Genomic DNA, 65536 nt, shown 5'->3' with positions numbered 1-65536 from the left:
TCCTTTTTGAAACTGCGTCTTAATTCGAACGTTGTTTAGGCATTGACTGGGCATGAATAGAGTGCCTATATTCCCACCAAGAATCATGCAGTCTCTTAGATCTAACCAAAATAGATAGTAATCCAACAATGACACGAGCCTAGATCCAGTCCGTCAACATTACCCCGCATCAATGACATCTTATATTTATTGTCACACAGTCCCCTTCCAGAGACAGGGCTGATTCAGCTTTTCTGGTGTTTCGACATTCTTATAATGTCCATACTAAACGTATCAGCCACTGAACTACCTGAGCAGAACGATGGATTTTGACGATATTTCTCAATGGCTTTCTGGCCAACAAGCTCCTGGTGTCCCACTTACTAAGGTCTTCAGCCAGTATGTGACTGTACCAGAGGCAGTGCGAATATTTGAACAATTCCAGTCAATATGGATCACCAATGGTCAAGTTCTTTGGAGTGGCATACCGTTCGACAACGCCCAAGCATGGGCCGAGAAAAGAAACCTGCAAACATTAACTACAGCCATGGGCCCTTTGATGGATAAAAACAATCCAGAATGTCCGAGGATAGGTAAATCAAAGAATCAATGGAGTCGGTATATTCATGGTGCTTCGGCAATTTTTGCTTGGCACATCGCTAGATTCGAGAAAGTCATACTGCTTTCATCTCCACCACCTCAACGATTACATCCCACTGGTCTTTCAAACTACCAATTGATAGAAGAGCCAATTATTCAAGGACGTCTTGGTCATTGCGCGGTTCAAAAGATCATAAATATTCATCCTACTGTTCTGGGTGGCGAGAAATGCCCATACGAAATATGGCCTGATGACGAAACTTTCAAATGGACCAAGCAATTCGGAACGACATATACCTCTAGAAGATGGAGGCCCGTTGGAAATTCCGGAGACAAGCTACGTATAGAAGATCTGATCACTCAATCAGAACAGCGTATCCTTAGTAAGAGGATCACTGAGGGGAGCGAAAGATCAAAGGTTTGGCAGAAATCATTGTTTTGTCGTGTTGATGCTTACAAACTATGTAGGTGTCCCTGGACAGCCTTTCTTCACCTATTCTGTGGTCTTTATTACTCGTCATATTAGTCAGATTTACAATCTTGAGTTCGGCCTGTATTCTTTTTACAGTGATTAACAGAACCTTGCGACAAGAAAACGGAGCTAGCAAGCGTTGCCAATTGAGACCTGACTCAAATGATAAAGATGGGTCTGCTCTGACAATGAGATCAAGCAGGAACAATTCCTTGGAAATTTATCAAAGAAACAAGATCGACTTTGATAAAAGCGCCTGGGATACAACACAGAAGGAAGCTCAAAAAAAGCGCACAGCAGAGGCAGTTCAGCCCAGGACCCAGGAAGAAACTCAAAGGAAGCTCAATGCTAAGAAGAAAAACAGGACCAAAGTACAGAAGGAAGCTCTTAAAAAGCGCAAAGCGAAGCAGAGAATGCGGACCAAGGCGCAGGAAGAAGCTCAAGAGAAGCCCAATGCCAAGAAGAAAAGCAGGACCAAAGTACAGAAGAAAGCTATAAAGAAGCGCAAAGCGAAAGAGAAAATGCGGACCAAGGCGCAGGAAGGAGCTCAAAAGAAGCCCAATGCTAAGAAGAAAACCGGGTCAAAGCGCAAAAGGAAGCTTTAAAGGAGTGCAAAGCGAAGAAGAACATTGAGACCGAGGCGCAGACTGAAGCCCACCGCAGAGTACAATCTGGAGAAATTATTGTATGTTGCATATAATCTTGCTACACTAATTTTTGCACTACTTTACAGAGGATCTCGAAATTGGCTTGACCAACAAACACATTATAGTTCTTTCCGAATCTGACTGCCAAGATGCTAGCGTCATTATTTTATTGAGCGGGCCGCATTGAAGTTTTGGGTATGTGTAAGATACCTTCTATCTAATACAGAGCTCTTACCGAATACAACACCCGTCTCATACACGGTATCCAAGTCATAATTAGGAAGATTAGTATGATCAGGCATCGCACCAGACTCTAGCGAGATATATGGTAACACTTGGACAAACCAGACAAACCTTGGAACAACTGTTCCTGGCAAATCTGCCATGTGGCATCAAACCCATTCTCCCCGAGTCACGGCATCACTCTGGCAGGTCCCCAACAACTACGGCATCACTCTGGCAGGTCCCCAACAACTACGAGAAAAACATTCAGCCTCATACCTGCTTTTTTCCCATTGGTACCGACGTTACGGATGATCTGAGTAGGTCTCTGTCGTTTGTTGGCGAACAACAGCTCGACCATTATTGAGCCAGTGCAGGACCAAGGCGGTTTCTTACCAGGCTTCCGGCGCCACACCATAACAAATCCATATTCTTTTATCATGGAGATTGATAGGAGTGCCTCTACGAACAGACCTGGCAACTAGGAGTTTGTAGTAAGCAATAAGGTGACGAAAGTTCTTGGCATAGAAATTGGATTAACCGCAGACCCCCTTTCTGAAAAGAGATTTTAGAAGACAAAAGAAAGTACATTAAAATAAAATACTTTTGTAACAAATCATAGATCTACTGCAAAAATAAGACTTAAATTTTATAATTTTTATAAATAAAAAATAAATATATAACTTTATTAAATATACTCTAAAATTAAAGAATTAATTTTTTTAAAAATATTATATCCAATATATAAAATACAAAAATCTAAAGTTTTTAATTAAGTAGTTTAACTATATTAAAACTACTAAAAAAAATATAATATTTTTAATTAAAATATATAAAATTTTAATAAAACCGGCTTTACTATAGAAATAGTAGTTATAGTCTGTATAATTATACAGTCTAACTATATAAATAAACTATTTTTTATATAGTCAGAAAATTAAAAATAAATAATTTTAATTAAATATATAAATACAGCTAGTATAGTATTATTACTATACTTAATTTTTAAAAATAAAGTTTATATAAAAATATAATATTAAAATTTTTTTTATCTAATTAGTATATTAATTTATTATTAAATAGTTAGACTTTTAATAATATTAGTTTATATTAGCTTTATAAATACTTTATTTTTTTTACTAAAAACTAATAAATTAGATAATATAGCTTTTTAATTTTTAATAGATATAACTTTTATTTAACTACTAATTTTAATAATATATATAGTTAAAATAGTATTATTTCTATTTACATATCTATATATTTTTTATATTTTTATTAACTACTTAATATTATTTATTTTATACTATTAAAATAAGTATATAAAAACTTAATAAAATAGCTAATCTACTAGAATATTTACTATATTAATAAAATTAATTTTTTTAAATATATACTTAAAAGCATATTTTTTTATTTTTAAAAAATTAACTATTTATAATATTTTTAAGATTTTAAAGTTAGTTTTATTTTAACTAAATAAAATATTTAATAGACTAATTATACAGCTTTATAAGTCTATTTTAACTAGTAATATTACTACTATATTAACTATACTAAAAATATCTAAAAATATAAAATAATTATAAAAATATAAAACTATAATTAAAAAACTTTTTTATAAATATATAATTAGCCTGTTCTTATAAATAAAAATAATATTATTTTATATTATAAAAAAATATAAAATCGTCTTTAACCGGATTACTTTATTTAAGCAGAAAGTTAATAAACTATAAGCTAAATTAAAAAAATAAAATACTAAAAATAAAAAATCTTATTATTAAATAGCCGGTTTAAATAGCCTTATCGTTAACAAAACTAAAAATATATTTAAAAAAATTTATAAAACTAATTAAGTTGGTAGAAATCAGCTTAAAAAATCAGCTACCGGTAAGAAATAATCTTACCGCCGGATACTATCTTACTACAGCAAGTATAATATAGTTAGATATATAAAAATAAAATATCTTATATATTAAAATATTAAATAAACATGTTATTTTATTAATATATATTATATAAAAGCTTCATCTTTTTATAGAAGGCTGTTTTGGTGGGCGCGGGTGGCGGGTGGCTTACCATGGCGGGTGGCTTACCGATTACGTTAACGCATATACTGCTTAGTCAATCATACTGTGCACCAATTGGAGTTCAATAAGTCTGAATTGCAAAGAAGCCCCTAGCTGGCAATTTGGTGGGCAAAAACAATGACTAATACTCGCGGGCTTACAGTATTTCCTTCCTCCGAGTACCCACTGGTGGTTCTACTGCGACAGATTCGTACACTCCCGTCACGTGATAATATACGAGCGTAAAATAACTGAGAGCTATTATCACCTACAGAGACCCACATTGATGTTCCATCCGTTTAAGTGACTAGCTTATTGAGCGCGTATTTCTGGCGAAATCCACAAGCCACTCAATAGGACCCGAAAATAAAAGGTATGTTAATATCCAGAAACCGGAAGCTACCAGTTAAGAGTGGCCGTTTCAAAGCCCTCTCAACATCTGGAAGAGAGCGCAGAAAAACCACAACATGTCAGGAAGGGAACAACGGCTTCGACAGGATTGCAACAGCGGATAGAGAAGAATATGACAAAGGTCTTAGACCAAAATGCCATAGGTTTAGTCTCGCCTCTGTGGAATCAGTTTTATATTCACTGATGGTTTGTCCCAAACGATGTTGGACTTCCAGGTGCTGATATTCCAGCTTTCCCCTTCGACTTCCCAATCAAAAGCCCAAAGCATTCTGGCAAGAATGTGCGCCAACTCCATCTCAGCAACTTGTTTACCTGGACAGCTTTGTCTACCACTTAGAAATGGACGAACGACATTTAGCTGATCCGAAGTAAATAACGGATTATTGAGCCATCGCTCCGGATGGAACCCATGTGGATCCCGGAAGTATTGAGAATATCTCCCAGCACAGTACTGAGGTGTTCGAAGAATAGTCTGTTTCGATTAGTGTGATTATCACGATACGGAGGCAATCAAGAAACAACTTACGCCTTTTGGTATGTATTCTCCTTCGATAGTAACCGAGTCGCTGACAACCCTTCTAGGGCCTGAAGTCGGTTGAGCAGGGCATAGTCGGAAAGTCTCAAGCATAACTGCATTGAGATAAGGTAGCTCTGTAACCGCAGGGTGGACTATGTCTTCTTCACGAGTAAAGGCGGCTCGAACTTCTTCTCTTGCTTTGCGACCACAGGCTTTGTATCGCCCCAGAAAACCGGTTGCAGCCAAGAGCGCAGAATGAATGGTTTCACTGCTGGCGGTAACGAGAACGATCAGGTTCGCTTCCATTTCTTCTGGCGACAAGATACCCCGTCTATAAGCGAACGAGAAAGCACTCTCGGTTTCGTGTGCTTTTGACGCTAAATTGGTCTTACTCTTCTCTTGGACGATAGCCCGAGGATAATCGAGAACTCTTTTCGGGATGAAAGGCCAGATTGTTTTCTGCAACAATGGAGAGATTCCCACCAGAAGAACGTAAGTCCCGATGCTAGCTAACTCTATAGCAGCGAGCCATGGGTGGCTCTTCATGTTTTTCAGGCAGTCGAATGGCTCTCGCCATATGAGGTCGCCCGCAATGTCGAAGGCTAGCCAGCTGTAAAGCTTTGTGATATCGACCCTGCCGTCATTTTCCTGGACATATTTCTCGACCTTCGTACGAAATATAGAACAATTTTCCCGAATGACTGATTCATGAGCTAGTAATGGAGTACCATTGAGCGACTGGTGAAATGCCTTTCGAAACCGTCTGTGATCTTTTTCGTGGTCATAATTGATAATCTCTTGTTCGCCCTTGATGAACTTGGCGAATCGTTCAGGGTCACGAATGATGGACTCAGTGCTGTATATTTGTTGATGAGCAGCATCACTAATAAAGGAAACTTCATTCGGAGCCGTCCTTACGACCGGACCATATTCTTCATGTAGTTGCAGTAGCGAGCGATGGAACGACCCGGAAATCCAGCTGAGGAGCCACGGAAGTTTGGATATACGGTTGAGGAAAGGGCCAGGTATTTTCCGAAGTGGATGAAAAACAACATTATAAATAGATATAATGCTTGAGTAAATCAACACCTAGTCGTGGTTTAGAAAATATTAAGGTTGGGCTTGTTGAGGGTACTGACAATAACGCCGGCCGTAAGCACTATGTTTATATGCGTAAGGGTCTCTCCGTCACCAGACCTAATCATTTTCGCAGGGAGGGCAGAACAGGAATATATTGGAGCTTTTTGGTTTAATGTCTCTAGACCAAAAGAATCAAGGACCCAAAGCCAAGCGGAAGGCCTTTTTAGAGGATTAATGGAATATCTATGTACAGTATCAGGCCCCGCAATCAGTTTATACCCCCGGCCCCTTCTCTAAAATCAGCGTTCATACATAAATATAAATAGCTGTATTTTATTGTAACGCTGCGTAATCTATTTTTTTTCTCGGGAAAGAAGAAAAGGAAAAATAATAATTGATCACGGCCCCTGCTCTTCCTTCCAGCAAAGCATTTCGTATTATCCGCTTAGTGTCTCTCCGTTACCCACGTAAGGAAACCAGAAATGTATTTTGAGCATATCCCTACCCAGGTCACAGTGCCTATATCTATTATATCTGTTGTGCTCCAAAGCTGGCCTTTTCAACACCGATTTGAGCATTAGGTGATACCGTGAATTATTTGCTAGCTATGTGGTGCATAGTTCTATACACCGCTAGAAGTTGCATAATATTGAGATAGATTAGGCCTTAGTGTAACACTATGCAGGAGGCGTGGGCCAGGACTCTGAGTCATTAGATCGACCAAAGAAGCAAACATGCAAGAACTCACCGCTAACGCAAGGAGTCCAGTCGAATTGAAATAGTTGGGAGCCCAGCCCCTTTGCGCATCAGTTTATTCAAAGAGGCAAATATTTCCAGATACAGACACCGCTAATTTGAGCAAGGGGCACATTAATTTACTTTCAGACCCGATCTATATCACGACTATGCTAGGGAATTCAGTCACATGTTAGTACCCAATGTACTCCGTAACGTAACCTTAGAAGATATTCACCCAGCATGCTTCAATCATGCTTCAATCATTTCAGTTTATGCTGCGTGGTACCGCAGCAGGAGTTTCCCTTCGGCAGAGGCACACGCTCATTGATTGGTATGTCACATGAGCGATATCGCGGTTGTTGTGGGTGGCTTAGCTGAAGCTCGATAGTACCTCAACACTCGAAGTAGTCCGCATGTTGGTTATAAATATGCACCTCCATGTAGCAACTATAGTAGCTTCCTCGTCTACGAATTTCTGTTTGACCGGGTCTAATCCGTGATTCTAAATTTCATCCCATAACCCTCAAACCTGTTGAGAACCTAGGAATCATTCTCAAAACGCGATTACAATTCGAACGAATCATCCATGGCGATCGGCTCCAGTGAAAACCCTCTCCGGTTGAGCAAGGTGGACTTGGCGAGTCGAATTAGAGCTAAGGATTTAAGTATCCAAGACCAAAAGTACGCTTTTGGTGAAGGGGGAAAAGGATTGGATGTCCTTACGCGAGCGTTCCATGCTTCGGATATGGAACTTTGCCAGTCAAAAACACTTGACACCGCAATCCAAAAATACAGCGGTGGCATTGTGGATACAAGTGATTTCGAAACTGCGGATCGAAACAAGTGCCTTTCTGCCTTGATACGCTATGTTTGGTCCGTGTTTGGATGGATGGAGGCTTACTGTTGCCTTGCTGAGGCGGCTCCGGAGATGGGAATGACTCCGAGGCTTATGGCGGATGTGAAAACTGGGATGTACTGGTACCCCCAGCTTCGTGTCGCTCGTCGAAAACGACCAGTAATTGATGTTCGCATGACAATCGTTGCATCACCCGAGAACGACTCGCTGGACCGTCTAGGCCCCAAAACTGCCGGTGGCCAAGCGTGGAGAGAAAGTCAAGAATTTGCAGAAGTTCTTCAACGACCGCGTTGGAATGATCCTGGTTATACCAAAGGAGTCAGTCCATGCATATCTCTGGGGTGGCTTGGTATACAAGTGGGCGCTGTACTTCCTGAACATGTCGGGATTGCCACGACACTCTTAGCCATGAACTGGGTGGACTATGATCTAGATTTTGGTGAACACAATGCTCAGGGTTTCCAGAACGGCCTCGACACCGCTTCTAAGCACGCTTGTATGCCAGGAACTGAAATGCAGTCGGTGGCTATCGCTGCTATGATCAGTTATGATGTCCAAGTTCGCGCACGCAGCATTCAGCAGACCTGGGCAGACAAAAACCAAGGATCCTTTATTCCAGGGCCAGAGCAGGTACCTCCCAGAGATTGGGTCTCACTTTTGGTCGCCGACTGTGCTGCCATATCCCCGTTCCAACACAATCCAAAACCGAAAGACTATGACGCCAGCCGTTTAGGCATGTTTGCTGCCATGATCATGTTTGGTCTTTACGATGTTATTTATGATCAAGGTTGTTCGAATAGACTGACATCACCCCAGTAAGTTTACGATTCATGCTGTCGGGCCTGCTAATCGATACTGAACTTTCGCCAGATACGCCGAAGCGGCCGGTGTGGCACAGTACGGAATACATGCTGTCATGGCGATCGGGCTTTATGAAAAGATCGGCGAATATATGCTTGATAGATTTGAATCTAAGCCCGAAGAAAGAATGATCTTCGGCTACGCATCCGACATGATCACTGGCACATTCGACACATTCAACACTCGATATCGGTCGTGGGAGCGAATCGTCAAGTACATGCGCCAATTACAACAGTCCAAGGCCATCGAAGCAAAAGCTCTACTGGAATTGATTCACGGTGATTACGTGCTCAGAGACTGCACTCTTGAAGAAGACGCGGACGACGTGTGGGCCAGGGCAATGCAATCTGGTCTGCAAGACCTTCGAAAGCGGTACACCGTCAAGTACTTTATCCCTTCCAAAACGACTGAACTATTTTCTACTCCTGGTGTACCGATTCCCGAACTTTGCAAAAATTGCAAAGTCAGATTCGACGCTGTGATGCGAAGTCCAGAGTTGGAGGAAGTTCGCGCCATTCCTGGTTTGCCAGAGATTGTCACGCTCGACAGAGCTGCAGGCCTGGCCGCAGGTATTCGCCGAGCCTGCTTATGGGCATTGACTGACGACTGCTGCATCCAATGTGCATGTAGAATCGGTTCTTGGGCAGACAAGGTTTCTTATAGTGTTCTCAGCGCGAGGACATATGACGAGGCAACGACTGGTGCTGATTTGTGGCAATTGCAAAATTACTTCATTGGAACAATTACCTATTGGCCTATTTGCATCCCCGTCCTCATATCATGCTTTGATTTATTGGTGGATCTGACTATTGAACCTGGAGCTATGGGTCATCGCGACGTCGTGGACATTTGAGCACATCGTTTGCAGCCACCAACAGTCGTCATGGAATCAGATTGGTGGGGTTGCGGTTGAGAGAATTGGATATTCACTTTTTCGGAAAATTTGAATTAAGAAACTTCTTACTATGCGACTTAGTCTGTTGAATAATCGTTTCCTCTTACATTGACTTACCTCCACCCACTTTCCTATTTACATTAATTTATATAAAGTCGTAAAACTGTGACGCAAGAAATTACGTTCATGCCCCATACGAGATTTGCTTTTAGTTCCTTTTCGTATCTACATCTCAATCACATGATGGTTGATTTTCAAGTGCAATAAAAAGTCACTTGCCCTTGTAGAAACACGGAGTGGCATGCAGTGTCATTGTATCATATTTCTCTCCTAGGTGATTGATCCCTTGCCTCGCGAGGGGAAAGTCGACCCCTTTCAAAGCCCAGCTAGATCCTTTCCAACATTGGATGCTACAATTTCAAGGATTCGATCCTTCGATGAGAGGCAAATACCGACTGATGCGTTGACGAGCGACTTCAAAGCTCTTCGTGTGTGAGCTTAGGAAGGTAAGAGCAGCCGAGGGGAGGAAACGAGCACACGAACCTGGAGATCGCCAGATCTGCCACAGGGTTCTATGGGATTCGATGTGTCATTACATACATATTACAGTACGTCCTTGGAAGAGTTATTGTCATTACCAGTCTAATGTTATTCTGTCCAACAAGAAGAGCGGTGGTGCTAAATTGGATCAGCGTATTTCGGATTTACTCTTTCCTATCTCTGGGCTCTTTCGTTAAATAGATCCCGCTTTAGGCTTTTCCTCATGCGCGAAACTTGTGCCTAACTCTAATATACACCAGATAGATGATAAGGATTTCATTCTTCTGAATTCATTTTGACTTCGTGGATATATTTTTACGTGCATACTCGTTCAATCATCACACCCACGCCACAATTTACTACGTTACTCGATATGTATATTATAACTGGCTGGTCCCAGCGGACATTTATTCGTACCTTTCCGGTGCGTTATCAAAATTAATCGTTCGACTTCCATATTATCATTTAACTTACGGTTCAACTTTCGTACTTATTTCGTTTCAGGGCCACAGCGTGCGACAGCGCGCGTCACTAGTTTTACCATGCCCTGAAACGAACGAAGTGAGAGAAAGGGAACTAATCAACGTGCATGTACGTGCGCGTCCGCAAAAAGAGGAGGCTTCTGTACATTGGAACCCTTCCGCCACGCGCGCTTCTCATTCGCTACGCGATTACCGTTTTAGGTCTGGTTTCTCTTTAAAGTTTAGGGTTCTAGGGCTTTTTCTGCACCTATCCGTGTCTTTGGCCTCGATGATTGCTCTATATGTAACTTATGGACGCCGTTTTTATATTGACGGCCTATAACGTACTACCACGCGTTGCTTCTCTGCCGTCCTTACGCGCTGCTCGCCGACTTCTCTCTATTCTTTTAGTGTTGTCGTCCGACTTACTAAAGCTACTATAATGCGTCGTCCCTGTTATGACTATTCTCGCCAGGTACGACTATTAATCTCGATTCAGCCATCGCTCGCCGTGCCCCTACCTCCTCCCGATATATGGAAGAAGTATACTTTGCTGGCCTGCAAAGTCCCGACCTCACAAGAGGGGATATAGCGAGGCTGGGGGCAAATCATGGGAAGGTTATTGTGTTTTGAGCCGTCTGCAAGAGCATCGGCGAGACAAGTTTTAGGTGACCCTTTAATGAGTAAATAGCACAAGCATGAGTGTCCGTGAGAAACCTTCCTCCAACTATGCTTGTACTTAGCAAGTCTCGGATCAAATGATGCAGTGTGCTCGAATCCAGCGGACGCAAGTCCAATAGCTTCTGCCATTTTGCAGTATGAATCGAATACTTTCGAAGTGAAAATTATTGCGTCTTAAGCGAGTTAAATGGGGCCAAGAAGGTTGCAAATATTTTTATCTTTGGATGAGGCTGAATCGCCACGTCATGCTCGTTAGCTGCTCTGCCTTGAGTTTCGTCCAATGGTAGGAAATGAAAGTGAAATGCGATTCTTGAATAGTTAATATAGCTAATAGCGTGCTGCCGCTCGCAAGTAATGGTATATCGAAGAGCGTAGGCATGCTTCCCCTCGGGCGCTTACAGATACTGAGACCACCGATGTATCGTTGCTATTACCGCTATTTTGGACGCGGTAAATGATTGGCCAACACTCAGCCTCGAACACTATCACAGCACATGGTAACCTATTATTGGTCGACGAGGGTTCTGTATGCAAGTGCCCACATCTCAGGGCCTTCAAAGTGCGACTCCTACTGGCGAGAACCTGTTGCGGTACGTTGTGCCTGACCCAACCACTGACCAAAATTGGCTGGCCTCTGTCATTCTCAGGTGGGATTACATCGAGTTGAAATGAGAGTGAAACCGGCAAGTGGCCAAGGTAGGTTATCCCTAGCGCTGGATGGCATCCGCAAGGCACGGGCCGTAATGGGTCTTCTTTGGTCAGAATATTCACGACGTCCCTTGGAGAAGAGATAGCCAAGACCAGACTGGACGGGTGAAGTGGCCACGGTGATTTTATTTTCCGTGGGTAGCTCCGATTAGGATCAGTTCAGGCCATCAAAAATTGGGACTGGACACGAACAGGAAGGAGGGTGGGAGGGAGGGAAAGGGCCACGTCAGCGCTTCAGGGGGCCTTCAGGGCGTTCGGGTGAAGGCCCTGAAGGGGCTGAAGAGTAAAGCGGCAAGGGCCGATGTCCCAACGAATGGCAAAAACAGGTGAGCACCGACATACAACAGAAGGGATTCGCTGGTGGTCACCCACCCAACTACTAACCTCCCGGCGTGTGGCTTAAGTACGGCTGAGCGGACGGGAAGCCCTGTTTTCCACACCCTGTGGTCGTATGTACCTGTAAAACTCTGTTGAAGAATCATATCATGCTTTACGCTCATAAATCAATAACATGCACTCTGTACTGCAATCCAAAGGGGATGTCATCTGGGCAGGCGGTGAGAGGATCCATGATACAGATACAATACAGTGTGCCACCGAGTGATAGGTCCATTTTGCATCTGGATACATTCAACTTTGTGTTGTCCCCGCCGGATGCTGACTGCTTTGGATGGTATTGAACAACTGCAGCTTTTGCTTCCTTTGGCAAGATAGGCTTCGTCAATCCAGGAGTGTATGTCCATGATGTCGGCCCGATCTGCCTGCCCTTGGAGGAATCCCAAGCGCGGCGAATAATCAAAAAGGCGCACCAGGCTCCCTATCGTGAAGGAAGCGAAACCATCGTCGATACCTCCGTGCGGAACAGGTGGGAGTTGAATCCGGACCAATTTGAACTCCGCGATTCCAACTGGAATACTTTCCTCAAGTCAGTGGCAGCTGGTATCTCGCAGGAACTGGGCCTGGATTTGACCGTTCATGCCGAGTTGTACAAGATGCTGATCGATGAAGAGGCCGCCATTCTAAAGGCTCACGCCGAGTAAGTCAGAGAATGACCGAACAACCACTCCTGCTCCTATTCTTACAGACTATCCGTGTCTTGCAGTACCGAGAATGCACCTGACGTGGTTGCCACCTGGTTATTGGTCTGCCATCTTCCTATGAGGGAGGTGCGGTAACCGTGAGACATCGCGGATTCACGACATCAGTCAAACTATCCAGTCAGGAGTGCTCCTATGGATGCTGGAATGCAGGCCTCGTGCATGAAGTGCTTCTTGTCACCTCCGGGTATCGGTGGGTTCTTACCTACAATCTCACCATAGATACTTCGGAGACGCGTCTTCCGAGAGCTCTTCGGCAGCCAGATACCTTGCCACTCTACAGCGCTATCGCGCGCTGGCTCAAACAAGTCTCAGACAACGGCCTACAGGGCCACTTCTGGTACCAGCTCGATCACCGATACACGGATGTCAGCATCTCCCTCAAGGCCTAGGAATTCCGGGACCTGGCTTGCGTTCAGGCGCTGTGTGAAATCTCCACCAGGCTTCCAGTGGATATATTCCTCGGCGTGCTACAAAGGGAAGAGTGGGAAAACTGTGAGTTTCTGGGCCCTCGTTCTTTGACTTCGCGCAACCGACTCCTTAGCAAGCATAACGCCAATTATCATCCGCTCCGTGACGTTCTGAGCAGGACACATATGGTGAAATCCTTGGTCGACCTAAACAGCAATTAGGTATTTCAAGAAATGCAGCTGGATGCGAAAGGTGTTCTCCAGAAAGACTGCTTCGGCGACATTCCGGCATACGAGGACTACAGAAGCTATCCAGGAAATTGGGTGCGCTGACATCAACTTTTTTTCCCTCTCACCACAATTGGAAGTGCTGATAAACCTTCGCATGGGGCCTGGAAGCGACCCATTGGTATCAAATGACGGTAGGTTCTCTCAGCATAAACGTGGAAGTGCCATACTAATTGTAGCAACAGGCGGTGGCAGTGGTAGCTCAACGTTCGAGCACATCGTTTCTCCTACACATCGTTTCTCCTAGGGTCTTTGAAGAAGAAGCTGAACACTAGCTTTGGCACCTTGCACCGCAAAGATAAGGAGAATCTCGAGTCAATCATCGGCTACTATGCAAAACATGTCTTAACCGCAGATGTTGGCCCTGCACTGGTCAAGACCTTGAAAAAGCTCGTGTCTGTGGTTTGGAGAATGGACAATAAGAAATCACGGCTGTCGTACACCAGCAAGGGGACCTTCTCCGACACAACAATACTGCAGGTTATAAAAGCCGCCTTCGGAGTTCACAATTCTGCCTTCTTTGAGGGCGTCGCCAGGCGCCACAAGGGCAAGCTATCAACGGATTTCTTCAAATGGGCTCGAGAGCAGTTTCTTTTTTTCAGAAGAAAGCTCCTTCACTGAACTTCAAGACGGGTACTGCTCCATTCGATTTTAAGGTTTGTCCCGTCTAACAAGCAGCAGGTTGCGTTCTGCGGTCCTCGCCTACCCAGACTTTACGGAGAGACTTCTCGCAGTGCTGCACCTGTTTCCTTCCAACGAGCCCTTGTTAGACGAGGCTCGGATTTGGGTGGAGAGGGTCCACGATCAAATGCTAGAGGTGTTATGGCAGTTGGAGCTGGAGCCGACGCAAGATGATGGTATTGCCATAATGGAAATGGCCATCAAATATCATGATGTCTCGTACATTTTGGCTCGGTTTGTTCTCCCATCTTCTTCCTCAGCCTAGCGTTGACGGGTGACTAGTCTTGCTTCCTTGGCCGAAAGGAGGAACAAAGGTCCATTCTTCGCCATAAGCTTCCTATGCTATCTTGACATCACGTTGATAGCGGGCAAGCTTCCCAAGGAAGAAGGGATCGAATTCTTCAGGGAGATTGCCCGTGGGCTGCTCAACCGACTGGACACCTCTACCTTCAACGTTGGTGGAAACCCAAAGTATTCCGACATAACAGAGTCATTTGGTGCGCTGGCTTGCAATGAACAACTCTAGGATAATAAGCTTTCACAAACAGACCAAAAGCCTGGCCCCGTCAGACGGCAAGAAACGGCGCTGATGGAGGCGTTTGGCGAAGCAGTGATACGCCATAGCCTTGACAATGATCTGGCCGAGACCCTCTGCTGAAGGATCGCCGCTGGAGCCCCCCTCATAGATCGATCCACATTTCATTCCTTCTACCTCCCTTTCCTCCACTCTTCCCTCCCATTCTACGAGGAAAACGCCGATTACCCATCCCTCTCCGGGTTCAGCCGGATGCTGGCTGTTCTCCTGCGCGCCTACATTGACGCCTACGTCGGTCCGAAACCCAGACCGGACACCGGTAACCTCGTCCGTCCCGAGGTGCAAGCCTGTTGCGAAGAATGCGCCGAGCTCAACCAGTTCCTTCGCGACCCCGTCAGTCAAGTCTGGCGGTGCTGCACGGGCAGATTCGGTCGAATGCACCTCCGTCAGATACTCGACGAGGCATGCTTTGGCTGCACCTATTAGATTAGAGAGTATTCGCGGACTAACCCTATTCTGTTGGTGACTAAGACCTTCGTTTATGTGGGGAATGTTGAGGATGGATGGAGGCAGAGAAGGGCCGAGGCGAGTAGGCAAATCCAGAGATTCAACCAGGGGCATCTTGCGACTATGTTGCCGGACGACTACAACGATATCGTGCGCATGCGCGCGCTGGATACCCCAGGGCACTCTGCGGCATCTCGCTCCCAAGTCATACCTCTTCGGGGCGATCTCAGAATACTAGTGGCTTGTTGAAAGTGCGCCCCCAAGCGGGAAAGAAAAGGAAGGCGGAGGAGGCGGAGTTGATAGATCTCACTATGGATGATTGAGCACGTGGTCACTTGGGAAGATCTGTCATTATTTCGGTATAGAGGATGGTGTGGGATTGGGGAGTTTGCTGGTCATAACCTCTTCGCGGAGTCCTTGATCCAAATTCATAAACACGTATTCTTACCTCAGCTAAAGAATATATTTCAAGGCAATTTGTAGGGTGATACCTCTGCCAAAGGATGTCGTCATTACACAGACCTGGCAGGTTCAAGTTAGAGGGGGCGTACATGCACTTATCTGCATTTGACCGAACAGGACATCTAAAGTAAGAAAAAGAACTACATACATTCACTCACCAATCCGGAAGCACGGTTCTTCCAGATGGCCATCCGATTATAAAGAGCTTCGATCTCACGCAGCCTTGATCATGCAACTCTACCACGTTCACCTTCAAGGCAGTCACCATGAAGCTCCTCACCCTTCTCCTGCTGGCGATGACAGCGTCTTCCTCTTGCATCAGTGACACCTTCTTGTTCCCTCGCGCTGTCAGCAACCAGACCACCATCAACCCCTTCAACTACACTGAGTTGGGGCGACCGTTAAACTGGGACCGTCTGAACAAGACTAACGTTGCCTGCTCTCAAGGAAAGCATCAATCCCCGATCGACATCCTCACAGAGGAGGTTGACTACGTCGAATTCGGCAGTCTTGTGTTCGATATCCCAGCCGCTGAGGAAGCCAAGCTTTTGAACCTGGGTTCAGGCCTCGAGGTCATACTGGCGCGGGGCACTCTCACTACTAACAAGGACTATCAGTACCAGCTGGCTCAGTTCCACTTCCACACCCCGAGCGAGCATCGCGTCGAGCAGGAATACTACCCTCTGGAGGTGCACTTCGTCTTCAAGGACCATGGTAAGCTACAACCGAACCCAATATTCAACATTGACTGTCTTCGAACATGGTCTCACATTGCTAGAAACCAATATAGCAGTGGTAGCGTTCCTCTTCCAGCTCTCCTCAACTGACAAACCCGTCCCCCCCTTCGAGTCCATCTTCCATCATCTCGAGGACATAGATACTCCCGGAAGGTCTACGGAAACTGGATCGCTCGACTTCACATATCTGACTGCGCTTCTCAAGAGCCACGCGATTTACAAATACACCGGCTCCCTCACAACGCCGCCGTGCACCGAGGGCGTGAGCTGGTATATCAGCGCCAAGCCGCTTCCGTTGGATGTGGTGAGCTTCAACAAGATCAAGCAGATTCTGAAGTTCAATGCTCGGTATACTCAGAATGCCGTTGGGGAGGAAAATCTGCTGAAGGTGGCTGTTGCGGTGATGGATTAGGAATATTGGAAGTCCGCATCGAAAGGAAATGGCAGAATGGGCAGCATGGTAAACATTCTGGTTAGTGACGGGTCGTCCGCCGTGACGATATTACCGAAGATATCGTGATTGTACACCATAGAGACGATTGCTACCCAGGTACTCCTTATACTTCTGTACTCTAATGCCAACCGAATAGTGCCTTTCGAATGTTATGACATCTTTAAAAACTGGATAAATCTCCATCACATTGATGATACGTTCAAAGGGAGAAGAGGATGTGACGATCAAGAAGGACTTGCTAAGTCAAATAGAAGTTGCTGATGAAGGGCATGTTCTTTCAAATTTTATTGAGACAACCCGGCCTCCAGTGCAACTTTGATGCTCTATACTGATCAAGCATGTGCTGTCGTCTCACCAGCGCTGTGGCTGTCGCACAGCGTGGAATGTCCCGAGGGTATCATATGCCATTGGGTCTTCGAAAAATAGCCGGCCACAGTAGCAGTGGGCAATCGCACTGTCTCCAGGCAATGGCTGCGTACAATGTATTATAAATCATCTGTTCTCCTACTACGCAGGGTACTACGCGTGAGAGTCCATAATCAACTCCGCGGATCCTTCGCAGAGGCACACAGAGTCGACATCCTGCATCGTCGTCATGCTCTCGCTCAAAGCCCATCTAGCCATTTTACTGCTCGTAGTTGCAGGGTATTACGGATCAGAAACCAAATCGCATAATCTGAGAGAAGGACTTTTCGGTAGCGATGCGAGTTTCGACTACGTCGTCGTGGGCGCGGGGACGTCGGGCTTCACGCTGGCTGCCCGGCTGGCCGAGCAAAAGTTCAGCGTGGCTCTCATTGAGGCCGGTGACTTCTATGAGGTGGTTTGGCCAGTGGCGAAGATTCCAGGCGCCGTGATTATCGGCCTGGGATCGAGTCCAACTTCAACCACTCCCGTTGATTGGAACTTCATCACCGCGCCAATTCCGGGCGCGAATTATCGGAAAGTACATTATGCCAGGCATAAGACCTTTGGGGGTTGGTAAGAGGAGTCTCTGTTCTCTGATTATCTATTCGGAATGCCTGGCACCATGACACTGACCGCGTCTAGCTCAGTATGCAACGTAATGATATACCAGAGGTTTCCGTCCGAGAGTATCCACAACATCGAGCCCTGTAGTGCTAACACATCGCAGGCCTGATAAGGGCTCCATGCAACGATGGGCGGACCTCGTGCAAGACGAAAGCTACACGTTTGATCGGGTGCTCCCATTTTACCAACGAACACCCACCTTCTACCCCCCTCAGAACGAGCTTCGGCCCCCCAACGCTTCCGCGCAATACAACCCGGCCGCATATTCTCCAGCCGGGGAGCCACTCCAAGTATCCTACCCAATCGACAGCATCCCGTTCTCCAGCTGGATGGTTGGCGGAATGCAGGCAATTGGCATCAACGAGACACCGGACTTCAGCAGTGGACACTTACTAGGCGCGCAATGGTGTCCCTTCACCGTCCGCCCATCGGATCGAACACGGAGCAGCTCTGAAGCTGCATTCATGAGCGCAGCAGCGAACAATGACCGTCTGGCAACCCTCACTCTATACAAAACCACGATGGGAAAGCGGATACTGTTCGACGCCGACCGAAAGGCCAGCGGGGTGGAAGTGCGCACCGGGACGTCAACGTACACCCTGCACGCCAGCCGGGAGGTGATTGTCTCGGCGGGGGCTTTCCAGAGCCCGCAGCTGCTGATGGTCTCCGGCATCGGGCCCGCGGAAGCCCTAACTCAACACAACATCCCGCAGCTCGTCGATCTCCCCGGAGTTGGCCAGAACATGTGGGAGCATCTCCTGTTTGGTCCGTCATACCGTGTGAGACTAATCACCGGCACCAACATCGCCAACAACCCCGCCTTTGCGGCCGAGCAACTCGCCTTGTATTTCTCCCTGCGGCGGGGCCTCTTCAGCAACCCATCGGCCGATTACCTAGCCTGGGAGAAGATCCCGGATCCCCTGCGCCAGCGGTTCTCCGCTGATACACTGGGCAACCTGTCATGGTTTCCACCCAGCTGGCCGGAAGCAGAGGTGCACATCCCCATCCAAGATCCCTCAGCATTTACCACTACTAACCCGAACTCCCCTCCCTCGCCTTGGGAGGTGAGGATAGTACATTTCCTTCCACATCTACCTAGGCGACCTGGCGGATCCGCTGCTCAACCAACCGAAAGACGGGTTCATGTACGCGTCGATGATCGGGTCGCTGGTGGCGCCCAGCTCGCGCGGGACGGTGACGCTCGCGTCGAACGACACGGACATTCTCCCCATCGTGCAGCCGAACTGGCTGTCGACGGAGGCGGACGCGCAGATGGTGGTGGCGATCTACCGCCGGATGCGGGAGGCGTGGCACAGCGCGGCGATGGCGCCCATCGTGATCGGGGAGGAGTACTTCCCGGGGCCGAAGGTGCAGACGGACGAGGAGATCCTGGCGGCGATCCGGCAGACGGTCATGACCATCTATCACGCAGCGTGCACGTGCAAGATGGGGGCCCGGAACGACAGCATGGCGGTGGTGGATCATCGGGCCCGCGTGTTTGGGGTGACCGGGTTGCGGGTTGTGGATGCGAGCGCGTTCGCTATCTTGCCGCCGGGGCATCCGCAGGCCACTTGTTGTGAGTTTGTTTTCTTTCCCTTGTGTGTGAGACTCTGGGAGTCGAAGGGGGTGTTGAGGTTGAGAGGATGTGCTGGGTCCTAGCTGATAAATTCTCTAGACATGTTGGCGGAGAAGATCGCGGCGGACATCATCCACGGTCCCGGGGATGGGAACGGAAATGGGGATGATGGAGACGATGATGGAGATAATGGCGATAATGGAGGAAAAGGAGGTGGATGATGATACTTTCGTGTAGATCAGTGGGTAAGTCTTTGTGTTGTGGTCGTGGCGATTGTTTCCAGATAAAGGGTGGTGGCGGGAGAGACTTTCCACTAATGTAAATCAAGGCAGCGAGGAAATGAAGCTATTCAACTTCTTGATTTCGTTGATCAAAGTCCGTACGCAGAGAGAGATGGTGGTGAGATAAGGCCAGCCAAGAGAGTATTCCGCATCACGTGGTCTTATCGGTGTATCTTATCGCGCTATCTTATCTGACTATCTTATCCAGGAGCAGCATCACGTGCCCTTCGCGATCAATCTCCATCTCCAGGCTCCCGCGCGGCTTATCTCCATCCGTCATCGGTTGTCAACACACACGAATCATCCAACACGAACGAAGACCATGGCAACAAACACTATTGTGATCGTTGGGTGTGTTGCTCGGACCATACTGGAAGATTTATGCTGATGATGCCATCTCAGAGCAGGCGTCTCCGGACTCACCACCGCCTTGCTGCTATCGCAAGACCCGACCAACTCCATCACCGTGGCCGCCAAACACATGCCCGGAGACTATGACATCGAGTATGCGTCTCCCTGGGCCGGTGCCAACTACTCTCCGTACGCGTCCCCCTTTCGCACCTCGTGGCTCTACTACAATGCTGACAAAGTGTAGAATGGGCGCAGCCGGTAGCAACCAAGCCAAATGGGAACGAGAAACCTGGCAACCGCTGCGGGAGATAACAGAGAAGCACCCGGAAGCCGGCATCCACTTCCAAGGCATCTTCACCCACCCCCTTCATCCGCTAGTGTCTATTCAGCCCTAAGTCTCATCCAGACAATGTGATCTACAACCGTACCCAAGATCAAGAGACAGCGACCGGCAAGAACTTCGCGGCCCTCATGAACGCTGAGCCGTGGTACCGCGACGTCGTTCCCAACGTGTGTATCTGGCCCTCGCTCTGCGCTCAACCAGTCTACTAAACCACAACCCAGTTCCGATCCATGCCCAAAGACCAGCTCCCTCCCGGTATTGACAGCGCCCAGACCTTCACTTCCGTCTGCATCAACACCGCACTTTACCTCCCGTGGCTCCTGGGCCAGTGTCGCAAAAACGGAACCGTGTTCAAGCGCGCAGTTTTCAAGCACATCACCGACGCAGCACAGACCCACCACTCTGGACGCAAAGCAGACATTGTGGTGAACTGCACCGGTCTCTCCTCGAAAACACTCGGCGGCGTGCGCGATGAGACCCTCTACCCAGGCCGCGGACAGATCGTCGTCGTCCGCAACACGCCGGGGAAGATGGCCGCCCTGTCCGGAACAGACGACGGGGAAGAGGAGCTATGCTACATGATGACGCGCGCCGCCGGGGGCGGGACGATTCTGGGCGGCTGCTACCAGCAGAACCAGTGGGATCCGCTGCCGGATCCCAACCTGGCGGTACGGATCATGAGGCGAGCGATTGCGGCATGTCCGGACCTCGTGGCGGAAGGGCAGGGCATTGAGGGGCTGGACATTGTCCGGCACGGAGTAGGGTTGCGTCCCATACGAAAGGCTGGTCCACGGGTGGAGCAGGAGACAATCGATGGGGTCGCGGTGGTGCATAATTATGGCCATGGCGGGTTTGGATATCAGGCTTCGTTTGGATGTGCGGCGGAGGCTGTGCGGTTGGTACAGGAAGGCCTACAACGCAAGGCGCAGGCAAAGTTGTAGTGGTACGCCTATTTAATACACTGGTAGGAGCGTCTCGTATCGATTTATCCCTGACCCACCAGCTAAGCAGTATTGGGTCTAGTATGATCTGTCGTTGGTACCCAGCAAGGCCCAGGCTCCTGGATATATGCCTTCCTTCCTTGCCTGTCATTGTATCTCGGATACCCACGAGTCAACATCATGGGCTTCTCCAAATTCCGATGTCTTCCAGCAGAGCTACGAATACACATCTGGGAGGACAGTCTTCCGCAGAAACTTGGACGCCCCATCTACCGCTGGAGGGAAGGGTGTTGGCAGTTGAGCCCTTCCGACCCAAACACCGGGGCCGGACAGCTCAAGCTCGAATTCCGCCACACCCTCTTGCACAACGTACGGATAGACCTCCCGCAGCTTTGTGTGAATCAAGAAGCGCGGGCCATTGCCCTGGGATGGCTTCAGCGCCAAGGAGCAACGATCACAGTCGATCCAGCTCAGCAACCATTGACGGTAGCAGGGGTGTTCGACCCCATGCACGATGCGCTGTACGTCTGCTCAGGCGCATCGGAGGATTACCTCAATTTCATCCTCGAGCCGCATGAGCGACTGGAGGAGCTGGATGGGCAATCCGTCACCACCATACCGCCCGCCGTCCGACACATCGCGCTGGCCAGAGAGCTGTTCGTCAATTCCGCCGGCCTGTTCCACGACATCTTCCACCATTTCCGGCACATCCAAACAGTCTACGTGATGGAGGATGTACCGCCAGAATTGGACCAGCAGACGAGGGATAAGCTTCAGGACTGGTGGGAACTCGAACGTACTACTGGCGTGAGCATTTCGTGGGACTTTACTCGGGATCGGTTCACAAGACCCCTGAGTGAGGCGGCAGATGACCAACGACTGTGGGGGCTGCTCAACCGGGCCAGCGTAGGGCTACGACGGGAATTCTCACCGGAGCTGCAGGCTGTTTTCGAGGTATATCCTGTTGTCGCTGTGCGTAAATGAGCACAAACTCCCGGCTTAGACCAATGCATGCCTGCACCACCAGTTGCCACGCAAATCCATCTCACATACGAGCAAATCAACTAGACTTGGACATAACTACACCAACCCAATATTCGATCAAACCATCTAGCTAACAGCCTTGATCGCCGCCTCTACATCCAGAAAATCATCCGCCCTCCTGGCCGGCCGGCCCCAGCGCACGATCCCCTCACCATCCACGGCCCAGAACCCCCCCGCCTGCCACCGACTGCCGCTCTCCGTCGGCCGGTTCCAGATCCCTTTCTCACGCCCCAACTTGACGATGGTCATCAGCCCGCTTGGACTCAACACGTGACCCCAGGAAGCCACCCCCGAGCCCCAGCGCGCATACAGTCGCCGCTCGGCATCGACGATCACCTGCACCGGATGCGATCCAGGCCCTGATCCAGGCTCTGCCGCCCCACCCACCGCTTCCAGCCACCGCGCTGTAGAGGGTGCATCGCTGTGCGAGACGGCGACGAAGTTGAGCTGCGGGTGCTGGGCGGCTGCTTGACGGAGGGTGCGGAAATCGGATTCCGCCACTGTTGATTTGGTCAACATCGTTGAAAGAGGATGGCAATGGAGGAGGCAAGCAAACCTGGACAGCCGCAGTGGCGGAGGAAGAGGATGATGGTTGGTTGGCGGTTGGGGTTGGGCAGGGGCAGCTCGGGGGGCGATGAGGGGGCGGGCTGGCTGAGTTGCGGCGGGCTGGACACCTCTACAGTGGAGGGAGCGAGCCAGGAGGAGAGCTCCTGAGTGATGGTCATGCTAGGTGGTGCTGTGGATGAAATGATAGTGTAGTTTGATGTTGCTGTTACTTCTGCAAGTAAGTTAGTGATCAATTGATGGCATGATTGATGGGGTGGCTGGTGACTGGATGAGTGAGCAGGCTATGATGCCATTGGTGGGGCGGCATTGCGGGCGGAGTTTGTTCGGGCCGAGCTTCTGCCCTACCGATGACTAAGTATCCATCCGTCATATCGATCCCTGACGGCAAGGGGGAGTACCTACAGAGTAGGTAGTAACTTACTGGTTGCAAAGTATAATTCCAGTACTACTATATGTCATGCATTTGAACATTTTGCTACACCAGCGGGACAGGAATTGCGGGGTGCAGAAGGATTCATTCGTGGTCCGGGGCTGCATCCCCCGGCTCGGGTTGAGCGGCTGACCTTATTTCCACTCTCCTTGGCGTGGCTGGCATCATCGATGAATTAGCCCGGCAATGAGAAGAAGTCAGGGAATCATAAGCGTGTCTACTGCTAGGGTAGTCTGGTTGGCGCGTCAGGGTTCAGTAGTGCAGACAACCACTGTCATCAATAGCTGGCACGGCCGTGGGATAGTCGCTCAATAGTTCGGGACCGAAGCGAGCCAGGAATCGATCCTACCTATGACAGATGTGCACTAGAGACCCTGCCTGGCCAAGGATTGCAAGAAGAACTGTTGAGTCTGATAGGCCGCCGTCATGGGTCAATGCGCCGCCATCGATGACTCTAAATCCCACTCGTAAGAGGGCCATCAATCCTTGCACGTCGATGCTTAATTAAGATCATCGGCCCAGGACAGGCGTCAACACACTGCTTAATGTATCCAGTCCTTACTCTACCAAACAGCTGCACTCCTCGTACTCTGCGACGACTGCTAGCCCAATCACCCCGGTCTTGGCACGAGGGGATCGACAGGACTCGCCAAACAGACTTCCTTGGCCACAACCCTCAATGGCCAGGGGACTCGTATCCGCAGATTAGCCGCCAGGAACAAGCGAACGCGATACAGGGACCTCGTATTCTGGTGTTGGAGGTATATACGGGCACAATCAATAAGGCCAGCGACAAAGAACTATAAAGCCCGGGGACTACGCCCCCTGCTGCTCCTGTTCTCATTGTTCTTTCTCCACCCTGCTTTGTCTTCACCTTCACTCGTTCAATCCTTCTGGTCAACATGCGTCCCTCTTTGATCGCACTTACCCCTCTCGTGGCCACGGCCACCGCGCACGGCCTCACTCAGCTAGAGGCTCTGCATCTCCTGAAGCGCCAAAGCAACGGCAACGGCGCCTTCATCCCCGGCACGACCACCGTCTCCGACTGCCCGGAAGGCTCGATCCTCTGCGGCACCAGCAACACCTGCTACTTTCCCTCGCGGGGTGACACCTGCTGTCCGGGGGGGGCCTGTACGTACCCAGCATCTCCGTTCCACCGTCGGCTAGCTAACCAACACCCATGCAGGGGCCTGCCCCGGCGACTCCTTCTGCCTTCAGGACCCCTACTGCTGTCCCACTGTACGTCCACCCATCCCTCTTCCCATGCAAGACCATCAAGACTGAATCAGTGTAGGGCCTGGACCGCGAAATCTGCGCCCAACAGTACGGCGTGACGCTGACTCCGACCGTGTCGAGTGCCGCGGATGTCCCCAATACCACCCCCGCTACTCAACCAACCTCCGCACCGTCCGCCCCATCCTCTTTCTCGACTTCCGTGGATGAGACAAGCAGCAGCAGCAGCTCGACCTCCGTTCCCATCATCCCGACCACCACGTCGAGCACCGTTGCGAACGCTTCGTCTTCCGTGCCGACCTCCACCCCTGCTGTCTCTTCCACCGCCACCGCCACTCCCTCGACTGGATTGTTCACTGGCGGCGCTACACGCGTCTGCGGGATTGGGGCCGGTGCAATTCTGCTCGGTGGAGTGGGTGTGATGGCAAATGTTTTGTGAATGAGTTTCACTCCGGAAGGAGTCTGCTAGGTCGGGTAGGGTAGGGTTAAGCCAATACGGTGAGGACTCGACTAGACGGTAGCAGCCAGCGTCTTGGACCAACAAAGAGGTTTAATATGTATACGCATGTCCAAACCACGTAGGGTCATATTTGTAGTCGTTGTAACCTGGACAGGCTCTCCCACTACAACTTGGTGGTCTGGATCTGATCGCAATGGGATAAAACCAAGGGATGAAGCTCCCGAGTTAGGGCTCGCGGGGCAGCTGGATAATAATGCTAGTTATCACGTGCTACAATACATGTGACAATCGTTCAAAACATTTCCATGATCGCAACTGCCCTTGCTACTAGATCAAGAGCTGCAAGATCAAGATCGCAGACGTTAATTCCCATTCTTTTAAGTGGTGTTTGTCGTTCAGGTGTTGGCGAATACACTTCGCATCCAAAAAGAGCAATCGTCGTCAGTTCTACACATCTCCTCACTAGCAACATCCTACTTCAGTCTCGTAATCGACAAAATCGACAAGGGCTCCAGCATACTCCCCACACCCACCCATTCCAACCCGAGCCGACCCATCCCAGCCAATCCAACCCCTACGAGATAACCAAGCCAGCAATATCAGGACCTAACAGTACGAAAGACGTCAGCTAGGAAGCTCAAACGGACAAACGGCAGGAAATCCCTACAGTATCCCCCATTGTACGCAGAGAAGGTAACCACATTCCCACTCCCCTGGTTTACCTCCGCATTCAGCACACTCGTCCGCAGCGTCTGCGGCCCGCCGGAGGGCAGGAAGGCGACGATGTGCGTCTTGCCGTTGACGGTGACGGAGCAGTAGCGCTGGGTGCTGTCGCCGTTCCCGTACGAGATCTGCAGGGTATTCTCCCCGGCGGCGGCGAAGTCCACCGCGTCGAATGTGAGGGTCCCGTTGTCAGGGCCTCCGAGCCAGCCGATGATCTCGGAGCTGCAGCCGGAGCAGGTGATGGAGGTGGCGGACCCGGCGATCGTACCGGCGGATTTGGCGCCGTATGTGGTGGTGTTGGAGACAGTAGTCCAGGTGCCGTCTTGAAAGGAGGGGGCCCAGGCGGCATCGGAGGTCTACACCGAGAGTCACTCAGTCAAGAAGGAACGATTGGGACGATAGCATGGGAGTGCGTACAATTGTGGCGGTAGTTCCGCTGATTGTCAACGGAAGCCAGATGTAGGTGGACGAGGCCAGGTCGGTCGACACCCACCGGTCGCCCATGTACCTGCGTTACGATTAGTGCCTGCGATGGATTTCTGCGCGTCGGTGTATAGGAGTGAGCCCACATCACAAGGCCGTTCACATCGGCGACATAGCTGGTCTGCGAGCTGTAAGTCTCCGAGCCCGAGGGTGCAAAGTCCGCCCAATCCGACCAGGGCTGGGGAGAGGAGTCAGCATCGCGTCTTATATTTGTCAAAAAGTGTCCGAGAGGTGGCATACCCCGGAAAGATTCGTCGCCGTAGTATACTTGTTATCATTTGGGCCTGGTGCTTGCGTCAATATGAGTAGCCACGAAAGGGCATATACGTACTCCACCCTACTCTCGCCTGCAATTAGCATATTTATCAATTGTCTGGGTGAGTGAACTAACCTGACAGCTGACTGGCAAACATAAAATACGTGTCTCCCGTCTTATACACGGCAGGCGCCTCGTAGTCTGCCGTGAAGAGATGAACGTTGCTCTCGACGGTCAAATAGTCGGCCGACAGCCGGTCGATGCGCAGACCGTTGGCCCTCTGGACACGACATTAGAAAGGGGACGGCTCATGGGACAGAAACACCTACATCTTCGGTGAGAAGATAGCCCGTCCCATCGGTATCTGCGCGATAGCAACATTATTAATCAGCGATCCACTATACCAAAGTCAAGAGGCGCCTACCTTTGAAGAGACCGAGATCTCGAGACTGGAACCCCAGCGGCCGCGACGCGTTCCTGGATTGACACTCCTCAGAACCCTGTACTCATCGCCGGCTAAAGGGGCGTACATACAGATAGGTATAGGCTCCGCACACAGTATCGCTCGTAGCAACGCCTGCGCGGGCCTCCGCATAGCTCGAGTCATCGATGTGCAGCCACATGACGTATTTCTTCGTGTTCTGGTTGTAAATCACCTTGGGCCGTTCGACGACGCGGCTGGGCCCCAGGTCCCCGGAAGCTTGCAACGTCAAGAGTTCATTCTCGAAGGACCAGTCCAGGAGATTCTCAAGAGCAGAATTAGCATAGGACGCCACGCATTGCATTCAATCTCGGGGCCTCCTACCGTGCTAGAGTAGCAGTTGATCGACTGGAAGCTGGAGCCGGAGGTATGGTTCTCGCCGATTATGTAATACACCCCGTCCACCTCGGTGAGCCCTGAGACGCACATGCGGTCGCAGGTTAGCCTGCTCGCGTAAGGTTTCTTGACAATGGTCTGAAACGGGTTTGCCTACCGGTTCCATGGGCCTGGATATGCTTGTTGGTCCCCGCCGCAGTCCACGTCGCGCCGGGGACGATGTCCAGCGAGGCGCGGACGAGCTGCGCAAGGGGGATCAGGCCGACTAGGAATGTGATAATTCGATGCATGTTGGTTAAGCGACCGGGGCGAAGCGGCGTGAGGAACGAGAAGACTTCTGAGGAGAGGAGAAGACTAGCTCGTGGGCCGTGACGAGGAATATAGACTAACTTATACCCCACAGCCGTCCGCAATGGGGTGGGGTGGTCTGCTGGTAGGGCAGCGTCATGATACTCCGTGATAGGCGGATAAATAAGCATAGATGCCAGTCACACTTCGTCACATCAAACTGCGGGGTGATGCAAGGGGAGCTGGGCTCTTCCGAGGTTACATCTGTCTATCACCTACATCATGTGGACCCGCGGTTAATTAGCCCTTGGGCAGAGATTGGCTTCCGGTGGGCGGCACGGCGCGTTGCGGTATCCAAGGAACAGCTCCGATGCTAGCCCTAATCCCATCGACTTTCTTTGTTCGGTGCTTGTCAAAGGGTAGCATCACTCGATGAACTCCGCAGATCAGCAATTGGTCTCATGTTCAGCGAAGCCTGGCTGTAGATCGTGCAGCAGAGTATTTAACCATTTGCGCGATCGGAAGATTCTGGGATGTGATGTGGTTCCTATGGCCTGATGTGAAGGTTCCGGATCATCACGCCCAATAATCCACAAAAGAAAGAGAAGGATTCGTATTTAATTGAGAAGTTTCTAAGCACAATAAATTCTCTCAGCACAATGACGCCATTGATGTGAGAGTGGTTCCTCCAGAATGACCGAAAGAACGGCCCCCCTTTATGCATGACCCAACGCCAGAGACGCAAAACCTAGCTGACCGTGGGCGAGGACTCGGCCACGATGGCGATAGTTATATTGATGATAGTTTCCCCGTGATCTTGCCGGTGCAGGAAGAATTTATGTCTTGGGGAACAAGCGCGCGGAGTAAATGTTCCAAGTTATGGCGCTATTCCTGGAGTGCTTGGGCCTTCTGTCATGGAACCTGAGCACTGGACATTCGGACTTTCTGGAGGCAGCTACTATGTATTCACACCCAAAATTCTTTTTGGCATCGTTCGCATGGATGGATGCGTGGATTCCCACGTGATGTACGCGGGAATGGCCAAGTGTACGGAGCAGATCACGTGGCACCAAGAGGCCGGAGGCGCCGCAATGTATGGACAGTCTATCTATTTCTTCTCTTCTGGTCTTCTTTTCTTTTCTTCTACAGACGATGTCTTCTCGTCCATGTGTAGGCAACTTTCTTCTCTTCCCTCTTCTCCTCCATCTTCTCTTCCCTCTTCTCTTCCATCCCTTTCTCTTCTAGGTTTAATGTAATCGGACACCGAGCCGGCGCGATACCGAGCCGGCGGCCGCCGCGCCGCATCTTGCACCCCCAGTAACTTAAAGTTAAAGAACTCGCCCAAACCACCCTATATTAAAATATCTTATAATTCTTTTAATGTTTCTTTTTATATATTAATATAGCTGATATAGATAAACATTTAAATCTTACTGTTAAAACTTTTAAAAGTAGAAAGTTTACTATAAAGGCCGCCTGCGCTGCCGCATTTAATATTAAAATAAATACTTTTAAAAATTATTTAAATAGTATTAAATTATATACTAAAAAAAATACTAATTGCAGAAAGCTATCTGTAATTAAAAAAAATATATTAAAATAGTAGCTTTTTAATATAGTCTACTAAAAGCTGCCTTTTAAAATCTGTAATACTTAATTCTCTGCCCAGCTGCTATATTAAGCAAAGTTAAAGCTAAATTAACAGAATACTATATTAAAATATTAAATTACTTACTTTATTAAATATTATCCGGAATTAATATTTAAATTTATATTAAAGTATAATTATTAATATACTAAATACAAAGATTCTTATCTTATTTAAAAATAATTTAATCTTATTTATAATACAGTCCAAAAATATAGTATTTTTAATAAAAATATATAGAATATAAATAAGACTGGATTTTAGATAAAAGTTGCTTTAACTGCTTATATAATCTATAGCTTAAAAATATAGAAATTATATACTAAATATATACAGCTAAAAAACTATAAATAAATAACTTTAATTATTATAATTTTAGTTTTAGAAATAGTACTGCTACTATAGATTATCTTTACAGTACAGAATTATTAATTAATATAGTATAAAGTCTGTCTAAAATTATATTATTTAAGTATTAGTAAAAATAGCTGGACTACTAATAAATTTAGCTTTAACTGGCTTTAGAATATGTTTAATAAATATACAGCTTTAAAAACTATTAGTAAGTATTATATATTAATTTTTAACAGCTATAGCAGTTATATAACTTAGTAGTTTAATTAATTTTATATAGTATAGAAAATTATTTTTTTATATATATTAGTCTACTTATTATATAAACTGCAGCTGCTTAATATTGTATACTTTAGACTTTTAAAAAAGTTATATAGCTAATATATATTTAAAATTATTTATTATAAAAAGAAATTAATTACTAAGCTTAATTTTTTACAGCTATATTATAGTATATATACCAAGGCCTTCTCCAATATTAATATACTTAGTAGATTCTGTACTATTAGTTTTATTTCTTTAAATTTTTAAAAGGTTTTTTTAATACTACAGATTTAATTAAAAATACTAAGTCTACTAATATTTTTATATTCTATTTAGTTTTTCTATTTTAGAAAAACACCTATAAATTTATATAAATTTAGAAAATAGAAATAAGAACTATAAAAATTTGCAGATTAAGGCCTGGTATTAATAGTTTTATATAAAGTTATTAAAAAAGTAATTAAGGCTGCAGAATAGTTTATACAGAATACAGTTCTGCTTTAATAATAAGTTAAGCAGTTCCAGTCTATCTAAGTAAATAAAAAAGAAAAAAAAAAAGGCCTTATATTATTATATATAGTATAAAGATACTTTAATAGGCCAAAAAAACTTTAATATAGCTTAGATATAAAAAGTTAAAGTAATTTAGGCTGTAGTATTAAGGCCGGCCAGGGCACACCGGCCAGCCTACTACAGTATATATAAAAAAAAAATATAATTGCTTAAAATACCCTTATAAAAATAACAAGAATTAATATATATAGCCTTTTATTGGTGGTTTAATAGCCTTAGAAAGCGGCCAGCAAGGCAGTCAGCGAGGCGGCGGCAGACCGCCGCCGGCTCGGTGTCCGATTACGTTACCTTGGACAATCCTACCGCCTGCTATACAAGGCCGTCCTGCGCGCGGGGACTCCCGCACCCGCACCCCATCAAAACTAAGGTAGGTACAGACTTGTTACTGAAGATACAATGATGAGAAATGCACGGTGTCAAGGTTTCCTTGGTGGTTTTCGGCCGGAGTAGGTCGTTCCTGGAATGGCCAGTCAGCACGAGGCGGGAGATGGAAACACCTTCGACCATCCCAAAGGTCGCCGTCAGTGGACGAATGTCAAGGCTATGTCAAGGCTATTTCGGCTTGGCCAAGTGCTGGAGAATGCATGCAATGGGATTCTTGCAAGCAAGGCGGTTCATGTAGGCAAAGCATCGCACGAGGATTCCGCCAGCAAGACTGTCTGTGCGAGGATTCTTGCAGGGAGGTATTATATCAAGCGTTTTTGCAAGCGAGGGTGGTTCATGCGACCGAGGCATCGCAGCCGAGAAAGCAGTAGACAATGGCAGGCACGTGCACAGATCACATGACTTTCAATCTCTTCGGCAGGCCACCCGAACGACCAATCAGTGAGCTATCCAACTGTTACCTAGCGGGTACCATGATAGTACCATCTTTGCTCTGTTGTCTGTTCACAGTTGACCAGATCCTTTCTGTTTGATTCCATTATTCGGTTTTCCGCCACCTCTTGGAGACTTCTGAATACAGGAAGAGGTCCACATAACCTGGAAAGAGATGCTTATAATGCATAGTCAGTGGCTAGACAATTGCTTTGTCACAGCGTCTGCTCTTAGTTGAGCAGCCGGACAGCCCTTTAATACAAAACAGCCTGCTGGCAGTATCGGGATGCATGTTTTCACTCTCTGTCTTTATTTGACCTTTACTGAGTTCCCGACTCTTTGTCTCTTTCTTACAATTGCTTACAATGCCACCCCCGGAATACTCAGTTCTTTATTTCCTCAAGCAATCGGAGAATGAGAAGACGTCACACCGTCGCTTCCGCTCAATTACATCTCCTCCCATTGTGCGAATGACCTATAAATAGCTGCAGATGCACCACCCCGTCAAACAGCATCATCAGCCTTTGCTCTCCCGCATCCTGTTCCCGGTCTGCAAGCACAGTTGCTCTTCCCTACCACTATCACGCTGATGTCATGTCTGTCTCAACCTGTCCCTGTTGTTCGGGAGCCAAGATGGTTCCGTCGGCTGAGCCCGCTCTTGACACGGCCGCACTGGAAATGTTTGCTGGAAAAATGTCAGAGCTAGAACTTTCGGTCCATGTAGGGTTCACTTCTTGGCGGATAGTGAAGGGGGGGTCTCCGACTTTGCATGCGCTCGGCATCGACCGAGATATGCTCGGTTTTATGGACTCAGTCCAGTTCACGCTGTATCGCATCCTCCGGCAGGAAGAGCTCAGGGCGAAGCGAGAGAAGGACGTCGACTTTAAACGCGGCCTGTACTACTGGGATGCAAAAGCGGGCAGTGTTCACCGGCATCAGCTCGAATGCATCTCCCATCATTGGGGCTACTATAGGGGAATGATGCATGAGATGTTGACTGAAGGGGTCCATAATGTGTTACTTGAAACGACATGGTGTGGCCAGCCATGGTATTGACCGGATTGGAAAGCCTACGCCATAGGTTGGTGTGTGCCTTGGTTGCGTGATATGCTCTCCGTGATAACAAGTCCAGAGGCGCATTCTACAATGCGAGCTGCAGTCCATCGGTATCTAGACCCTGCGGCGGTTTCTCGGCTCGACGAGCGCCGGCCGCCGGTCTATCGTTTCGATCGGCCCTTAATGAAGCTGACTCAACCTGAGGACTCAATTTGCGGGATTTGCTTGGAGGAGCTAGAGCCGGAGAGTGGCGAGCTCGTCTGGTGCAAACCACAGTGTGGCACTACCTTTCACAACCTGTGTATTGAGAAAAGCTATGTGCTCAGCGGTGATAGACGGAAAATGCCATCTTGCCCAAACTGTCGGGCTCTGTGGTTTACCTTTCGTCGGCCCTGCGAGCGTTCGTGTAGATGCCGGAAGGGTGACCCAGAAGATGATTCAGACCCGGAAGATGATTCAGACCCGGAATGAATGGTAGAAGCATTTAATAGGTACCCTACTAACCTCGGATGGTTGGACCTCGTCCACTACGGGTGAGGATGAATAGCTAGTATACTCCAAAGCAGTAGGCTGAGAAAACTATGCAGAATACTACCACCTTGATCTCTTATAGTAAAATCGAGATTCTTATACCTCGGGGTATACATACAAGCACATCAATAGCAATCGATTTATTTGATCCCAGATGCTAGCTCAAGTCTATTGAACACGACGTTGTAAATCGCTGCGACTATTTAGGTAATTATTGGATATGGATGCCCAATAACTCTGGTGAGGTGCGTCAACTTGCTCTAGACCAGGGAGCATGTACGTGTGGGACATTCCCGGCTCTCAAGGAGAAACTTCCTACAAAGTGGCCAAAGTGGCAAGAGCTGCCTACTAGGTACCTATTTATTTAGATAAACGCGCGGACTACGTGAGGCTATCTAAGAACCACCAAGGATAACGGAGTGGGCGGGCGGGCGGTGGGCGGCAGTCTGGCTACTGAGGCCGCAGGGCCGCCAACAACATCACTTGGGGACCATTAGTTTTCTGGGACTGAAGCGATGGAAAATCGCATTCATCGATTCCTTCCACTGAGCCAGATTCCGGACGCTCTGTTGGAAAAACATCGAAAGGGTACAGGTGCTCAACGGGAGTAGACCTGTGTGTGGGTGTGGGTGTGTGTCTTCTCTGAGGGAAGTTGATCGAAAGAAGCGGTCTTGTATGGCAGCTGCTATCGACTACTTGCGGATTGGGAATGCACCGCAACACCGTGAAAAGATGTCAACCTTGTAGGTGGCTTGGACGGGGAGCTGACTGCGTCGAGGGGATCAGGTTCACGGGCGTGGTAATGTGTCTGTTGGGTGCATCGATGTGGCGGTGATACCCTTCTGCGACGAAGATGAACGGGACGGTCGGCTTTCGCGGGCTTCTCTGCAAGCAATAGGCACATTAGTGTTCAGGCAGCACTTTGAGGGGACGATAGGAATGGGATGGGTTAGAAGACGGTTGCCTTGCCTGTAGTTGAAGGATGGAGATTGCTGGCGAGATTCACTACTGCCCACGGGCCTTCGGTAGTGAGTAGGGCTTGTAGGCACGGCCACATCCACGGCCCGTGTAAGTAAGCAACAAAGTGCACGAGGAATTGCTGGAAGAGAGATCAAAGAACTGAAGCGACCGTGGCTTTGGAGGAAAAAGGAGTACCTGCTTTGGAAAGAAGGAAAAGGGGCCTGGGAAATGCCCCGGAGCGGTGCCAAAGGGATTGTCGAAGGTATTGTCGAAGGGGGGGGGGCATGGGAAATGAGGTGCGGATGCCGGCGATCTGCGTGTGCCGCACCTACGCACCGTCCCGTGACGAGATTGGCATGACAGGGGACGAACCTTGAACCTTCAACCTTGAACCTTGAACTTGGAGCTTGTAATGCAAGTCCCCAAAACTTCGACGATGACCATTGGCGCAATATCCGGTTTACGGAGGAGTACGGCCCAATGCCCAATGGCCTGGGATCTTGGAGCAAGCATGCGGTCCACCCTTGAACTCCTTCAATTGCAAGATCACGCTTGGTCGGGGGAATGGAATACCCCGACTGAGATGGGGGGAGGGGAGAAATTGCCCTCAGAGGGCAGCAAGATTTCATTCTGGACTGGACCAGGGTCAAGCGACTAGTAGATTGTCCCTATGAATCCCCAACACTGTCTCCGGCCTCTGCGCACAACCACACAACAACTCAACAGATTTGAGACATTCATCGTACTCCAGCCCCCTTACCAGGATAGCCATCCAAATTCGCAGCAACCTGTCTCCTGCTTTCTCTGCCAGCGGGCATGTCTCCCCAGTTTAACTGATGAAAATTGCCGCCATCGCCTGGGGTCGATGCTCACGGACGCCCCCTGATTTACCCTCCCCACAACCGGACTGGAAGGTGTCAAAACGGCATCCATGAACAGGGAAATAGAATGGCTTCCGTTTGAGTCAACAGTCCAGAAAGGGAAGTATGGCCAGCCCAGCGCTCTTCGTGTGTTGACCGTGAAGAATCGTGCACAAGTCAAGGATCAGCCTGTCTGGATGGATGGGCACAGTCAACTTGCATTTCCCGTCGAGAGGGAAACGCTGAACTGAGACATTCGGAGAGAGACACACACAGAGAGAGAGAGGCGATCCGAACCCCAGCGCAGTAGTCACACTCCCCGATCGCAAAAGTGCTGGCCCCCTCTATTGCCCAGAGAATGTTCCCATTCTTGGTGTGTTCGTGCGCCCGACCTCTGACCGTGGATTTTGATGGCTGGGAGATATCCATGGCAGGCCTTCTTCGACTTCCCTCCCCTCATTCAGGTTTGGGCCCACCAGGAGAGAATACGCTCTGAATCAGGAGGTCAGGCGGCATTTTGCAAGAGTCGATTCGATCCTGTCCCACGACGGATGGAGAGTGAGCATCCTGCAATTTCGGCCGTCAACTCTGTCTGGTGTGTACGTTGCAGAGACCCGTCCTACAACCGGCCGGATTGCCTGAGACATTATTGCCTCACGTGCCGTCCCAGCCACTATGGAGCAAGTAGGATCGCAGAGTTGGAAGTTCGGGGAGATCGGTGTCAGCACGAAAACCCCTTGAATGCCTAATTCGAAAATCCGCTCTATGCGTGGTGCTTGTCATGCTCCTATCGAACTTGCGTTATTGATTTTCTTGCGTCACCTTTTGTATGCTCGGAGTCATCTTTCTCCTTTGTTCGTCCTCAGCAGCCAGTAGAGGTATAGGTACTCTGATACTCTGACGTCACTAGAAGCCAGCCATGATCATTCAACCTGCTTCCGACTGAAGGGGCCGTCGATACGGCATCAGCCTGGGCAGTACAACGAGCCCGCCTCTCTCAGTCCCGTCTGGCGCTATGTGGCAAGGCAACGAACGGCCCCACAAGAGGTGGTATCTTTCTGGAAGCGATGTCAACCAGGTGAACGACAGTCTGAACCTTATTGTGGGGTCTAGATCGCGTCCAGAAAGAACAACCCGTGGCGTTGTGGCTTTTGCGGTGGCTAAATGTCATCTACCCGGGACTCTGGATCGGGACTCTCAATCGCTTTGGGGTGGTTTCCACCGTCATGCAACAGCGATAGCCGCTCACTTGTTATCCTCTAGATAATTCTGTAGACGGAAAACTTGCCTGTACTGTATAGAGCAATGATAGATAGAAGCGAGAAACGAAAATCCGGAATATCTGTAATGTACTCTGTGCGATATCTCCTTAACCCTATGCGTTTTCCATCATGCTCCTACTATGTTGAGTTCGAAGTCCTAAGACAAGCGAGAGCAGCTCCTAAACAACTAGTGTCAGTTATTAGCTTTATCGCCTCACCGCGACACCTTACGTGTCGTCGGCCCACTACTTGACTAAGCCATTTCCTGTCTTCTGTCTTTCGTGCGCGGTTCTTGGGATAGCACATTGGCGATTTCCCCGTCGCTATTCACCATGGCTAGCAATTCCTACGGCACTGAATGCAATCTTCCAGGCGATCGATGTCAGTACAGGTGAGCATGCTCTGTTTCCAGCTCGATGGCTTTCGACTCACGCAATTGCAGGTGCTGCTTTCGAACTCTGTATCCTCAGAAGTCTCCTGAACCAAGGCCAACACGCTCCCTTGGAGAGTGAGTTCAAGACACGGTATAGAGTTTCGCAGAGTGAGCGACAGGATAAGACAGGGCTGGATACATGAGGCAATGGAGAATCTAGTCTGTTTCATTCTTGGATGATGACTTGGACATCCAGAAGAGCGAGGTCGATAACTTGCGCTGTCTAGTGATGAGAATAGCATATTTCACAGCAGGTTCGCATCCTCATATCCAGATGTCCATTCCACTTCTCATCGCATTCCAGTGCACTGTGCTTGAGAGCCAGGCAGACATTCGTGAGTCGTCTTTTCGTCCTTCGTTCACACCGCGGGTAGTTCTGGTAGGCAGCGGCTTTCATCCTGACGCTTCTGATCGAAACGCTGTGCTTGCACGATTCGGAGTAGCCTGCGGATATTCCCATGTCAATTGAGTATGCTCGCTAACATGAAAGTCGTTTTGTATCCTAGTTACCTTGCAAGTCTCGAGACTGACACTCACCCTCACCCCTCATTTCTGCGGCAACAAACCCAATCTCACATTACGGCCGCGAGACTCCTGTGTGTCTTGAAACATTTGATCCCATAATCCAACATGAAGAGCATCGGGGGGCAACTGAGTACGTATTCTCTGAGGCTCCGTGCTCTAAGCATTATCGGCTAATGTTATTGTACGAGAGGGGAAAGGGATAGGCGTCGGGCATTCCCAATCAGCAGAAACAGAGGCTACGCGTTCTGAGGAAAACTTTTCGAACAACTGGGACAAGATGGCTGGCGGAGGCTCATCCAACCAGGGCCAGCATGGTCATCACGGTCACCACGTCCCAGGCTCGGAAGCGGAGACAGAGAAAGGTAGTTCGGGGCTTGTCAACATCATTCGTATTATCATCAACGTGACGAGCCAACCTGATCTCGACGCCACTCATAACATCACCAATGCGACAGCTATTGGCATGCAGGACAGTCATGATGACAAAAACCGTTTCGGGGTCTTTGGATCGGCGGTTGTGGAGAAGCAAGGTACCTCGGAGCTTATTGCAAGACTGCCTCTCGTTCAAGGTTCCATGACAGTCACCATTCAGACCAATCAGGGAGGCCAAGCCACAGAGTTCCATAGCGAGCCTTTCAACATCGATGAAAATATCAGATCAGAGTAGCTTGGTACAGTGCCCCCCTCCCCCCGACCACGTCTTCTCGAGGTTGGACCATTTCAGCAGCGAGTCAAGGGCACAGTTCAGGCTGTCATTCTCGCCAGGGTTCAGGCTTGGTTGCCCTCGTCTCGTACGACAGCAGCCAAGGCTCAATTTTCGATGGACCGCGCGGATTCTGCCCCAAGAAACCTCAATGCACCAGCTCATAACAATTATTCCGTTCCCAATCCTTGTCAAAGCGTCAACGGGTCACTTCCTGCTTCGTTCCTTCCGCGTGCTTTTTTTCTCTCTCTCTCCTTTCTTTCGGTATACTAGAGTCATTCCTGTATGGAACACAGCCCCCTTGAATCAAAGTCTGCTACACTAGCACTAGTGAACTTCCTTCAAGCTCTTCCTCCTTAGCTAACATTCTATGTCGTCTGTCAGAAGGTTTATTCTCACTTGCATTTCTTGACTTCAGGCCAGAGTAATCCTACACATGTACAAGAATACGAGCTGTAGGGATCTTGATCGTCGGCATTCGAGCCGAGTTGGTGTTGTACTTTCAGAGTTGTTGGCAGGTATCCCTGCCCAATACACCAGCATCTTCTCACGATGTTCACGAATCTCGCAGCGTACAGGGACCCAGCTGCGTTTGAAATTCGAACAGCAACAGACGATGTGCCACAGTCGGGATTTGGTGGTTTGAAAAGTGACGATGACGGCAATTCCCTGAGCTATTACGCTCTCGCTCCATCTATAAAGACTGGCCGTTTCGCCCTTTCTTCCTGTCATCTCAAGGGCATCTCTCAGGCCACGGTTTCTTGTCGCTCCTCCCATTACACATCAATCTATTGACACTTTGAACTTGGAATCTACCTTCTTCTTTTTCTTCTTCTTCTCCGCCTCCCTATAAACTCTGGTAGAATTCAGCCAACTAGTCATGGTCTGGTACTCCGTGGTGGCGCGGTGGTTCCGTGTACGCCGTGATCAAGACATCGAGTTGGAGGATGGTCAAGGGTTCCGAACAGGGCCGGCAGCGCAAGAAACAGCAGCGGATCAACACGACATACTGCCCGACCGCAAAACGAAGGGCTATGATGAGCTGGCAATGTTCATGGCTCGAGATCCCCCGTCTCTGATTTTCCGACGATTCGACGAGCTGAACATCAAGAATCTGCTCTACCTGCAGGCAGAACTGACATCTCACGAGCTGGCCCTGCAAAACATTGTCGATCGGGATTCTGAACACGGTCACGCAGTGGTAGAAGATGACTATGCAGTGCCGGATATGATCTTGAATGCGAACAACCGCCAGTGGAAACTGATCCTCAAAATTCGGAAGATCCTGAAACAATACAGTGAGTCTCGAACCTGCTTTCTGGGCACTTTGGGCACTCTCTCATGATTTACGGTGCAATCTTCTAGACACGGCTCTGCAACAATACCGGGATCTGCGGAGAATGAGCGAGCCGCATGCCTCCGACCTTCGCAACCTTTCCATGCTCAGAAACACCGTAGAGAAGAAACTAACACCGGGTGATATTGTCGATCATCACCTGCTACCCCTCGAGCAGTGGCAACGAGCTCCCCTTGTACCCGACCGCGTGGCACTGTGCAGTCCGCTCGAGGGAGCAGATCCAATGACACGGTGGTCATACTATCACCTCGGCCCCTTATGTTACAAAGTGTTTGGGCCGAGAAAGACCGACGTAGGTTGCGCTCTCCTCTCCTCCTCCTCCTCCTCCTCCTCCTCCTCTTCTCCCTTCTTCTTTCTTTCCTCTTCCTCTTCCTCTTCTTCCTCTTCTTCTTTTTCTGTCTTTCTCTCTCCCTCTCTTCCTGGTTTGTTCCTAGGGCTCAGGCTCTGGTCTTGGCTTTACTTGTCGTCTCTGATCTCAAGTGCAGACGCCCAAGCACGACGAAGAAAACGGATACCACTGGCAGTACAGAAACCGTCGCAAGATTGGTCGGGCAACACACATGCTTTTTCTCATTATCGCGAGCGCGGCGATCGCCTCCGTGATGTGGGGTTGTCCGTCATGAAAGGGGCAAAGCGACGCCTGTGGTTTGCCATAGCCATGGGCGTTGGCTTTGTGACTTTGGTTGGGTTTATGGTCCCCGCGCGTCGAGCCGAAATCATTGTGCTCGCAGCAGCGTGAGTAGCAAAACACTCCTTCCTTCTTTCCGCCCAAGTAAAGTGGCTGCTAATTGTCGGTTTGGGGTTGTAGGTACGCCGCGATTGAGGCGTCTCTCCTGGTCAATGCGGCTACCGGGCAGAGCAACATTGGTTCCCCGGGTCATTGATACCGCGTAGTTGGTGTGCGGGTGCTGCTTTGCTGTTGTTCAATGTGCTCTGTCCTTTCCTCTGGTTTTTTTTGGCTTTCGAGATTGCGTAACAGATTGCACCTGAGATTTTGCCGGCGTTTGGGGTTCGAGTTTGGCTACGATGGAATAACCAGATTGGCAAGATTGAGAGAAATGGAATGCGATTGTGAACTTTGAATCGTTGTGCTGCTGCGATGCTGCCCGCTGAAAGCGGAGCTGGAAGCAGAGTGTAATCCGGACCCCCTCACCCCTTCATCCCCACTTCTCGCCCTCGCCCATCCTTAAGTAGCCCTAATGGAAGCTCATACAAACTATGCAACTGAAGTGGACGGTTTATGACGGGCCGCTAAGGCGCCTGTCAGGCCGGCGTGGCACTGTCGGACTCTATAGCGGAGTCTATAGCACTTGGAGTAAACAGCCCCCGTCTTGCTAAGGTGGAGCGCGGCTGGTAAGTTAACAACTACGTACAAGTACGGTCTATTCTTGCTAGATTCTTACAAGGTTAAGAACAACCAACAACTTGGAAGTATTTCACCCACTTGAGCACGAGCGCGGGGACGGATGTACCTTCAGTCCAGTTCTGCGGCAGGAGCACGCGGTTAATTACTATGTACTGAACTATGTAGTTAGGGGCACTCATTGCACTAAGAATGTCCTAGACAGTAAGGCAACTCAGATTCATGCTGTCACCTCCTTTCTACGTGCCGCGTGGAGGATCCTTCGGTCCTACAGCAAGCTACTCGTGCGAAGTTGCAAAACCACCGATTGGTTTCTTTATCGTCCCCCCCCCCCCTTATAACGAAACCAATCACTGTCTAATCCAATCTGCGGCCCGATGAGCTTGACAACCCGGAAAACCCCCCCCCCCAGAGACTTGAAGAGATGACTGGTAAAGGCATACTCTCGGCAAAACTCACTCGGATTGGTCCAGATTGGCACAAGTAGCCCACCGTGAGCCCTAATACAAACTATGCCACTCGAGTGGCGGGCGAGGCCGTTCAGGCAGGCCTTCAGACATTCGGCGCTGTGCCTCTTGAGTCTCGGCAAGGAACGCCTCACGATGGTCGTCAGTCAGCCATCTGCGACGGCAGGGACACGTCTTCCCATACCGGGGTTGCTCGACACAATCCCCCCAGGGACTCAGCCATGGTTGACGACACTGCAGACAGGTGTTTCTGTAGGGGGCGTCGCGGTTCGCCCGTCCCCGACACCAGTCCCGAATACAGTCGACATGGGCGGCGAAGCCGCAGTGGCGCTTGCACCAGAAGATGGCCTCGAGCTTGTCTCCCAGCGGACCGCAACAGACCTGGCACTCGTGGCCATGACTGAACGGGGTGGGATGGCGCGGTTGCTGCGTGTTATCAGTGCCCATACGAGCAACGGCGGCGGCTCCCACATATTTCTGAATACAGGCGCGGATGGTCGCCTCGACCTGCGGATCACTCAAGGCCGCGGTGCTCTCGTCCAAGCGGACCATAGTGTCGAAGGCACGCCACTTCCAGTCTTTCCGAGGGGAGGTCAGCCAGAGATCGTGATCTAAAAGGCCCCGCGCGCGCTCCCAGCCCTCCTTGTGGAGTCGGGCTAAGGTGGGCGCGTAATGACCCCAGTGGTAAGAGACCAGCTCGAGGCCCCCACGGGTCGCTTGCACCCATTTCTCGTACGCGCTCCCATCACCCGGGCGCTTCTCCATCTCTATCACTCCGCCCACTGACTGCCACACGGCTTCCAGGAAACAGGTGAGATCTTGCTGGGGCCCACCCAGCACATGGACCCACGGAGTCTCCCTTTGGGTCACCCAGGACTCATGAATTTCCAAATGTTGGTAAGTCCAGAGTCTGCAGAAGACATCGAGCGCGACGCGAAGTGCAGCAAGGTCGAGAGGCGCATCAGGTGGAGCACAGTCAAGGCCAGGCATCATTACAACCTGTATGCGGTCCAGTCGAAGCTCGGAGTGATTGGATTCTTGTGGGGACGGGGAAGTGACCTCACGATCCGCATGTCTATTAATTTATACTCTGAACTTTGCCCTTCAACCATCGGTCCGGGGTAACGGGTAAAGAAGCCGGGTGGATTGTTCGCTCTTTGATGCTGTAGAGACAAAGGATCGCGTATCTCTTTTTATTCACTGTCCGGATTGTGCCTCCCGAGATGATTGGAGTTGTGGACCAGGGTTGGAAGCCAAGGAGTCACCTTATTGTGATGCACGGACTTCATTGTACTTGAGCCTTTGGAAACCATTGGCAACAACTCATATTGTAGAGAGTTCAGCAATCCGATCGATAAGCAGGTAGGCTCGAGACAAAGAAAATACAGAAGTGGGAACCAGGAGAGAGCGAGACGAACAAAGGCGGGACGGGAACAAAAAAGATCTCCCCGACTGGGAGTCGAACCCAGGTCTCCCGCGCTTGTTCCTGGACGGGAGTGACAAGCGGAAATCATGACCGTTAGACCATCGAGGATGGAATGGTGGCGAGCAAATATTCCGGCAATATGTTCACAACCATGCGGTTCAAGGAGCGTCCGACCTGCCCCCGAGGTGACACGCACAGTAACTCCGTTGCTCTTTTGACATTCTTCCTTCCTCCTGCCTCGAATCACTGTCTGGCGGTGAAGTCGCCGGAGTATCTGCGACTGTCTCGCGCCGCGAGATAGGCCATTCGCTGGACTTTTGGTGCTCCTGTGGCTGCTGTGGAATCTATTCGATGATCGAACAGTATTCGAGAGCCGAGAGACCAGTAGTAAAAGCTACTATCAACTCCACTCTTGTTGAATTGCCCTTCCGATCTGCTCTTATTCGTACTAGAGGTATGTCGTCGTTGTAGCATATCGTTACAATTTCCTATGTAATATCCCTCTGCTGTCGTCTCCGACTACCCGATATCATCAACCACTCTTTATTATACATGACCTCACGTTATTCCCTTCATCTTTGGTCAACATCAAGGGTCTGCTGTGCGATAGCTAATCTGTGCTACACAAAGCAGAAGGAATGAAGACCTTGCATGTGGGGGGACCGAACGGCGACAGCCTTCCACCCTCACGGGTGCTTCGAGCGTTCCCAGGCATACCCCCCCCCCCCCCCCAAACCCCCAAGCAGCATGTCCCAATGCAAATTCTTGCTCTAGTCCCTTGACCTCACCCTGACGACGGATGAACCAACGATTCGAAGTGGTCCCGAAAACCCGATTTATCGTCCGCCGCACACACGACCCTGATTTCCCCTCCGCGGGACCAAGAGAGTTCGACCCGACGAGCAGAAAACTTGATATGGTACCAAACCACCATCTCCGCCATGCACGGTCAATGACGGACTCGCGAGTCTAGAATATCGGCCCCCTCCCCCGTGGAAGGGGCCTGGCTTCTCCCCGGATTGACTCTGCCTGTGTGGTTTCGCCCCGCCGATCCGGTCGAAGCCACCGCACTCAGGCCTCTACGCATCTACATCGCCAAACCTACCCCTCTCAGCTGTGAAATTCTACAGCTCATATTCAATGCTCCATCGCCAAACAATGGCCTCGCATCCCGCCGCAAGCCCGCCTCCGCCCGTACCCGAGAGCATCCACGCCCTCGACCACGAGATCCGGTCGCACTGGCCTAGTATCCAGCACCTCCTCACCGAGCTGCTAGACATCACGCCCCCGGCCCGCGACGCACCGCTCACGCACCACAGCACGCCGCAGGACATCACGCGAATCCGCCGATGGGCGCGCCCGGGCCCACCGCAGCCGCTGGAGACGGTCATCGGCGAGGCGCGCGCCATCTTCGATCACCGGGTGCGCATCAACCACCCGCTGTTCTTCGGGTTCATCCCGTCCGGGACGATCCAGCTGAGCTGGGTGGGCGACATGCTGATGGCGGCGTTCAACGCGCACGGCGGCGGCCGGAAGGTCGGGCTGGGGCCGTGCGTGGTCGAGGAGGAGCTCCTGCGCTGGCTGGCGGCGCGCCTGGGCCTGCCGGCCCGCACCGCGGGCGGGGTGTTCGTGTCCGGCGGCTCCGTGGCGAATCTGATGAGCATTGCCGTGGCGCGCGACCAGAAGCTCGATGGCGACAGGCAGGCGGCGCGCGGGGTCATCTACCTCAGCGAGCGGGCGCACTACGCCGTCGCCAAGATGGCGCGCGTGCTCGGGTTCGTGGATCGCCAGATCCATCGCGTCCGCTGCAGTGAGGCCTTTGAGCTCGACGTCGAGGACCTGAAAGAGCAGTTGGTCGCCGACCGACGCCAGGGGCTGGTGCCGTTCATGATCGTCGCGACCTGCGGGTATACCGAGACCGGGACAGGGGATCCCGTCGAGGATCTGGCGGACATCGCGCGGAGAGAGTCGCTGTGGCTGCATGTCGACGGGGCGTACGGTGCCTCAATGGCGCTGTCGCACGCCCATGCGCATCTGGTGGCGGGGCTTGGCGCCGCGGACAGCGTCGCCTGGGATGCGCACAAGTGGCTCTTTTCCTCCTTCGGCTGTGGGATGCTCCTGGCTCGCGACCGGGACCATCTCCGCTCGACCTTCGGGGTACACTCCGAATTGATGGATCAGCAGTCGGGCGGCTTGAGTGAGCAGCCTGAGCCGTGGGATCTCAGCGTGGAGCTGACTAGACCCGCTCGAGCGATGAGTCTGTGGTTCATGCTCAGAGTGTTGGGTGAAGAGCGGATTGGCAGGATGATTGATTATGGGATTTACATGGCGGACTCAGTGCAAGCCCGCCTGCAAGCTCGGGAGGGATGGGAGATCCTCACCACCGCGAAGCGCGGTATCGTGACGTTTCGGTATAACCCAGGACCGTGCTCGGAAGAGGATTTAGATGGAGTCAACACTACGATCTCGGACACACTGGTCGAAGACAACCTGGCAGGCATTTTCTCCGTTCGTGTGTCAGGAGTCGTCAGCCTCAGGGTGTGTTGTATCACTACGCGACTGAGCGAGGAGGATATCGATCGACTTATTCAACAAATAGACATGACAGCGAAAGAGGTGACCAAGCATTTCTAGTGCAATGGTCCGCTATATACTCTCCTGTCTCCATGCACCCTGCCAAGCAGCATAGAGTCAAATGATATCTTCCTGATGGGACTCAAGGAAGTGATTCCTTCTTTCAAATTCCAAGGCTCTCCTGAACTAGAATATGTACACAAGGCAACAGTCTCATGCACTATCCTTCGCATCTGGAACAATGGGCACATAGTAGGAAAACTTGTTGTCAGGATCGTACTCGGACTTGACGGACCGTAGCTTCTTCAACCGCCATTCCTCGTAGCCGTACACGGATTCCAGGGACCCATGGCCAAATGCATAGTTGACATAGGTCGTTGGCACTCTGTCGGGCTGGCCGTCTAGCATAGCGTCTAGTATACCGCTGGCAAGTTGCGATGCGGGTTCCTCAAGACGGAGGGCGGGCAAATACGCTATCATCGCGACCCTAGTTCGTGAGCGTTAGCTCTCCACTTTCCCAGTCGTAGTCCAGAGGGAGGATTGAACTCATACACCCGACTATTATCGTCACGATGGGGAAATGCCGAGCTATCAGGGTCAATTGCTCGGGCCGCTGCCGGGTTATTCGCCTCGAACAGAAGAATGGAAGGCTTGAGCCCCGGGTACTCCTTCAAGTACGTATTGAACAGATCATACGCCTGACGACACGCTGTCACGTTGAATATCTGGAGACCGGTGGTAGACATCATTTTCGCTAGTCCCTTCGTACAGGGTAGACTGACCCTGCCATTTCGCGTCGCATCCGGCATGGCGGGATAGGGCACGGCGCCTGCGACAACGTTAATCGGACCGAGGTTGTTGAAGGGCGCCAGGTATTTTTCTGCTTCACGTTCGGGGCCGAGAAAATTGAATGACCACCAAATCACAGCCTCGTTACTGTCAGTCGAGAAGCAACAATGCAGGGGTCGGGAGACTCACATCGCTGAGGCTAAGAAGCGGGTTCCACTCGTAATGGCCGAAATGGAAGTCCAGCTCGAGCGGCTGTGTTCCGTCACCTATTATGTTGTTGAGTGCTTGAAACAGGCTTTCGAGCTTGTCCTTCGTGTAGAAGTAGTTCCGAAAGTACCAGGTCTTGGTCGGGGGTGGGTAGACCTTTATCTCGAGGCTCGTCACGACACCCAAGTTGTGACCAGCCCCTTTCATCGACCAGAACAAGTCCGGATGGGAATCACTAGAAACGACGATGGAACTTCCATTGGCCAGAACAATGTTCAACGTCACAAAGTTGTCGCTCATCATCCCATACTGGCCCTGGTATCTTCCGTGGCCTCCACCGATGGCTGGGCCAACATGTCCGATGCACGCGCAGACACTGGTCGCTGGGGTGGAGCCAGCGTCAGCTACCCAGATTATGAAGGAGTACCAGGCACTTACTGGTGACTAAACCCTCTTTCCAGAGCGCATCGATCAGGCTTTGTGTCTCAGTGCCGCCTTGCACGGTGGCAGTCTGTCTCGCGTGGTTTACGGTAACGTTCTGCAACAGTCGTAGGTCGATTCCCAGCCCTCGGAATGTTCCCTGAGATATCGGCCACCCGTGGCCTCGGTTGACCGTGTAGAAAGGGATGCCGTTTCTGTTCGCATACTGAATCTACTTCACCTTAGCCAAGAGTCAATTCGCACCAAGCAGGTCACCTACCACGGTGGAGACATCGGACTCACAGCCGACTTGGGCGATGACCGTGAACTGGGGAGGCAGGTATTCCTCATATCGCAGGGTCGCACCCAGCCAGCGAGGATCGTTGGGTCCGAAGACACTGGAGGAATTGCAGAGTAGTGGACCAAGCTCGGTTTCGATTTGAAATGCAGTCAGTTCAGCCCGCGTCCTGGGACAGAGACCGTCGACGCAGCCGGTCGGCGATGCTTGTCCAAGGGATGACAGAAGGACAAGCGCCCACGTGATGAGGATTGGGAACTGCATGATGTTTGAAGCAAGAATATAAGCTAAATCACCTTCCGTCGAAGTGTCAAGGGAGAAATCTTGACGTTCGGAGATGGGTAAATGAACGGGCAGGGAATCATGAGGTGAATCAGTGGTGGCACCAACAGGGCAGGTAGTCGTACACTCTCCTTGGGAGAGAAGGAGCCATGAGCGCTGTCTCTTTACGGCGACTGCCACTGTCGGAGTTTCTACTCCCTCTGTGTACTCCAGAACGCCATGCAGACAACCGGGCTTGAGGAGCATGGCGTAGATTGGAGACACGGTCACATGATCGCAGCCTTCATAGTGTATGATGAGTTACGCCGATCGTGTCGAGGATTGCAACACCTGAGACTTCCCCGCTATACTGTACAGGATACATCCTGAGATCTTAATGATAGAAGACATTCGAATTCATCTTCTAGACTTCATCGGGGCGGCAACTTGAGAAAAGAGAGAGGGAGCCAAGGCAAAATACCATATGTACATGGCTCAGCATGATTATCAACATATAATATGTGGATCGCCTGCATTCAGGTATCGAATACACACGTGCAATGCCTGTCATCTGTTTCAAAACAGAATGGAAGTCAGAATCATCTGTTTACACATCGCAATGAAGGTCGAGATCCTGAGCTTGTACATTGTTCACATACCAACATCCGGAGGATATATATAGTGGAGATCTAACTTCTCGAAATAACATCTCAAAACTGTCTGAGTGAATCCAAGCCAAGCCAAGCCCACCCTAACATGAAGAGTCCCAAAAGTGTACGCTCTTGGCTCTAGCCTTGCAGCCAAGTCCCGCGCACACTATCAGCCCGCCTCATTCAAGCCAATTCCTCTGCAGTGCCAGTCCAGACTTCGAGTGAATCAAATCCAGCACGAATGAGCAAAGAGTGTTGAATCGCGATGAAAGAGGGTCAACCACTACAAGTCCAGCGAATTCAGATCATGGCTTGCAAAAGAAAGACTGGCCTTCAAGCTGCAGCCACCCCCGAGTTAGTCTCCCATACACTGGACTATCAAGTCTAGTCCTTGGGGTTCCAAAAGTCCAACCCCACCGCGAAGAAAACTCAAGCATCATTTCACACCGGCCAAAATCATGCAGTGGGATACAACACGTTAACGGCCCGGACATCGGCTCTGACATTCTAGCTCCCCCAGTGGGTCGTCTGCGAACGTGCTACGACATGCTGTGTTCATCATTCTCTATGGCCAACTGAAAAAATTTGAGTCATCAGCTCTGAGTAGACGACACTTGACAACGAGGGTGAGTATCCGGCTTGTCAGCCAAACACAGCAACGAAGCAGCAGGCAACAGGCCAGTCAACCCACCGACTACCTCCGCGCCATCATCCTTCCAATCTCCTAGCCTCGTGGGCTCCGGTGCCGGCCCTACCCAGTGCCATGATGACACTAGTAGTTCTAGTCCCTGCCGGTTCCAGCATAATCACCGACTAGTCCGACGTGCGTGTGCCCCTGAGGCGACAGCAGCACTGGGCGGTTTGATTGCCACTGAGCTCGAGCCCCTCTCAGAGACCAGGTTGACGGAAGGCGATGTCCGCCATCAACAGTACATCACCACCATCACGACCATTGCCACCGTCCTTGACTCGTAGCTTGCCTCCATCGCCATATCCAGCATCGATTGGAGTACTCACACATCACAAATATCTCAATCTACCCACATGTGGCACGACAACGTGCAATTCGCCCACACCATGCAGCCACACCCGTTCTTCACGGGGTCATCCCACCTCTCACAGGTGTAATCCTACGCATAGTACCCGCTCAAACCTCTTGCCGTCGGGCTACCTCCCAGATGCGAACAGAGTCGAGTGTGTGCGTGGGTTCACACTGGACTCCCATCGCCAGTCGCGGCAATTCGGCCGTCGGGCGAACTAGCAGGGGAGTGGATAACCCCCGGTAGGGCAATCTCGTTTGCGCAGAGGTCCCGCCAATTGCAGTGGAAGAAGGAGCTCATCAGTGCACGACTATGGGCAACCATGGAGTACGTCAAGGAACCACCAAACCACTGGCAGACATCACACCTACGAGCTGTAGCGGGTGTGGCCTGGTGCGACCGTGGCAAGACCAAGATGACACCGAATGGCAATAGTAGGAGTGGTTCAATATCACCATGTTCAATGCTGAGTGCATCGGACTGGTCGTGGCCCGCTACTTTCACAAATTACGAAGAACTTTACTCGGTTATCGAAGGCCAAACTCCAGAAACGTAGCTGAGATTGTCATACCTAAGTATGAGAAGCATCTTATCAAATCCCATTTCCCAAGCAAAGCATCTCAATGAATGCTGGATCCTCATCAGTTCCCAAGTCATCCCACCGAGTTGTGATTTAGTGATCGGGAGACTACAGAGTTTTCTCGGGGTGGGGAGTTAGATAATGATTTATCACGACCCGACCAATTTACGTTGCAGCCAGGCCACGTACTAGTGGAACACTAAAAGTCACTGAGGTCTGTAGTGTAGTCTGTGTCAGACGCCTCAGCATTGTTTGGAATTGGTGGTCTCCCAGGCTCCCCACCGGTGACACTGTGAAAAATCTGATACCAGGGCCACGGATCAGATAAGACAAGATCCCGATCAGATAACCTAAGCCAGAGGCCACGACCGTCATCACTGGATAAGTATTCAACCCTCACCGAGAAAACCCTCACCGCGAGGCGAGAGATTTGTTGCTCTCCACTGACAGCAAACCAAGACCGGTCCGAGAAATAAGCGATAGGTGGGAAGGGCTTGAGAACGCACGGTGGGGATGTGTGATGCAGCCAGAGGGGCGCCAATTTTCGAGCTATCAAAGTGCCCCTCTTTGCTCCGCTTGGCAGTACCTTACCATACGCGATACCACACCTTCCTTACCATCGTACAATACTATACGTACGTGCAATACAGTGCTATCACTCGCATTGCCAACACAGCTCCGTTTCTCTCCGTTCGCCCTCGCCCTCTCCCTCTCCCTCTCCCTCTCCCCCCTCAGCCGGCCGAAGCCTTAGCCACTTCCACTGCTCAGGCAAGAAACGAGCCTGCCCCACCGTAGCTCCTGCGCAAACTTACTTGCGCGCACTAACGCAGCCATACCCAGCCAGCATAATCAGATGGGCTGGTGGATCGGAGCACACTTCCTAAAACCAAACCAAAAGCCCACCCCGGCAAACGACCCCCCCACGGCGATGACCACTGCTTATACGCTGCGCTAGCCGGACGCAAGGTTCCATTTCTGCATTTCTTCATTTATAAAGGGCATGGACCGCCCCTTGCGCTTCACCTGCTCGAGTTCTTCCATCCCACCCATCCCTCCGGAGTTCCACCCTCACCAACCCCGCCCTCCAACATGTTCACCAAGTTGCGGGCTCCCTTCCGTCGCTCGACGACGGATGAGGCCGGCACCGCCGTCACCCTGCCCTCCCCCGTCGAGGGCTCCAGCAGCGCCCTGCCCGGCGAGAAGAATGTTGAGGCCGGCGTAGCGCCCACCACCGACAGCACCAACACCGACTCCGACGAAGAGCACCCCGAGTCGACCGAGGATCAGGCCGGTACTTTCACCGTCGAGGCCATCACTGCCACCTGGACCAAGGCGTCGTTGATTGCCGTCTTCATCAAGTACGCCTGCCCTGCCCCCTCTCCCACCTTTTCACCTTCCCAACTACCTCAATCCTGAATACTGGGGGGATATACCGTTCCGGGGGAGAACCCCCGGACCCCCCTTCTTTTCAACTCCCCAGCACCCGCAATCTCAGCCCAACATCCCCCCGAACAACCACTAACCCAACCTAGCATCTGGTTCCTCTACTTCGTCAACGCCTTCCAAGTCGAGATCCTGTCCACGCTGGTCCCCTATCTCACCTCCGCATGGGACTCGCACTCGCTCCTCAACGTCATCTACGTGGTCTCCGACTGCTGCACGGCGGCGATCTTCATCCCGCTGGCCAAGATGATGGACGTGTGGGGGCGAGCCGAGGGCTTCGCGTTCATGGCGATCATCTCGACGATGGGGCTGATCATCATGGCGGCGTGCCACAACCTGCCGACCTTCTGCGCGGGCTACGTCTTCTACAACGTCGGCTTCTCGGGCATCACCTTCTGCGTCGACACCCTGACGGCCGACGCGTCGCAGCTGCGCAACCGAGCCCTGGCCTACGCCTTCACCTCCTCGCCCTACATCATCTCCGCCTTCGCCGGCCCCAAGGCCGGCGAGGACGCCCTGGGCATGAGCATGCGCTGGGCCTTCGGCGCCTTCGCCATCATCTTCCCCGTCGTCGCCGCGCCCCTCTACTGCATCCTGCGGTACAACACCAACAAGGCCAAGAAGGAGGGCCGCCTCGTGCGCGAGCGCAGCGGCCGCACTCTCACCCAGAACATCTGGTTCTGGGCCATGGAGTTCGACGGTATGGTCCCCCTTTCCCCCACCCCCCACCCCCCTTGACTCTCGCTGATTTCGGATGCAGTGGTCGGCGTGATCCTCTTCTCCGCCGGACTGGTGGTCTTCTTCCTGCCCTTCGACATCGCCAGCATGGCGCCGCACGGCTGGAAGACGGGGTACATCATCGCGATGATCGTGGTGGGGTTCTCGATGATCATCTTCTTCGCGATCTGGGAGTACTACTTCGCGCGGGTGCCGTTCTTGAAGCTGAAGTACCTGACGGACCGGACGGTGCTGGGCGCGTGCCTGCTGGACGCGACGTACCAGGTGTGCTACTACTGCTGGGACAGCTACTTCACCTCGTTCCTGCAGGTGGTCAACGACCTGTCGGTGGCGGACGCGGGCTACGTGAACAACACCTTCGACGTGGTGTCGGGCGTGCTGCTGCTGTTCATCGGCTGGCTGATCTCGCGCACCGGCAAGTTCCGCTGGCTGCTGTACTGGGCCGTGCCGCTGTACATCTTCGCCCAGGGCCTGATGATCTACTTCCGCCGCCCCAACCAGAACGTCGGGTACCTGGTCATGTGCCAGATCTTCATCTCGATCGGTGGCTCCGTGTTCATTCTCGTGCAGCAGCTGGCCGTCGAGGCCGCCGTGGACCACCGCCACGTCGCGGCCACCCTGGCGCTGCTGAACGTCGTCGGCACCGTGGCTGACGGCATCGGCTCGACCATCTCCGGCGCCATCTGGACCAACACCTTCGAGAAGGGCCTGTACAAGTACTTGCCCGCCTCGGCAATCCCGGACATCGACGACATCTACGAGGACATCGACACCCAGCTCAGCTACCCGGTGGGGAGCGCCGTCCGCACCGCCATCCAGGAGGCGTACGGCTACGCGCAGACCCGCATGCTGGCCGTGGGCACAGGGTTGTTCGCGCTGTCGTTCATCTGGATGTTCATGATCCGCGACATCGACCTGCGCAAGAAGAAGCAGGTGCACGGTATGGTGTGGTAGGGGGCAGTATCAAACCACAACACCAACACCAACAACAAAAGGGGAGAAGGAAAAGAAGGAGAAGGGGAAAGGGGAGGAAGCATTGTCCCACAAACCTATCACAGATACCTGGCGCCTTTTGCCGTTTTCACACGTTACCCCGTTTTTATCTGCAGTCCGTGACCACGCGCTGTTTAGTTTATACCTATGTAGCTAGTTTTTAATTCCCCTGCATTGCCTGCATGATGCATCCTGCATTTATTGTCTTGTTGTAGTGGGAGTACGATCTACATTGTAGGAGGGACATCAAACTTGGCTTTTCTTGGTGTCTTGGAGAGTCTTGGATGTCTTGGACTGCGTCTTGGACAGTCTTGGACTCTTGGACGCAAAGCTTAGGCGGGCAAGAATCGACTTGGCGGCATTGGCGGCAGCTTCAGCCACAGCGTGTCTCAGTCGGGTGCCGGGATTGCCGACCGTGCAACCGATCATCATGAATTTCCAGAGGTCGATCTAGCATACCCCTTATACGGCGTGGTGGTACAGTCCATAGATTCAATTCCTAACCGGGAGCAAGAGGATTGTCGATAATGGTATTGATACTAAGGAGGAGTGAAAACTCTGCTCGTATACAGGGTAGGGCAGGGTAGGGTAGGGATACCCGACCAGGTAGCACCGCTCCTCCGCTCTCATGCTCACAGCTAGGGACGGTGGCGTAACTAGTCTCTGTGCTCGAGTTCCTCCATTGCCTAGTCTAGTGTACCACAAGTTCCATCGCGTTTACTCTCTAGTACGAGGGATGTTATGTGCCATGATGATCGGTGTAACTGGACCACCAATCGACTCAAGTCACACCGGAAAGAAATGGATCAGATAACTCCCTCTGAGCAGCCCACGGCAGCGACAGTGGACCCCTCCGTAAACATGACGCCGACGCGCATGACAGGCCTTGGAATTGGGAGGCAGAGGAGTTTTCCTCCTACCTGGCCCACCCCACGGTGGATTCTATGATCATGATGCTGTTGTTGTTGTGGGTGGGTGGGTGAGTGGGTGTGAGGTTCCGGTGCAGCTCCGCTTGCCGAATGCGTTGCCGTGCGCCGGTATCGCTACTTCCTGGGAGGTCGAGTCGGATGGGATGGATGATTAGGTCTGGGTTGATTATAGGTTAATGGCTTGCATTATCGAGCAATTGTCATGTTTACACCAGAGTGCTGTAGATGGGCTGGAATACCTGCAGCCGGAAGTCAAGCGCAGAGATTTATCTGATCGTGCCGCACGCCCATCCACGGATCCTGACTAGACTACCGTACCGTAGTGTGCGAATTCGAGGGCACCAGGTGGGTGGGTAGAAGCCGGGTGGAGTGTTTGGGTAATTCCGGTTTTCAGCACGTACGTAGAGAATGTGTCACGGTGAGTATGGTAATGAGAATGGTACGGCAGTTGGTACAGTATTGTTCATCCCTTCTTAAAGGGAGTGCCCGACCGACGTTCAAACAAGGTAAGCTGCGTCTGCTGTGTAATGTTACACCACCTGCTGCCCGTGTACGGTATGTATGTGGAGACGGTAATGCTGTACATACCACCCGCTGCAGCCTGCTGTACAACATGCCACAACATCTCACCACGCTATATAAGTAGTAGTACAATAGATGCGATCGAAGTTGCACAACATAATGCACACCAACTCCCTGCTGTACCACCTCCACAGCCATTACACAGCAAACCCGCATGTAAATCAGCAAGCAGGACATAGCATACCCGCATCTGTCGTGCAACCCCAGTCCCGAACCACAACAGCACCGCGGCAGTGTAACATAGTACATAATCCTATACCGCTTTGCATACATACAAGCAGAGAACTGTTACACAGCAGACGCCCCACCTAAATCCAACCCCAACCGCAACCGCTGCTGCACGCGAATCACACGGCGGGCCACAGCCCCGATCTGATTAGACAACCGGCGGATCAGATAGTGGGCGGGCCCCGGTGGCGGTCGCTGGCGGTCGCTGGCGGTCGCTGGCCGCCATCTGATTAGATAGTTGGCCTCGGCTGCGCTAGCTGCTTTGGGCAGCTGATAATGAAGCCAAGGCGCTAGGCGGTAAGGTGTCTGCGGCGGGTGCGTGGTGGGTGGTATGGGCGGTATTGGGTGTATTGCGGTGTTTTCTTGGGTTTCCATTGAGGGGAGAGGGGTGCTAGCAGTTGGGGTGCTAGCAGTTGGGGTGTCTGTCGGGTTGGGGTTTTATACTGCAGTAGAGGTTTAAGATCAGGGTCGAGGATGAGGATACATATCTACCCATCATTATAAAACTTCATGACTTTTATCGGGTTTGGGGGGAAAGATACGGTAACAGATTGTTGCTGAGCCATTCTGCGGCGCAGCAATATATGTCCGCGCAAAAAGCACCCACCGTACGTGCATCGATCTCTAGAAATGCAACAACCATTGTATTGACAAGCTTGAGACATCTAAACTATGTAGCTACTGTCTCGACTTGAATATAGTTATCGAAGCTATGAGATTCATAAGGTGTTACTTGAGCACCAGATAAAGTTCTTCGCAACTCACTGAGATAAACATTAACTCCTTAAAGCGGAGCACTATAGACTTGTTTCTTTCTTTCATGTCTCATAATTTTTCATTACATCTTCATGGTGAACATATAAACTTTTACCTTCACCTGGAACATAAATTTTGGTACTAGTTCCATCCTCTTTCGTTAGTTGCAATGTAGCAGACGAGGTCTGAGCCGACTGAGCCACCTATACATCCATACCAAGAGATGCGAAGAGAAACGAAAATCTATTCTATTATTAAAACTACCGTACCCAAAACTCACTTTATACTATATTTCATATCCCCCAAGCAACAGCGCAGCCCTAAGCCACAGTCTGATGCAACACATTCGCGCGATAACTCTCCGAGCGCTCGAGCAGCTCCTCGTGCGTGCCAGAATCCACACACCGACCCGCCTCGATCAGGAAGATCACATCCGCCTTGCGGATCGTATTCAGCCGGTGAGCAATCGCCACGACCGTGATGCCCTTCGCAGCCCGTTCCAACCCATCCTGCAGCAACTTCTCGCTCTCGGCGTCCAACGCGCTGGTCGACTCATCCAGAATCAGCAGCTTGGGCTTGCGAACCAGCGCGCGCGCGATGCTGAGACGCTGCTTCTGGCCGCCCGAGAACTGGCTGCCGTTGGGGCCGCACATGGTCTGGTACCCCTCGGGTAGGGCCATGATCGTGTCGTGGATGTTGGCCAGCCGGCACGCCTCCTGGATCTCGTCGAGGGTGACGTCGCGGTCCGGCGGCGCGCCGAGGCTGATGTTGAACTCGATCGTGCCCTCGAACAGCACGCTCTCCTGCGGCACCAGCGAGATCGTGTCCCGGAAGGACACGCCCCGCGTCTGCGTCACGTCCAGGTTGTCGACCAGGATCGACCCGGCCGACGGCGTGTACAGCCGCTCCACCAGCGAGATGATCGTCGACTTGCCCGCGCCGGAGGGGCCCACCAGCGCGGCGAACTTGCCCGCCGGGATGTCCACGCTCAGCCCGTTCAGCACCTTGATGTCCGGGCGCGCCGGGTACGAGAAGTGCACGTCGCGGAGCTGCACGGTGGAGGCACCGCCGCTGCCCCCGCCGACGCGCTTCTCGTGCACACCCGCGTCGGACTCGATGTCCCCGGACAGCGCGGGCGGCAGCCGGTCCACGTTGCCGCGCATCTTGTCGGAGCCGATCTCGATCAGCCCCAAAATGCGCGCCATGGCGCCCTTGGACGCCGTCAGCTCGGGCGCCAGCGCGAACATCTGGCTCCACAGCAGGGCGCTGACCAGCAGGGAGAACACCACAATCAAAAACTGGGTCTGCGTGTAGTTGCCGTTGGAGATCTGCTTGGCGCCCCACCAGTAGGCCAGGGCGTTGACCATGTTCCCCAAAAAGTAGGTCATCGCCTGCCAGAAGCTGGCCTGCAGCGTCACCTGCAGGGTCTCCTTGCGGGGTCCCCGCAGCGAGCGGCGGTAGGTGCGCAGGGTGACCTCCTCGAGGGCCAGCGAGGCGACCGCCTTGATGGAGGTGATGGCCTCGACGCCGATGTCGACGGACTTGGTGTAGGCGTTCTCGTGCTTCTCCTCGAACTTGCCGAGCACGCGCAGTTCCATGAGGCCGGCGCCCAGCAGCAGCGGCACGAGGGCCAGACACACGAGGGCGATGCGCCAGGCGATGATGTGGGTCATGACGATGGCGGCGATCAGGTTGATGGTGATGGAGATGACGGTGCCGATGACGGAGCCGCTCAGCCCGGCCAGCGCCTGGCCGTCGCGCGTGATGAACGAGAGCAGCAGCGCCGGCGTGCGGCCCTCGGACTGGTGCCACTGCAGGTCCTGCTCGAACAGCGACCGGAACGACAGCACCCGCACCGTGTACACAATCTTCTCAGAGATGCGCCCGAAGCCCGCCCAGCTAACCACGTTGGCGAAGAACTCGATGATCGCCAGGATGAAGAACATCAGTCCGTAGAAGTTGCCGCTGCTGCTGATGCTCGACGCCCCCTTGCACGGGTTCAGGCTGCCCACCGTGTTACCGAAGATGACGGCTTCGCCCGAGAAGGCGCCACCGACGATGGCCGAGCCGATCAGGGCGAGGAGGATGTACAGGAGGTGGGGACGGAGGGCCGGCGCGTAGCCCTTGGCCAGCGCCCAGAGGGACTTCTTCGGGGTGTTGAGCTCTTCGGGATCCGCCTCTTCGTTAGCATCGGGGGCATTGTTGCTGGCGTCCGAGGCCGGGCCTTCGTGCACTGCCGGGCTCTTTTCCGTGGGTTCATCCGTGTTGGCTAGGCTGGCCTTTTCGTTCTCGATCTCGACGTCCGTCAACGAGGGCTGGTCCGATCGGCTGGCGGTGTCGGCCGCGGGAGCATCGTCCTTGTCTGAGGTCGAGGACATGCCCTGCAGCTTGACGAGGTCGGCATACGCGCCGCCCCGGGCCATTAGCGTGGCGTGGTCGCCCTGCTCGACGATCGTACCCTTGTGCATGACGACGATGTTGTCGGCGCCGGTGATGGTCGACAGGCGATGGGCGATGGTGATCATGGTGCGGCCGCTGGCGATGTTGTTGATGGCGCGCTGGATGCGCTGCTCACTGCGCGAGTCCAGCGACGCGGTGGCCTCGTCGAGAATCAGCACGGCAGGGTCTTTGATCAGGGCACGCGCCAACGAGACGCGCTGCTTCTGTCCACCGCTGATCAGTCGGCCACTCGACCCCACCATCGTGCCGTATCCATACTGCAGGGCGCTGATGAAGGTGTCGGCATCGGCCAGCGTGGCCGCGTGCTTGACCATCTGCACCACCTCCAGAACCTCGGCGCCGCGACTCTGCGCCGCCGCCATCAGATCCTTACCCTCGCGCACCTCCGCGGCGAGTTCCTCCAGCTGGGTGGTGAGGAGCGTTTCCTTGAAACGGTGATGCTCCGGGTTGCTCGAGTTCATTAGGCCGTGGGCGATGTTCTCCAGCAGCGAGCGATCGAGCAACGAGGGCTCCTGCTGCACGAGACTCAGGTAGCTGCGCAGATCGCGGGTGTTGATGTCGCGCAGGTCGTGTCCATCGAACAGAATCTGGCCGTCGACGGGATCGTACAACCGCGTCACTAGGCCGGCGATGGTCGACTTGCCGCTGCCGGACAAGCCGACCAGCGCGGTGTGCTTCTTGGCGGGAATGCTGAGGCTGACCTTGTCCAGCACGGTGATCTCCGGGCGCGAGGGGTAGACAAAGGTCACGTCCTTGAGCTCGAAGCCGCCCTGGGCCTGTCCGTCGGGCAGCCGCAGGCCCTCGGTGGTGGTGGCGTCGATCTGCGGCTGGCGGTCCATGTCCTCGCGCAGCTTCTCGTAGGATGCGACACCGGCGATGAACAGATGGAGGAAGGGCGCCGTCTGACTGAGCAGGAGGGTGGCTTCGACCAGGATAAAGATGACGGTGAAGACGGCGCCGACGCTGACGCCACTGGTGCCGTCGCGGACATTGGCCGCAACCTGCTTCGCGCCCTGCCAGAAGGCCAGACCGTTGGCCGAGTAGGCGATGAAGTATAAGAACCCGGCCTGTACCCCGACGGCGGTCGCCTTCTTCAGCCCCTCGGTCTCGGCGGACTTGAGCGCGGAGGCGAACTTCTTCTCGAGCCGGACGTTGGCGCCAAAGGCCTGGACGACGACCAGGTTGTTGAGGGCCTCGGAGGCGATGGAGGCGGCGGTGGCGGCGTAGTCGGACATGGAGCCGGAGTATTTCTCGATGTAGTGGCTGCCGATGAAGGACATGAGGAAGTAGGCGGGGATCAGGGACAGGAGCTCGGCGGCCAGCTTCCAGTCCTTGATGAAGGCGACGATGTAGGCGGTCACGAAGAAGGAGATACTGGACAGCACGATGCCGACCTTCTCGCTGGTGCCCGAGCGGATGGTCTGGATGTCACTGCTGAGTCGGGAGGCCACTTCGCCCGGGGGGAGCTTGTCGAAGTAGGAGGGTTCCTGGCGGATGAGGTTGCGGAGGTATTTCTCGCGCAGACGCTGGGACAGGCGAGCCCCGGAGAGGGTCCAGCAGGTCAGGTGGACGTAGATCAGGACGAATTGCGCGATGCCCAGGTAGACGATCAGGAGAATCTCGTGGTTGATGCTGCTCTGGTCGGAGTCGTCACTTTCGCCGTTGGATTCCGCGCAGGAGATGGAGTTGAAGTTGTCGAGCAATTCACCGAAGATGATACCGATAATGGGGAAGGGGACGCCAGCGCCAATGGCGGCGACGATGCCGGTCAGGAGAGTGCCGACCTCATATTTGGTGGGATTGCCGGCCAACAGCAGACGGGGAAAGCCCGCCAGCTTCTTGAGGAACATGTTGACGGAGAGGAGGAGGAGGAGGTGGTGGTGGTGGTGGTGATGAATGGGAGGTTGGCGTGCGGGGAAAGGGCAAGATGAGGCGCGATTCACAGGTGGCCAGCCATGCAGGGGACGGTGCAGGTGCTACGCCCTTAGGAATTGCCTGCACTCGCAAAGGGAGATCGCATGCACACTTCGGATGGAGAAGAGGACAGGTAGAGAGGAGAGGAGAGGAGAGGAGAGGAGAGGAGAGGAGAGGGGAGAAGGAGAGGGAGGGGAAAGAAGATGCAGAGAAATGGAGCCCGTGAAAGAGCAGCTGCCGCTACTGAAGAATGGAAGATTGACAGGGGACCAAGTCACCACCGTTACGTAAGGTGAGGAATTTCGGACCTGCTTGGCTGCTTGGCTAGAAGGGTAAAGAATTGGCACCGAAGAGAAAAAGAGGAGCCAAAGAGGAGCCCAAGATAATCAATCAGTCCCCACTTGGAGGTATGTTAGGGCATGTCAGGGCATGTCTGGGTATGTCAGGGTATGTAACGGCTGGTATGGGCGTATGTATGGTATGTACGCACGGTATGGGTGGTATCCACGGGTTACTGGATGTATCAGCTGGTATCAGCTGGTACCGTGCGGCGGGCCCCGAAAATTCTTCCTCCCGCTCCATATCAATCAGCCAATTTATTGGTGAACAGCCCCAGCCTGTCCCACTGCACTAGACTCCCCTCGCATTAGCCCGGCAAGATAGACAGGATCAGATAATTTCCCGGCCCAGCCATGGATCCTGGATCACCTCTCCAGAATTCTCTGGATGGCGAAGTGGCCGGTGTTGGTTCGTTGGAACTTGGTCGGAACCAGATTCGGGAAATCTAATCTGATAATCTTTCCTTGAAGTCACCTTCACTTGCTCACGCCGAATGGGAGGGGGGTGGATGGTGGGATGGGAAAAGTGGAGTTCGAGGCAAGTGAGACAGCCCATTCTTCCCTCCCTTTGCCGGAACTTCCTTGTCAACCACGCGGCAAAGCGAAAAAAAAAAAAAAAAAAAATAAGACCACTCGGAAGCAGGAGGAGGAGCTGGTGGTGGTGGTGGTGGCTTGAGTCAGTCTTGAGTCAGTCTCCGATCGGAGGTCGGAGCACTTACACTGACCTCACGTCCATCGCTGCAGGCTACGGCGGGTATGGCGAATTCGCCTTGTTATTGTGTGCTTGGACTGCAGTTAATCTACTACCATGTACTACAGTACATGTACTGTACGTAGCATTCGACAACCTGGACTTTTCTGGAATCAATCATGCTGTACAACGGTTTGCATGCCTCGATTTGCATGCCTCAGGCTGCAGGGCTCACCACATGTGACCATGCTTGGCACCGATATCGCAGCACCCACCAGGTAACAACAACAGAGGGAAGACAAGAAATTTAGAGTAAACTAACCGGCCTTGAGGTACACCTGAACGCAAATAGTCCAAATTACCAGTTGTGTGAAGACCAGGTGAGAGTGGACTGGACACGGGAAACAACCAGGATGTGCACGCATTTTCGAGGGTTGATCTCACCTCTATCGGCGACTCTCGCTGCAGCATGTAGGCATGTAGCACACCCCGGATCTCATCGTGGTTATTTCTGACAGCCCACTCCAATGCAGTTCGCCCACGAGCACCTCTGAGCGCCGGATTCGCCTCGAACTCAATCAACAACACGACCACTAGCAAGCAACCTTTTGTTGCCGCACACATGAGACAATTCTCCCCATGGACATGCTCGAACAATCGATGAACGATCTGATGCTTTCCCTTGATTGACGCCCAGAAAATAGGAGTGTATCCATAGTCACCGACCACACTGACATTGACGTCGGGCCGCTGGAGTAACAGCTTGACCACCTCCAGATATCCCTCTTCCGCGGTGTATGAGACAGCAGAGTGCTTGTAATGTCTACATCGTTTACTCTCACGTCGGGCCGACTGAGAACCTTCCGACAATGTCCACCTCGCTAGATGGGGCCGCCAGGGAGAGTGAGCATCACCTTGAAAATTTGAAGCGTTGGGATCGACACGGCTGTCTGCCAAGAGAGCATCAACCCTCGGCATCTCGCAGTGTGAGACAGCATTGTGGAGAGCAGTCACCTGGTCGGATTCCTGCATGTTAGAATCCAAGATGTTAGGGCCCAAGTCTTCTCGCTGCAGGAGAGGCTGCAAAAACTCTACTTCTTCAATTTACACAGCTTGTGATAGAGTTTTGCCTTTGTGATGAGATGGCACATGAGATGGCACATATCCTACCGTTGGGATCCACATCCTTGCGCTGCAGGAGCAAGCGTACAACCTTGAAGCATTGGCAACTTGTCGTCACCAAAGCATAGAGAGACCCGTATTTCGAAGGCTTTCGGAGATGAAATTGTGGTTCCACTGTCCAAGTGCATCAAGTATAAGCTGCACAATCTCGACTTCGTCCTTCACAAGTGCTCTCCACAAGGGATCAATCAATCAGCAGAGGTGACTTGGTCCTCTAACAAGTGGAAAACGACTGGACGATCTGCAAAATCCTCCTCCAGCAGCCGCGCCAAGAGGTGTCACGTCGCCCTCATTCCCAATACGCCAGTCAATCTGAGGGTGACGCAAAAAGAATCCCGCGAGACTGAGGTTTCCCGACTGGCAGGCCCAGAACAATGGAGTGCCGACGTTGCATCTCACGTTGACATCAACTGTTGGATATGTCAAAAGGAGTTTCATAGTTTGCTCATCTCTCCATGTTGCAGCGGCGGCTAGTGGGTCGCTCGCAAGGCCACCAAATTTTGAGCTGGCTCCTTTGTCCAAGAGCAACCGAGCAATGTCAATCTGCCAAGCTAATTGTAACTGTTGACATCGCAACCGCGACTGATTAACGCGCGTACCACCTCGAGGTGTCCAGTGCACACGGCGATGATGAGCTCTTGCCCATTCAGACGGTGAAGCACGGGGCCTGGCAAATTGGGACTGAGAAACTGCTGGCATATTCTGATACGGCCCGAGAACGACATTACACAGTGGCAGGGATTCTTGACCGTAACAGCCATGATGTCTTCGAGATGATCTGCACTTGTCCTAGGAGTCGAAACATGTGCCTCCAACTCATCCATGATGGGCACGAGGAGAGAGCAGGAGTCAAGCTGCCCCTCGGAAATTTCGCACAAGATCTTCTGTGTGAAGAGTCCTTGAAGAGCCTCCCGTTTGGTCATCGTGCATGACCCTTTCCAAGCTGGCGCAATCCATCTCGAGCAGGGCAAAGTGGGAAATGACGACGTTGAATCCTTCTGTCAGGGAGTAAATATCAAAATATTGGGCATGACATGTACGGGTTGGATGGCTTACGGACACGAGGCGGAGTTCAAGGCATCGCCACTGCTACTTGAATCGGTTCTAGTTCTGGGGCATAATGTGGCTGAAAATGCCCCTCAGAGTGTCACTGGGAAGGCAAGAGAAATATATCTCCGCCGTGATTGAAGGGGTGATCTTGGCTGGAATGGATGTTGTTGAGTGTTGTTGGAGGAAAGAGCTGTGCAGTGCGGAGAATATTGATCATGGGTAGTGGGAAGAAGTGAGATGACAGCAGGCAAGGAAAGCCAAAACGCAGAGAGGGTCTTTTCAGTGTGAGGGCATACTTTTCAAGTGATAGAACGGGGTATATGGCGAGCAACATACCCCGATATTTGTCGTACCGCAAATCCAATGGAATATGAGATTCACTGGCAAATGTCAAAGCCGAGACACAGCACATGAATTTGTACCTCTCGCAGGCCTCGAACGAATCCTACACCCCGCCTTCCTTTTCCTTCCAGTAAGAATAGCATCTGCCTTCGTTACCGTGGTTGACCTTCCCAATATTAATCCCGACTGCTTGTACATATACTCCGACTCGGTTCAATCTCAAGCCAAATGAGCGATAGTCTTGGCATGTCCGACTAATGTGCGGGGTAAGCCACACTAACTCAATTTCTCTTCAGCTCAGACCTTTTCCCATGGTTGATCTGCAGATTGCCTGCATCGTATCCCTTACAAATGGATCCCCTGTCGATATCATCCGGGGTGGCGGGGCTGATCGGTCTAGCTCTGCAAGTAGCCCCAGTGCTCCAATCTTACGTCTCAAATTTCAAGTCTGCACGCGAGGATGTCCAAGATTATCTCGACGAAGTGGGGGCCTTGTCCCAGGTCTTGGATCGGATGTACACATTCCTCGATTCGTCCTGCATGACGAGCGACCGATTTCAGACGACCGAAGCTGTGCTTCTGCAAACCATCAAATCGTGCGAAAAGTCTCTGCTCGAGCTGATCCGCATGCTCAGAAAACCGGTCGGGTTGACAAAGAAGCTTTTATGGCACCTCGAGAAGGAAAAGGTCGAAAGCATCATTGCACGGGTCCGGCAATGCAACCAGCTGTTCAATTTCTCGTTGACTGTCGAAGGGTGGTAGGCAACGCACGTCCTGACACTTTCGCTCTCGCCCACTGACCATCAAAGGGCTCTACTCTCGCAGACTCCCGCAGAGGTGACCACGATCCTGCAGCTCCAAATGCAGATGTCGGAGAGGATGCATAAAATTGCTGAAGCAGCGTCGTTATCCGTAGAGTCAGTCAAGATATACCAGGACAAGACAAAAGAATTAGTCTCGTTGTTGGAGAACGTGTCCAAATTCGCGAAAGCAGTCGGGCAACTGACGGAGATCGAAGAGCGTGTGAAGGAAATTAGTCGCGGCATAACAGGTGAGCAAAGATCTTTATCAGGTTGCTTGTTCCGGTATTTGTCGCTCCTACCACGCCTCTTCATGCCTTTGCCCGTGGTGAAAAATGGTCGGTCGATTGTGGACCACGCTGTAGGCAGGGGCATGCCTAGCTCATTTGAGTTGTATGACGGTGATTCCAAGATATAACAGAACTCTCTAGCTTCCGTGATCATAGTGAGCGTTGTCGATCTTTGTCTGCTGCTAGGAAACAGCTGACACTGGAATCGCAATGATTGGCACATGACCTTAGTGTACCGTCGCTCAAGCTTGGTCGCAAGGCCACCCAGTGCTACACTATTAGAGGCACTGATGTGGTAGGGGCGACAGGTCGACGAAGTTAGCTTTCAGTGTGATTGGTCACAGTTCTAACCTCGGGCAAGACGAGCGGCAAATCGAGATCCTCGAATGGCTCACGCGCGGCCAAGGACCAGGACGCCATCATGAGATCCAAGGACGTCGAACGCCCGGAACGGGCAGATGGATCTTCGCTCAATCCCAATTTCGACTATGGCTTGAAACCGATTCCTCAACAGATATTCTGTGGTGTATTGGCGGGCCAGGCACTGGAAAGTCGACGTTGATGTAATCATAACAGACATTGTGTAGGATGTACTGGCTTGCTGATATGGCACAGGTCGTTTGTTATTGATGAGATCAAACGCTCACACACCGGACCCGATGCTGCTGCCGCGTATTATTATTGCGACTATCGAATGCGGACGTCGCAGCCAATGGTGCTCGTGCTTGGGTGCATGATCAAGACTTTTGCTGGGCTTTTGAACAGTCTTCCACAATCCCTCGATGCATTATACGACAAGTGCCGGCGAGAGAACCGGCAGCCCGTTGTCACGGAGCTTGAGGTCATCATGAATGAGATTTGCAGTTTGTTCAAATCTCCCTTTGTTCTGATCGATGCACTGGACGAGTTTAGCCCCGCAGATATGACGCAAACAAGACATCTGATCCGCCTCCTGGATAAGCTTGCTCAAAATGGGGCACGGGTCTTTGTGACTAGTCGATCGAGACCTGAACCCTTTCCCGCAGGAAACAGTCTTGTACTAGAATATGCGGCGGACAGCGAAGACGTCCGATCGCATGTTTTGTATGTTCTAAAGTCCGACGACATGATGGTGGACCTCTTAGATCAGCAGCTCGAAGAAGAGATATGCAACACGATTGTCAGCCAAGCAGGCGGAATGTAGGAGCATAATGCTATGCCTCCCTTTGACCCACAACTGCTAATGAGCACACAGGTTTCTGTTGGCAGTCCTTCATCTTCAGAACATTCGCGATCAGATCAGTCGAACTGGTATCCGGAAAAGCTTGAAGACGCTGAGTAGCGATTTGGGTGACGCGTATGACAAGTCCTTTGATGCGTTGTCCCACCAGTCTGCGGCCCGAAAAGATCTCGCGCTCCGTGCCTTGCGCTGGGTGGCTTGCGCGTACCGCCCACTCAGTGCACTGGAGTTGCGACACGCTTTGGCGACCGATGATGAGTCTTGGGATCGGGACAAGCTATCCCCTCTCAGACTCATAATTAGTAGCTGCTGCGGGTTACTCTCGGTGGACGGAATGGAGGACCACGCACAAGTACGGTTGGTGCATCATACCTTGCAACAGTATCTTCAGAGTACCCAGCCGGACTGGTATGTCAGAGCCCATACAGTCA

The 65536-nt window shown here is 51.5% G+C and overlaps 20 protein-coding genes and 1 non-coding gene across 21 annotated transcripts in view; 12 read left to right on the top strand and 9 right to left on the bottom strand.

Moving 5' to 3' along the window:
- BO86DRAFT_241053 (BTB/POZ domain-containing protein) overlaps positions 1 to 22 on the top strand; it is a 1815-nt gene extending 1793 nt beyond the window's left edge. The window contains exon 4 of the mRNA XM_025667097.1: positions 1 to 22. This exon is cut by the window's left edge and continues 152 nt beyond it. The gene's annotated coding sequence lies outside the window, so the exon portion shown is untranslated.
- A 354-nt stretch (positions 23 to 376) lies between these two features.
- BO86DRAFT_287978 (uncharacterized protein) lies at positions 377 to 862 on the top strand (the record flags this gene model as incomplete). Its single annotated transcript, XM_025667367.1, has 1 exon — positions 377 to 862. A coding segment is annotated over one exon (486 nt), but the record flags the coding sequence as incomplete, so codon positions are not given.
- A 3550-nt stretch (positions 863 to 4412) lies between these two features.
- On the bottom strand, positions 4413 to 6349 carry BO86DRAFT_240836 (cytochrome P450). The gene is made up of 3 exons (XM_025667096.1): positions 6060 to 6349; positions 4930 to 6009; positions 4413 to 4875 (listed from the first exon to the last, which is right to left on the bottom strand). Exons 1-3 carry the CDS (start codon positions 6123 to 6125, stop codon positions 4549 to 4551), a joined length of 1473 nt encoding a protein of 490 aa, XP_025530269.1. The 5' UTR covers positions 6126 to 6349; the 3' UTR covers positions 4413 to 4548.
- Positions 6350 to 7148: 799 nt separating this feature from the next.
- BO86DRAFT_240816 (uncharacterized protein) lies at positions 7149 to 9427 on the top strand. The gene is made up of 2 exons (XM_025667095.1): positions 7149 to 8409; positions 8465 to 9427. Exons 1-2 carry the CDS (start codon positions 7325 to 7327, stop codon positions 9306 to 9308), a joined length of 1929 nt encoding a protein of 642 aa, XP_025530268.1. The 5' UTR covers positions 7149 to 7324; the 3' UTR covers positions 9309 to 9427.
- Positions 9428 to 13663: 4236 nt separating this feature from the next.
- On the top strand, positions 13664 to 14481 carry BO86DRAFT_397234 (uncharacterized protein; the record flags this gene model as incomplete). The annotated part of the gene is made up of 3 exons (XM_025673493.1): positions 13664 to 13669; positions 13737 to 14122; positions 14217 to 14481. 3 exons carry the CDS (start codon positions 13664 to 13666, stop codon positions 14479 to 14481), a joined length of 657 nt encoding a protein of 218 aa, XP_025530267.1.
- A 273-nt stretch (positions 14482 to 14754) lies between these two features.
- On the bottom strand, positions 14755 to 15372 carry BO86DRAFT_377133 (uncharacterized protein; the record flags this gene model as incomplete). Its single annotated transcript, XM_025670575.1, has 2 exons — positions 14755 to 15230; positions 15285 to 15372. 2 exons carry the CDS (start codon positions 15370 to 15372, stop codon positions 14755 to 14757), a joined length of 564 nt encoding a protein of 187 aa, XP_025530266.1.
- A 614-nt stretch (positions 15373 to 15986) lies between these two features.
- Positions 15987 to 16869, top strand: BO86DRAFT_306813 (carbonic anhydrase family protein; the record flags this gene model as incomplete). The annotated part of the gene is made up of 2 exons (XM_025667711.1): positions 15987 to 16434; positions 16499 to 16869. 2 exons carry the CDS (start codon positions 15987 to 15989, stop codon positions 16867 to 16869), a joined length of 819 nt encoding a protein of 272 aa, XP_025530265.1.
- Positions 16870 to 17491: 622 nt separating this feature from the next.
- Positions 17492 to 19866, top strand: BO86DRAFT_333364 (GMC family oxidoreductase). Its single transcript, XM_025668809.1, has 4 exons — positions 17492 to 17885; positions 18004 to 18932; positions 19015 to 19516; positions 19616 to 19866. Exons 1-4 carry the CDS (start codon positions 17507 to 17509, stop codon positions 19735 to 19737), a joined length of 1932 nt encoding a protein of 643 aa, XP_025530264.1. The 5' UTR covers positions 17492 to 17506; the 3' UTR covers positions 19738 to 19866.
- Positions 19867 to 20087: 221 nt separating this feature from the next.
- On the top strand, positions 20088 to 21432 carry BO86DRAFT_446376 (FAD-dependent oxidoreductase; the record flags this gene model as incomplete). The annotated part of the gene is made up of 5 exons (XM_025676514.1): positions 20088 to 20148; positions 20200 to 20337; positions 20393 to 20496; positions 20555 to 20658; positions 20713 to 21432. Exons 1-5 carry the CDS (start codon positions 20120 to 20122, stop codon positions 21430 to 21432), a joined length of 1095 nt encoding a protein of 364 aa, XP_025530263.1. The 5' UTR covers positions 20088 to 20119.
- A 76-nt stretch (positions 21433 to 21508) lies between these two features.
- Positions 21509 to 22499, top strand: BO86DRAFT_240768 (uncharacterized protein). Its single transcript, XM_025667094.1, has one exon. The coding sequence runs from the start codon at positions 21613 to 21615 to the stop codon at positions 22414 to 22416; it is 804 nt and encodes a 267-aa protein (XP_025530262.1). The 5' UTR covers positions 21509 to 21612; the 3' UTR covers positions 22417 to 22499.
- On the bottom strand, positions 22163 to 23219 carry BO86DRAFT_386994 (uncharacterized protein). The gene is made up of 2 exons (XM_025671474.1): positions 23033 to 23219; positions 22163 to 22976 (listed from the first exon to the last, which is right to left on the bottom strand). Exons 1-2 carry the CDS (start codon positions 23199 to 23201, stop codon positions 22543 to 22545), a joined length of 603 nt encoding a protein of 200 aa, XP_025530261.1. The 5' UTR covers positions 23202 to 23219; the 3' UTR covers positions 22163 to 22542.
- A 782-nt stretch (positions 23220 to 24001) lies between these two features.
- On the top strand, positions 24002 to 25265 carry BO86DRAFT_407838 (uncharacterized protein). The gene is made up of 3 exons (XM_025674303.1): positions 24002 to 24604; positions 24660 to 24712; positions 24768 to 25265. The coding sequence occupies exons 1-3, from the start codon at positions 24376 to 24378 to the stop codon at positions 25143 to 25145; spliced, it is 660 nt and encodes a 219-aa protein (XP_025530260.1). The 5' UTR covers positions 24002 to 24375; the 3' UTR covers positions 25146 to 25265.
- Positions 25266 to 25740: 475 nt separating this feature from the next.
- BO86DRAFT_397226 (glycosyl hydrolase family 43 protein) lies at positions 25741 to 27735 on the bottom strand (the record flags this gene model as incomplete). Its single annotated transcript, XM_025673492.1, has 11 exons — positions 25741 to 25772; positions 25834 to 26245; positions 26307 to 26397; positions 26459 to 26550; positions 26613 to 26656; positions 26764 to 26908; positions 26958 to 26992; positions 27053 to 27105; positions 27163 to 27374; positions 27434 to 27525; positions 27603 to 27735. The coding sequence occupies 11 exons, from the start codon at positions 27733 to 27735 to the stop codon at positions 25741 to 25743; spliced, it is 1341 nt and encodes a 446-aa protein (XP_025530259.1).
- A 9557-nt stretch (positions 27736 to 37292) lies between these two features.
- BO86DRAFT_407836 (uncharacterized protein) lies at positions 37293 to 39966 on the top strand (the record flags this gene model as incomplete). Its single annotated transcript, XM_025674302.1, has 5 exons — positions 37293 to 37545; positions 38582 to 39016; positions 39084 to 39367; positions 39605 to 39810; positions 39884 to 39966. 5 exons carry the CDS (start codon positions 37293 to 37295, stop codon positions 39957 to 39959), a joined length of 1254 nt encoding a protein of 417 aa, XP_025530258.1. The 3' UTR covers positions 39960 to 39966.
- A 972-nt stretch (positions 39967 to 40938) lies between these two features.
- Positions 40939 to 41895, bottom strand: BO86DRAFT_397224 (uncharacterized protein; the record flags this gene model as incomplete). The annotated part of the gene is made up of 1 exon (XM_025673491.1): positions 40939 to 41895. The coding sequence occupies one exon, from the start codon at positions 41893 to 41895 to the stop codon at positions 40939 to 40941; it is 957 nt and encodes a 318-aa protein (XP_025530257.1).
- A 454-nt stretch (positions 41896 to 42349) lies between these two features.
- BO86DRAFT_t89 lies at positions 42350 to 42439 on the bottom strand. Its single transcript has one exon. It is a non-coding gene; the product is annotated as a tRNA-Asp (tRNA).
- Positions 42440 to 43489: 1050 nt separating this feature from the next.
- Positions 43490 to 44965, top strand: BO86DRAFT_307221 (pyridoxal phosphate-dependent decarboxylase family protein; the record flags this gene model as incomplete). The annotated part of the gene is made up of 1 exon (XM_025667728.1): positions 43490 to 44965. One exon carries the CDS (start codon positions 43490 to 43492, stop codon positions 44963 to 44965), a length of 1476 nt encoding a protein of 491 aa, XP_025530256.1.
- Positions 44966 to 45118: 153 nt separating this feature from the next.
- Positions 45119 to 46883, bottom strand: BO86DRAFT_416905 (FAD-binding oxidoreductase; the record flags this gene model as incomplete). Its single annotated transcript, XM_025675002.1, has 5 exons — positions 45119 to 45392; positions 45458 to 45834; positions 45884 to 46284; positions 46340 to 46553; positions 46602 to 46883. The coding sequence occupies 5 exons, from the start codon at positions 46881 to 46883 to the stop codon at positions 45119 to 45121; spliced, it is 1548 nt and encodes a 515-aa protein (XP_025530255.1).
- Positions 46884 to 49896: 3013 nt separating this feature from the next.
- BO86DRAFT_454394 (MFS siderophore iron transporter) lies at positions 49897 to 52506 on the top strand. Its single transcript, XM_025677056.1, has 3 exons — positions 49897 to 50508; positions 50683 to 51293; positions 51354 to 52506. Exons 1-3 carry the CDS (start codon positions 50240 to 50242, stop codon positions 52283 to 52285), a joined length of 1812 nt encoding a protein of 603 aa, XP_025530254.1. The 5' UTR covers positions 49897 to 50239; the 3' UTR covers positions 52286 to 52506.
- A 2617-nt stretch (positions 52507 to 55123) lies between these two features.
- Positions 55124 to 59337, bottom strand: BO86DRAFT_333349 (ABC transporter ATP-binding protein). The gene has a single exon (XM_025668808.1). It carries the CDS (start codon positions 59127 to 59129, stop codon positions 55140 to 55142), a length of 3990 nt encoding a protein of 1329 aa, XP_025530253.1. The 5' UTR covers positions 59130 to 59337; the 3' UTR covers positions 55124 to 55139.
- Positions 59338 to 61955: 2618 nt separating this feature from the next.
- On the bottom strand, positions 61956 to 62327 carry BO86DRAFT_397218 (uncharacterized protein; the record flags this gene model as incomplete). Its single annotated transcript, XM_025673490.1, has 1 exon — positions 61956 to 62327. The coding sequence occupies one exon, from the start codon at positions 62325 to 62327 to the stop codon at positions 61956 to 61958; it is 372 nt and encodes a 123-aa protein (XP_025530252.1).
- Positions 62328 to 65536: the final 3209 nt, after the last annotated feature.

This window comes from Aspergillus japonicus, assembly GCF_003184785.1.
Source record: "Aspergillus japonicus CBS 114.51 unplaced genomic scaffold BO86scaffold_9, whole genome shotgun sequence".
Taxonomy (NCBI): domain Eukaryota; kingdom Fungi; phylum Ascomycota; class Eurotiomycetes; order Eurotiales; family Aspergillaceae; genus Aspergillus; species Aspergillus japonicus.
This window is presented reverse-complemented; position numbering and strand designations above follow the sequence as displayed.

Bases quoted from the DNA above. Each gene is read 5' to 3' on its own strand.
- BO86DRAFT_240836 (XM_025667096.1), bottom strand. From the start codon at position 6,125: ATGATTAGGTCTGGTGACGGAGAGACCCTTACGCATATAAACATAGTG. The intron at 6,010-6,059 runs GTCAGTACCCTC...AACCACGACTAG, and splicing joins TGCTTACGGCCGGCGTTATT to GTGTTGATTTACTCAAGCAT. The intron at 4,876-4,929 runs GTAAGTTGTTTC...TAATCGAAACAG, and splicing joins GAGAATACATACCAAAAGGC to ACTATTCTTCGAACACCTCA.
- BO86DRAFT_240816 (XM_025667095.1), top strand. From the start codon at position 7,325: ATGGCGATCGGCTCCAGTGAAAACCCTCTCCGGTTGAGCAAGGTGGAC. The intron at 8,410-8,464 runs GTAAGTTTACGA...AACTTTCGCCAG, and splicing joins AATAGACTGACATCACCCCA to ATACGCCGAAGCGGCCGGTG.
- BO86DRAFT_333364 (XM_025668809.1), top strand. From the start codon at position 17,507: ATGCTCTCGCTCAAAGCCCATCTAGCCATTTTACTGCTCGTAGTTGCA. The intron at 17,886-18,003 runs GTTGGTAAGAGG...TCCGTCCGAGAG, and splicing joins CAGGCATAAGACCTTTGGGG to TATCCACAACATCGAGCCCT. The intron at 19,517-19,615 runs GTGAGTTTGTTT...TAAATTCTCTAG, and splicing joins GCATCCGCAGGCCACTTGTT to ACATGTTGGCGGAGAAGATC.
- BO86DRAFT_240768 (XM_025667094.1), top strand. From the start codon at position 21,613: ATGGGCTTCTCCAAATTCCGATGTCTTCCAGCAGAGCTACGAATACAC.
- BO86DRAFT_386994 (XM_025671474.1), bottom strand. From the start codon at position 23,201: ATGACCATCACTCAGGAGCTCTCCTCCTGGCTCGCTCCCTCCACTGTA. The intron at 22,977-23,032 runs GTTTGCTTGCCT...CCAAATCAACAG, and splicing joins CCGCCACTGCGGCTGTCCAG to TGGCGGAATCCGATTTCCGC.
- BO86DRAFT_407838 (XM_025674303.1), top strand. From the start codon at position 24,376: ATGCGTCCCTCTTTGATCGCACTTACCCCTCTCGTGGCCACGGCCACC. The intron at 24,605-24,659 runs GTACGTACCCAG...ACACCCATGCAG, and splicing joins CTGCTGTCCGGGGGGGGCCT to GGGCCTGCCCCGGCGACTCC. The intron at 24,713-24,767 runs GTACGTCCACCC...GAATCAGTGTAG, and splicing joins ACCCCTACTGCTGTCCCACT to GGCCTGGACCGCGAAATCTG.
- BO86DRAFT_454394 (XM_025677056.1), top strand. From the start codon at position 50,240: ATGTTCACCAAGTTGCGGGCTCCCTTCCGTCGCTCGACGACGGATGAG. The intron at 50,509-50,682 runs GTACGCCTGCCC...AACCCAACCTAG, and splicing joins TTGATTGCCGTCTTCATCAA to CATCTGGTTCCTCTACTTCG. The intron at 51,294-51,353 runs GTATGGTCCCCC...TTTCGGATGCAG, and splicing joins CTGGGCCATGGAGTTCGACG to TGGTCGGCGTGATCCTCTTC.
- BO86DRAFT_333349 (XM_025668808.1), bottom strand. From the start codon at position 59,129: ATGTTCCTCAAGAAGCTGGCGGGCTTTCCCCGTCTGCTGTTGGCCGGC.